The sequence below is a fragment of the Pleurodeles waltl genome, chromosome 7, assembly GCF_031143425.1.
Source record: "Pleurodeles waltl isolate 20211129_DDA chromosome 7, aPleWal1.hap1.20221129, whole genome shotgun sequence".
NCBI lineage: Eukaryota > Metazoa > Chordata > Amphibia > Caudata > Salamandridae > Pleurodeles > Pleurodeles waltl.
The window spans coordinates 608,203,289-608,275,377 of NC_090446.1; positions in this window are offsets into that span (position 1 = coordinate 608,203,289).

Here is a 72,089-nt window from a genome sequence, read left to right on the forward strand (position 1 = left end):
CAGTCGAATTAAATCGTGCATGGCCTGGAGACAGCAGCGGAATCCCGGTGTTTGATGCTTTTGGGCGCCTTCCTGTTTCCATGCCCATTTGCGAGTTATTTTCAGGAATAGTTAAAATATATCTGTTTTATTTTCGGCAAGTATAAAAGTCCAAACAGAGGCTTGAATCTCAGTTTCATATTTCTTTAAAAAAAAAAAAAAAAAACATAATGTCAATAGCTCAAAGGAGGCCTGTGCATGAGCCTCGCACAGGCATTAAAAGCATTTGTCTGAAAAATAGCTCCAGCCTGGGTGTGTTTTAAAAGACCTGCTACAAACTGTATCCTGGACCCCTCTGGATTTCACGCACTTTTGTTCGAGGTGTGTCTTACATGTCAGTAAAACACCAGAATGACCTGTCCTTGTAAAATAGTCCCCCATCGCGCCAGTTAAATGGCTGAACCGTTACGTGCAGCCCGGAGAACTGTTCCAAAAGTGCTGAGAAAGTGTATTTAACGTGGAAGTACCTTGGCAGGCAAGGGTGACTAGCCGGAAGCAGGCTGCTGGTCACAACAGCTTCTCTGCTGATGGGCGTAACTGCTTGCATCTCTAAAAGTCGCCTGTCTGTCTCTCCCTGTATTCTTTTTCTCATAACCTCACTGCCCCCTCCTTTTATTTTCTTTCTTGTATCACATATGGCCTGGGATCGCAAAGGCCTCCGCCATTGCTAACACCCCCCCGTCCCACCAACACCTTCCCTACAGCCCACAGGTTAAACAAAACTTTACTCAGTTTTTGGAATAAGGGAGTCGTGAAACCCCGGCCGTATTTCTTAAACAAAGCCAACACTTTACCATTTAGAAAAACACACATTTGCAATGTGCATAGCAGTAACCCTCCAGATTTACAGCTTTATTACAAATGTCGATAACTAGCCTTAACACAGACACTATACGTCAGACTTTCTAGTACTATCTAAAAAATGTGTTCACAGTTGAGACCTTCCCGTGAGATCATGACTGCTCCCATTGGTGTCTCGTGCTCCAGAACCTACCCCTTTCCTGTGGTGGGTCCCTCCTTAAGGGAGGAACCCATCTACCCACATCCCCTCCCTGGGGTACACCCTGTGCAGGGGGCCCGCCTCCCCGCCAGGATAACTACCTCGGGCACCTCCTACACGCATCATTGCCCTCGCCCATGGGCGTAGGAAGTGTGGGGGATGCGGGGGACATACCCCCCCCCAGATTTTGGAGGGTTGGGGACGAAGGTGGGGGGGACAAGGGGACAAAATAATTTCCCCTTTTACATCTATTATTCAGAGGGCCATTAGCGCACAAAAACGCTACTTATAATATCCCTGTAGGGACCATCCTCCAATCTGATGGTAACAGAATGAAGTTGAGTCAGGAGGCCCTCTGCCGTTTTGTTTGGCCTGTTCACAGCTGTGGGCATTAAGGGTGCTCATAAGAACAAAGGGCACGAGGAGGAGAAGAGTTTTGGATGATTACTGTCTGCATCACCTGCTGCTGCCTTGAAGAGGAGCACTGCAGGATGCCTTTAAGAGGAGCTGCAGAACAATGAGGAAGATCTAAAGAGGAAAACAGAGTCCCACTGCAGGCTAGAAAGGAGACTGTGAAACACAGTATTTGTATTTGCCTAAGATCACACCAGTTGGTGAAACAGTGAAGTCGAAATTGGGCCCAGATTTTACCCTTTCCCACAACAATTTAGGTTTTAGAAGGGTATATTTTTCTAAGATTTATGCTTAATGCTTCTTTATCTAGGGAATGAAGGGCTTGATTGCAGCCTGGCTAACAGGGAGAAGCCATATTTCATTTTGGGCCGTTATGCCTAGCGTTATTATTTATGTTGTTGTTATCGTTACATACTTAAGCATATTGAAGTATATTATCTTTTCTTTACCTTTTCTTCACTCTACTCTGAAACAATCTACACTATGCCACTGCACCCTACACCACTTTTCTCCACTCTGTGCTACTCTACGCCACTGCAATCTATGCTGTACCACTCCACTCTACATCACTCTACTCTGCAGCACTCTACACTACGCCACTGCAATCTATGCTATTCTACTCTAACCATTGTACACTACACCCCTGCACTCTGCCAGTGCACTCTTCACTACTTAACTCAAAACCAATGCACTCTATGCCACTGCACTCTAAGCCAATCTACTCTGCACCACAGCACTCTATTCCACTGCTTTCAATGCCACTGCACTCTGCGCTACAGCACTCTAGGCGACTGCACTCTATGCCACTCTACAATACACCACTGTACTCTGCGACCCTCTAATCTGCAACATTACACTCTGCCACTAAACTCCACGCCACTCTACTCTGCACCACTGCATTCAATGCCACTGTACTCTGTCCCAATGCACTCTTTTCTGCACCACGGCACTCTAATCTACTCTACTCTACACCACTCCACTGTAGGCACTTCACTCTACTTTGAAATCATCTCCTCTATGCCACTGCAATTTACGCAATTCCACTCTTTGCTATGCCAGTCTAATCTACCCTGCACCACTCCAATGTACCCTGCGCTACTCCAATCTGCTCTGCACTGCTCTATGCTACTGCACTCTACATCACTATGCTCCACTCTGCAACAATCTACTCTTCACCACTATACTGTAATCTGCAGCAATCTACTCTATGCCACGGCACTCTATGCAACTCTATTCTACTCTACACCACTGTACTCTAAGCCACTCTTCTCTACTCTGCATTACTCTACACCACTGCACTCTACACCAATGCATTCTATGCCACTCTACTCTACACCACTGCCCTTTATGACACTCTGCTCTGCAACACTGCACTCTGCCACTGAACTATACTCCTCTCTACTCTGCACCACAGCACTCTACTCTGCACCGCTCAACTATATGCCACTCTACTGCACTCTTCACCAATGTACTATATGCCACTACACTCTATGCTACTCTACTCTACATCACTGCCCTCTGCACCAGTCTACTCTACCTTGCACCACTCCACTCTACCATGCACTGCATCACTCTATGACACATCACTCTGAACCACTGTAATCTATGCTGTGCCACTCCACTCTGCTCCCCTCTACTCTTCACCACTCTACGCTACTGCACTGTACGCTAAACCAGTGCAGTCTTCGTCAATGCAGTCTACACCACTTTACTCGAAACCAACGCACTCTATACCACCACACTCTACACCAATCTACTTTGCACCACTGTACTCTATGCCACTTCACTCTAGACCACCGAACTACACTCTATGACACTTCACTCTGACATTACACTCCATGATACTAGACTCTGTCACTCTATTCCATTAAAATCTAACACTTTCTCCACTCTGTAACTCCCTACACAACTCCCTATACGCCACTCCATTCCACTTTACTCCACACCACTCTATCCCACTTCAATCTACAATACTCTACTCAACGCCACTGCACAACCCTCTATGCCACTCCACTATACAACAATGTACTATGCTCAACAGCACTCTACCCAACTTTCTCTATGCAAGTTCACGTTACTTTACTTCACTCTACTCCAGTTCACTCATACTTATGCCTTTCCACTCTACGACACTCTGCCACTCCACTCTATGACACTCTATTACACTGTGACACTACTCCACTCTACTACTACTTTATGGCATTGGCGCTTGATTAGAGATTCAGATCTCCATTGATTGCCTTGTCACTCATATGAGACATGAGTCAGATTTATCTTGGCCGTTTTGGTTACAAGCACTCTATAACCCTTTTAACTCAAGCTTAACAAAGGCTTAGGATGATCCTGATACTTGTCTAGGGGATCTAAATATCGTCGGCCAAAGTACCTTGACTTGAATTTGTGATATTGTACATAAGTTGGCATAAGCATAGGTACTATGAGCTAATGACTTCTTGATTCACTATTTGAGTCATTCATGTAAAAGTGGGTGTATAAAAGCTTGTAAATCATTATTGTGGATGCTTACCTTGTAGGAAAGTAGCCTCTTTCTAGCTTGGTTACCCCCACATTTGGCCTGTTTGCCAGTGTGTTTGAGTGTGTCTACTGGGATCCTGCTAATCAGGACCCCAACAGTTACGCTCTCTCCCTTAAATTATGGTTGTTGCATACTGGTAACTCAGTATTTCACCCAAGATTGACATACTGGTGCCCCCTTATAAGTCCCTATTATATGGTACTTGGGTACCCAGAGCATTGGGGTTCCAGGAGATCCCTATGAGCTGCAGCATTTCTTTTGCCATAGGATGCCCATGCAAAGGCTTCTGCAGGACTGCCATTGCAGCCTGCGTGAAAAGGTACATGCACCCTTTCACTGCCAGTTACACTGCACCATGTCACTTATAAGTCACCCCTATAGCATGCCTTCCAGCCCTGAGGGCAGGGTGCAGAGTACCTGTGTGTGAGGGCACCCCTGCACTAGCAGAGGTGCCCCGATGACCTCCAGGACCATTTTCCCAGACTTCAGGAGTGCGGGATGCCATTTTACACGTGTACTGGAAATAGGTCACTCCCTATTCCCAGCTACATAATGGTAACTCTGAACATAGGTATGTTTGGCATCAAACATGTTGGAATCATACCCCAAGGCTTTTGCAAGCATTGGTTGTATGATTTCATGCACTCTGGGGGCTCCTTAGAGGACCCCCAGTATTGCCATTCCAGCCTTCTGAGGTTTTCCAGGCAGCCCCAGCTGCTGCCACCTCTCAGACAGGTTTCTGCCCTCCTGTTGCTTGAGAAGCTCAGGCCCAGGAAGGTAGAACAAAGGATTTCCTTTGGGGGAGGGGTGCTACACCCTCTCCCTATGGAAATAGGTTTGGAAGGGGTAGCTTCCTTCCCCAGGCCACTGGAAATGCTTTGAAGGGCACATTTAGTGCCCTCCTTACATAATCCAGTCTACACCAGTTCAGGTACCCCCAGTCCCTGCTCTCGCATGAAACTGGACAAAGGAAAGGGGAGTGACCACTCCCCTGTCCATCACCACCCCAGGTGTGGTGCTCAGAGCTCCTCCAGAAGGTCCCTGGGTTTTGCCATCTTGTATTCCAAGTTGGCAGCGAACTCTGGGAGCATCTGAGAGGCCAGTGCCAGCAGGTGGTGTCAGAGCCGTCCCCTGATAGGTGCTTACCTGGTTAGGTGACCAATCCCCCTTTCAGGGCTATTTAGGGTCTCTCCTTTGGGAGGATCTTCAAATTCAGATTGCAAGACTCCAGCAGGAATACTCTGCATCCTTTACTTCACCTTCTCACCGAAGAAACTGCATCTGGACCCTCCAGGAACTAAACTGCAACAACGAAGCAAAGACGACTTCTGCAACATTGTAACTTCAGCTCCTGCCAGCAACTGCAGCTGTTTCACGGTCGTGCATCCTCAGAGGACAGCCTGTCTTCAGTCTGCACCAGAAGAATGAACGAATCTCCCTTGGAGTGAAGGAGTCACTCCCCTGCTGAAGCAGGCACCTCTCTGCAATGATGGCCATCTGCATGGGTCCCCTCTCCTGACGAGTTGCATGGATCCTGCATCACGGGTGGTAGACTGAAGTGGTCCCGATGGTCCTGACATCCTACTGTCCAACTTTGGTGGAGGTAAGAGCTTGCCTTCTCACGCAAGACAGTACCCCGTGCACCATGTGTTTTTCAGTTGCCAAGGCGCGTGGCATCCTTCTATGAAATTCTTTGTGCACAATGTAGCTCCGGCCCCCAGCACTCCTTCCTGAGATGCACAGCTTCCTGAGTGGTTCTCTGGCGGCGTGGGATCCTTTGTTTTTGTGCTGCGTGGGCCTCCTTTTGCAACTCCTTTGTCCCCGTGCTGGGGGACTCCTGTGTGTGCTGGCTGGTATTCTGTGGGCTCTCTGAGTTGCTGAGAGCCCCCTGTGACTCCTCCTCCTGGGTAGAGTCCACCAGGTCCCTCCTGGTCCCGGGCAGTGCCATTTTCCACTAACCATGAGCTTTGCCTGTGCCAAGGCTTGTTGGTGGAATCCAGCAATGCAAACCAGACTGCAATCATTCATCCAGTGTGGGATATCATCTGCACCAACCCGCATCCATCTTCTTGGGTGCAGTACTGACTGTTGTTCTTCACCAGTGGTTCTTCTTTTGCACCTTGATTCGGGTTAGCGGGGGCTCCTGACCTCCCTGGACTCTTCTGTGCTTCTTGGACTTAGTCCCATTCTTCCACAGGTCTTTAGGTTCAGGAATCCACCCTTTGTGTCTTGAAGTATCTTCTGGTTCTTGCATTATCTTCTTTCTCGTGTTCTTGTGTGTTCTGGGAAAGTTACTGTGATTTACTCCTGCTTTCCTGGGCTCTGAGGTGGGTTCTATTACTTACCTTTGGTATTTTCTAATACTCCCGGCGCAACTCTACACACCACACTTGCCTAGGTGGGAAACCGACATTCGCATTCCAGTTTCTTAGTACATAGTTTGTGTTTCCCCTAGGCCCATTTCTAACCATTGTGATTTTCACTAATTGCACTGTTTTCTGTTTTTATTGCTATTGCTGCATACTAGTGTATATAATTGGTGGATTACTTACCTCCTAAGGGAGTATAGTCTCTATGGTATTTTTGCCATTTGTGTCACTAAAATAAAGTACCTTTATTTTTGTAACACTGAGTATTTTCTTGCATGTGTGTGAGTACTGTGTGACTACAGTGGTATTGCATGAGCTTTGCATGTCTCCTAGATGAGCCTTGGCTACAGCCACCCCTAGAGAGCCTGGCATCTAGGCACTGCCTACATTTCACTAATAAGGGATAACTGGATGTGGTATAAGGTGTAAGTACCATAGGTACCCACTACAAACCAGGCCAGCCTCCTCCAAACCACTGTACTATATTGGTTACTTTTTAAAATGTTCTTGTAATTGGCGACATTGGGTCATCCAGATATCTTGTGTAATGCCCGAATACCAGTCTTTCTTGATTTCCCCTATTGATGTTTTCCCACTACATTTGATCTTTTATATTTTGATTGAATAAATGCATAAAACATTCCATTTGCCTACTACTTTAATATCATTGTTTATGGGAGGGGTGTTGCATTTGTTTCCAGGGACCCCTGTTCCTTCAAAGTTAAGTTTACTGCTCCATTCTATGACACTCTACTTACTCCATGATACTATGCCACACCAGTCGATGACACATCATTCTCCTTTATGCCATTAACTTTGAGCCATGCTGAATAGTAGTCTCACTAGTGTACAGCATGGCTAAAACACATTGGCAAAGGCAATAGAACTTACATAGGTGAGACCTATTGACTTTGCCACTGCTTGTTTATAAGGTATGAACTTTAAGGTGAATTGCAATATCCTTATGTACACATGGGGTATTTTACCCCATATAATACATGGTCACACCACCAACTTTCCAACAAACCACTTAAACCTTTAGTGCATAGGTTCTGTCATTTCAAGCTATTAAAGTAGAGCAGAAGAAAGAAAAGCAACATTCAATTTTTTGCTTTAAACAGCTTTATTAATTATGCTCCTTGACCTGATCTGCCTTTTACCTTGGCTGCTAGCTCTGGCAGAAGGCATTGTAATGTCAGAACTCGACTGTAATAACCCTATTATAGTCATTTTCTGATGTCTTTTCTTTATAATCAGTGAATGTCTTTTCTTTACACGCTGTGACTTGGTGCATCACAAACAGCCGTTTCTAAAGAAATTGGTGACTGCAGTTTATACAGAGATTAGAGAATCCATGTTTATATAGACTGTAACTCCAAGAGTTTCTTCAGTTGAAATGCTTCTAGTTATGACTAATGTGTAGCTGTGCTTCCCAAGATCACACACAGGAGTAGAAGTGTTATTAGAACTATGGTTTCCAAGCACAGTTTACAACTATTGTACATAATCGCTTTTGATCTCTCCAGTGCGGTTCCAATTGGCATGAGGCGAAGGGCATGATGGGTGTGGGGCGCAAAGGGTATGTTCTTCCTTTTTACCCTCCTACCTTGATTTGCTTGGTGCATGAAGATGCAAGGTTAATCAACATGTTATTTTCACATTTGAGCTAATTACTTTGTGAATATAAATAACAATAAAAGATATTTTCAGACTGTGTAAACATGCCTTCCTTTCTCCCTATTTCACTTCCAATATATATGATTGTGTATATTTATCGGAGCCTGCAGTTCGGAAACAACAAGCGATTTGTATAGGGTTGATTGAAAGTCTCCAAGGCTGTCCCTTCCCCCCCAGAAATGTATTGTCTCCTACACCCCTGCCCTCGCCCCAAGGGCCATTGGTAGCTTTGCAAGGACCAGATGCCAGAGTTCACTTGCAACCCCGCGCCCCTGATTCCTCCCTACAAGTATCTTCCAGCACCCCTTGGAGACCCCCGTGACATCATTGTCATGTTTATTTAAAGAAAAAGTATGCCTTATATGGACCTGAACTGTTCCACCAATCATGACCTCACCCGCCGGCCCAGCCGGCCGAAATATACTAACTTGCGTTCTTCCCACACAAAGAAATTCCTCCAGTTTCACAGGAGATTGCGGGCGGCGTTTGGGCGAGGCAGCGAGCAGGTGTTTAAAGACCCGTTTGTGGCCTCGCTGCCCCCTTTATGTGCGAGGCCACCATGAGCACGGAGGGCACACCACCCGGAAGCACTTAGGGCCATATTTATACTTTTTGACGCACAACTGCGCCAACTCAATTGTGCGTCAAAAAATGTAACGCCGGCTAACGCCATTCCAAAGCGCCATGCGGGCGCCTTATTTATGGAATGACGTTAGCCGGCGCTGCGGACTGGTGTGCGTCAAAAAAAATGACCCACACCAGGCAGCGCCGGCGTAGGGGAAAATGGAGCTTGGGCGTCAAAAAATGGGGCAAGTTGGTCTGAGGCAAAAAATCTGCCTCAACCCGATTTGCGCCATTTATTTTGACTCCCACCCTCCATTGACATGACTCCTGTCTTAGCAAAGACAGGAGTCATGCCCCCTTGCCCAATGGCCATGCCCAGGGGACTTATGTCCCCTGGGCATGGTCATTGGGCATAGTGGCATGTAGGGGGGCACAAATCTGGCCCCCATATGCCACAAAAAAAAAAAAAATCACTTACCTCAACTTACCTCAACGTCCCTGGGATGGGTCCCTCCATCATTGGGTGTCCTCCTGGGGTGGGCAAGGATGGCAGGGGGTGTCCCTGGGGGCATGGGAGGGCACCTGTGGGCTCCTTCTGAGCCCACAGGTCCCTTAACACCTGCCCGACCCAGGCGTTAAAAAACAGCGCCCATCAGGCTGGGCGCCGTTTTTTAAGGCCTGCCCCCTCCAGTGCGTCAAAATGACGTCACAGTATAAATATGGGGCACAGGCCTTAAAGTCATTTTTTAGAAGGGAACGCCTACCTTGCATATAATTAACGCAAGGCTGGTTCACCCTTCTAAAAAATGGCGCACATGGTGGAACTTTGACGCCCGCTGCGTCGGACGTCAAAGTATAAATATGGGGCAGTGTTTACGCCGAATGTGCGTCAAAAATTTTGACGCACATTGCAAACAGAGTATAAATATGCCCCTTAAAGTGCAGCCGAGGCCGCAACCCAGGAATTACCCATTGCCACACACCTTCCTCCGATGTGGCAGCGCACAGTGCCGCCAACCCCCAGCTCCGGTCCGGCGAGGCCCGCCACATGTGCGGCACTCCTGATTTGGGGGAGCCTTTGTCAGTCCCTTTCCTTAAGCTGTCTCTTCTCTCTAGCACAAACCTGCTCGCAATCAGCCTGTTTCTGTTTCTATAAAAGAAAGTGATAGAGATCGAGATGTAAAAAGACAGAGAGCGAGAGAAAATATTCGAGGAGTAAGTGTGTGTCATGATACTATCGCAATACTCTGATGACACATCATAAGCAATGAAGCAAAGGCTGGTCATTTGTAACTGCCATTAGAACACTGAGATTACACTATGACGTCACAATAGGTACATTACCCATTGATCATTTTTAATGTATTACCTACATGTTATCTGTTCCAAAATTGTTTCTGAATATGCTCCCTACTGTCCTGGAGTTTGGGAGTTTAGAATTTAGTGGTTTAGACAGCAGCTACGTAACTTCCATAGCTCACCACGGATAGCAGCGCTTGAGCAATAAATGCCAAAGATCTTTCGCCATTATATAGGTAGTTGACACTAAGGGGGTGATTCTAACTTCGGCGGGCGGCGGAGGCCGCCCGCCGAAGTTCCCCCACCAAAATACAGCTCCGCGGTCGAAAGACCGCTGAGGGTATTTTGGGATTTGCCCTGGGCTGGCGGGCGGCCGCCAAAAGGCCGCCCGCCAGCCCAGGGCAAATCAACCTTCCCACGAGGACGCCGGCTCAGAATTGAGCCGGCGTAGTGGGAAGGTGCGACGGGTGCAGTGGCATCCGTCGCGTATTTCAGTGTCTGCATAGCAGACACTGAAATACTTTGTGGGGCCCTCTTACGGGGGCCCCTGCAGTGCCCATGCCATTGGCATGGGCACTGCAGGGGCCCCCAGGGGCCCCGCGGCACCCCCTACCGCCATCGTGTTGCTGGCGGGCAGGATGGCAGTAGGGGGTGTCAGAATCCCCATGGCGGCGGAGCGTGCTCCGCCGCCATGGAGGATTCTGCAGGGCAGCGGGAAACCGGCGGGAGACCGCCGGTTTCCCGCATCTGTCCGCGGCCGAACCGCCGCGGTCAGAATGCCCTGCGGGGCACCGCCGGTCTGTCGGCGGTGCTCCCGCCGACCCTGGCCCCGGCGGTCTCGGACCGCCGGGGTCAGAATGACCCCCTAAATGTACTTTAAAATAAAAACTACAATATTCTGGCCCACATTTAAGAGGGTCTAGCGCCTTCTTGCGCCACATTAGTGTCATTAGTTTTAGGCTAATGTGGCCCAACAAGGATAAAATCGCCACACCAGATATACAAAGTGGCACAATGCTTGCATTGCACCACTTTGTAACCCCATGCGCCACATTATGCTTGCGCCAGGCATAATGTATACATGGGGGCCTTTCATCTGTTGGGGGGGCTAAAAACATTTCCCAAAGAAATATAAAAGATTTATTTGTGCCATGTTTTGCGGCATTTTTAACACCTGCTCCGAGCAGGCGTTAAAAGGGGACACACAGTTATTTATAATGGGTCCCTATGTACTGTTCAGGGTTAGCTCCAAAATTTTGGCACTAATCCTTAACAGTACATCAATTGTGTCAACATTTTTTACGCTATTGCCCCTACCCTGTGCCATGGTGCTCAGTATTTGAAATACGGCATACTCATGGTAGCAGTAGGGAGGCTAGTGTTATTTTAGGAGGAAAATTGGTGGGAAAATTATTGTTTGATCGTTTACTGGGATCAAGACTATCACAGTTTTAAAGGTTCGAGGTTTCTTGTTTTTTTCAAATAGAGGTAAAGCTTATTGTTTGACTAACAAAGCACCAGGCGGTCTTTGGTTTCACTGTACACAGCACAGAGAGCCCTCCTGGTTAGCAGCATGGATGGTTCCGATTCTTTAAAGTAAGGGCAATGAACAATAAGAATAAATTGCCCAAAATATATCACAACAGGCCAATTTAGACTCCGGCCTCTCTACCGGACATTGTACATTTTCTGCATACCTCCTCTTGGTTTGATAGATTTAGTCTAAGAAATTCAGAGATCCTGGAGTGAGACTGTCTGTTATTTGGAATCATCATAATGCAGAGAGAATTACAGTGCATCTATTCAAAATGTATTTTTTTTAAATCGCAATTTTATACATAGTTTCATATTTCAAGCTTACTGAACCTTAATTTGTAATTTTCTAAGGATCTTTTAAAATTTGCTGAGGAAGATTCACACTGACCAATCCAGATCTGTTAGCATCTTCAATGGAAGCTTGGTTTGAAATGTTTCTAAAAAATACAGTACTATAAAGGGATTTTTTTAAAACCAACATCCTACTAATGTTATCAATAGCGGATTGTGTGACAACCATCCATGCCCGTTTCCACACTTACAGAAGCTCATAAAACCTATGAATCTGCAGTGCTCTGCCATATTTGTTTAGCTTTGAGTTGTTCAATTTGTCTGCTGGTACCCGATCCCTTGGCTAGGATTCCATTCGCTTCCTCGCCTTACGATGCTCATCTTCAGCTCCCTGTCTTGGGCGCTCTATTAAAATGAGCGTCATTTGTCAAACTTGCTGTAATTCTGTTTTAACTGGATCATCAAGCATGAGAATTTTTTATATCTACATAGTATGGAGGTATTTTTAATATGTATTGAATATCTCAACTGTGTTTGCAGTTATGATGACAGAAATAATCAACATGATGTCTGGGTGCTGTGTTTTTATTGATTTAGAGCTCTTGTATTACACGGCATCAATGAAGTATTGTAGCGCAGTCATGTGACTGTGTGCTGGGGAGGGGAAGGAGTGCTTAGTCTTTGTAGACTTAGAGATTTTAGAATCTGTGACCAAAAAAAAGAAATTAGAAAGCCACTGAATTGTTTCTTGAGCTTCATGGGAGTTGGGGCATGTACCCCATGTGCTCTGATTAAACACTCTAGAGCAGGGGTCTTTAAACTAGGGGGTGGGCCTCCCAGGGGAGCCTCAAATGATCCCTGGGGGCGCCGGGCTAAGGCCAAAATAAGCACTATGCTGATAACAGGGCTTTGTTTAAACTGAAAAAATGAGCAGCCTAAGCGGCTCTGTAATAGGCCGTCCCTAACATGTTTTGTCATTTATAGGCAGGTTGGGAGATTGTGTCAAAAGGGAAGGGACTCAAAATACTCTTCCAAAACCTCCCACCCCCAACCCTAACAATCATGCTGTGGATACTTTTACAGGTTAGTAAGGTGGGCCTAAACAAAAGTAGCAAGTTTGCCATAATGTATTAGATTGCACTTTTAAAACAGTAACAAAACTTAACTGCAATGGTTCAAAAAGTCTAGACATATTCAAACATTGCCAATTTAATAGAATAATTAGGAAAAATTCAGAGGGGGGCCCAATGATTTTTGTTTTTCGCTGGGCAAGGGCAGCATTGAAATGTTTGAAGACCCCTGCTCCAGAATGTGGGGTTTTCCACGATCAAATTTCTCTTTTTAGTTTAGATTTCTTTGTAACAATGTATCCTGGATTGCAGGTCTGGCAGTCGTGGCGGCTGGTGTCATGAAATATGTTTGCTAATGTACTTTGAAGATTCTACAGCAGAGGTTTCTTGTAATAGCGCTGTTGGTTTACTTTGGATATCGTCAGCCTATTTCCAAGGGACACTGTACATTTTTAAGGCGCTGTGGTATTTTTTTTATAACTTTCCTCATCCAAACATAAACCCAGATTCTGTGTGCTGTTCTTTCCAATGAGCTATATATTTTTTTGTTTTTAACACTTGTCTTCTGATATGCGTAGAATTATCAAGGTAACATATCATTAATAAACAACACACATATATTTTTTCACAAAATGAATCATGCCGGTTTTTTTTTTTTAGAATAATTTAGGCCGGTTCTGTTGACAGGATTATAAATCACAAGGTCGAAGGGTGAATGCTTTGAAATGCTGGCAAGACTCCAGCGCTGGACAAAATACATATTACTTCATTTAAGCTTCACGAGATTGAAAACTGTGTCATTTCCGTGAATTACGGGTTTTGAACCCATAGTTATTTGCACAGTAACAATAGACAAGCGTGTAATATATGGATAGGACAACACGCTTCGCACGAAACTATGCTGTTGACTCGAATTAATCAAGAAAAACCTATGCCGCATCATGAGCCTTACAGAAACGTGGCTCGATGAGAATTCAGGGACCATTATTGATGAGTTGTTCCCGCAGGAGGAAAATACGAATTCAGAAAAAACAGAGAAAAACCAAAGTAGATGGGGATGGTAGTCTTCAACATGGAGCTGCCGTTTGCCGTGAAGCAGTCATGCCAACCCTTCCAGGGGATGGACACATAATGGACAATGGATGCAAACACATTGTTGAAATTACAGTCACTGACCGTACTCCAAGTGGCGGACTAGTCCTTTCTAGATCAACTCCTCAAATTAACAGCAATTCACTTAGGGATACTGATAGGGGATTTCAACCTGAGCGTAAACAACCCTAAAAACAAATGGAGAGCTATCCTGATGAATAGTAGTGAAGCCTTAGGGAGAAAATCCAGCAAATTGACTTATTTTGACTTGTAATAACAAAGTAAACGTTTTCATAGTTAATTCATAGCCAGACCACTCTTTGATTGCTTTCCATCGCTCAAAAATGACCCTACCCACATGATCTCATAACAAGCCACAGCCTACAGCAGTCATGGTCAGGCAACACAGTAGAGTCAATACTCTCTTCCACAACACATACAACAATGTATAAATAAGACATAGAAAAACAAAGCACCCACAGCAGTGCCTCGATACCCTCCATTGCAGTACATCCGGGTAACTACACATTATATGAATGACCAGAGCTACTACTATTACGGTTGCAGCTGAGATATAGAAGGGTACGTTAGAGAGCAATAAAGAGGACGGAGAGGGTCTACTTTGTCAAAAGTGTCAACCAAACAATCAAAGGAATTATTTATCCTCTGCAAACCTGTGAACCCTAAAAGTTAGAAGAATGTTCCTTACATGTCCCGTAGTTGGACCTGGGCAGAATTTCAACTACGCTGGTGTAATTTGCGAAATTTTGGGAATTTCAAGTCACTCTTGTTATTCAAAATTCTCAAAATTATGTTATGACTTCTCATCATGTAATTGTCCACAGAAAAATGATAGCGCAGGAGTCCAGGAACATCATGAATGACAAGAACAAGTGGCTGTCTTTCACAATACTTGTATGTAGGTGCCTTTTTAGTGTTTGGTTGGGATGATGAATTTCACGCTAAAAAACAATGCTTAAAGCAATATTGTTATTTTATGTAATCACACATACATGTTGTATAACTGTCCAGAAATTATGTGCAATGATGGGAAAGCAAATTAAGCAAATGTCGCACTCCATACCCATATCACTATGAAATTCCTATCATTTTTCAAGTACAAAAATATAAGGATTTATAAAATCACACCAAACAATTGTGAAGAATTTCCCTCTCCAAATGAATCCTCTCTCACTGGGTTTCCTCTTTTCCTGCCTGTATAAACCCTTCAAAATAAAAGAGGTGACGAAGCTAGCAGGCACAATGGAAGTATAAAATCTACTGATAGAATAGTAGCCATATTCAAGCAGCTGCCCCAAACTCTGTCTCCTGATACCACATCCGTAATCTGTGCATCTTTTGCCAAAGCTATAGTGGCCCAAGCAGGTTGTAGTCACTTCCCTTTAGAATTAAGAAAGAGTAGACCCTAGAATCCCAGCCAATTACTATGACATTTCAAATCCCTCCAACCCCAGAAAAACCATAGACAAGGACATAACGTGGTACTTGCAGAAATATGTGAAAGAGTGCAATCCACTGCTCAACCATCATCTAGTATTCAGACCTATTTGAGGACTGAAACTGTGGCACCTTATATCAGGTGGAACTCTCATGTGCTTTTGGGAGGACTATCTGCCGTCACTAATTCTCCTCAACCTATCCTCATGGAGAATAGCTAGTGGCACAGCTTGAATCTGATGTCATAATCCTCGCCAATCAGAGCAAGTTGATGAGAATAGGATCTGTTGAGCGCTAAAGAAAGAACGTCTTATGTATTGTTCCTCAAGATTCATTGCTATCATCGCTGCTCTTCACTCACTGGTCAATCTAATTTGAACACACACCAGCTGCAATTCCACAAAGCAACAGGCTATACCCAATTCACCTTCACCTGGAAAACGAGGCAGGGGACAATGCCCACATTATAGTATTTACTACCACATCTGCCACTTGGTGAGGGAAATCGGTCTACATCTCAATTGCATAAAAATTGAAATCCCGCAACTGGGTAGACCATAAAACAGAATCGTCCTGTTTAAATGGCGTGCCACCCTAAGGAAAGCCAGACCTCAGCTGGAAATGAGGCTAGTCTAGTTGTAATTTTTGATTCTGCCCTACCACCTATTTTCAAATATAAATGTTGGAAAAGAAGCCAATTTTGAATTATCGGTGATCCCGAAAATGTACTCGCTTCTTCAGACAGAACACTGAGTAGAGCTAAGCATCTCTCTGGTCTTGGCCAGGTTGGATTAATGCTGTGTGGTCCTCACTGGCCTGCCAAGAAGATCAGTGGCAAGATCCAAAGAGGCAACAGCACTGACTCTGGATTGGAAGTCTGATCAGAGCTGAAAGTTCTCCATTGCACCTCACTGGAAGTAAGGATCACAATAAAATGAAATGTGCAATCCAAAAGTTATTTTTGAATAAATTCCCGAAATTACATTATTAAGCCACATTGCATAATTAAATTCTGTTCGTGGCAACAAATGACTAAGCTATCAACCATAGTATCTGCTGTCTGAGGCACTTGTATGTTTTGTGCTATTTGTATGTGTCTTCTTTTGCAAATGGACGCAAGGACACATTTTGCTTTAAAAAATATTGCCAAATGCCTTTTTTTATGTTGCATAATTATGCGTAATTTTGCATAATGTTTCTGGAATTATGCAAAAACAAATTACATGAATTTCACACATTCATAATCACCACCTGCTGACGAAAATTAAAAAAGACTGAACACAAAGCCAGAGCCATAGTTCATCTGAACTATCAGGTTTTCAGGATACGGCCAAAAACCGTGGCCTTAAAGCAATCATGTGAGATTTGCCGCACTGCCAGACACAATAATGAGTATTGTCAAAGAGTCATACCACAGTTGTGTGAAAATGAAGTGAACTGCATCCATCTCCATTATCCAAAGCTCTTCATCCTGCCTAATCGCAGACAACCCCACCATGAAAATTGTGTCTGCCTTCGCACTTCTTAGTGGCTGCTGGTCTTAGCCTTCTAGCTACACTAACTGTTAGCTCCTACCAGTATTTTACATTGTGCATGGGACTCAGAGTAACTGAGAATGGTATTTACTTTTCCATCCTCATTATGCAGCACTGCATGATGAGGGTAATTTGCAATGGAAACCTAGTGACAATCTCGCTGTGATAAAGGGGGTGTGAAATTAAAGGCTGGAATGAGTCAACTGTTTTATAAACACACCATTTTAATATTTGTAGTTGAACTATACAAATACGTCAAAATATGTCAGCACCAAGGAGAATAGAGGAATGTTTTTTTTTATAATTCTGAAGTGTGATGGAAACAAAGATTTTGATATAATAAAAAAGCAAGACACTTTATGCAAATGATAAATATGCACTGAAATTCAGTTTCCCCACATTGGTGTGTGTGACCCATATATGTTTAGCTATAAGTTGCACGTCTGGTGCAAATTTACAGCCAGATCTACAAGAAACTGGCACAGCACAATGCTGCACCAAAAATAGCAGTGCTGCGCCAGTTTTGAAACACAGGGATGTGCCATATTTACAAGAATATGGCACACCTCTGCGTTTCTCCCTACGCCGGTGCTAAATTAAGCAGCCTGCCCTGATGCAGACATCCTTGCATTGTTGACGGAAGTGATTGTTTATGTGCAGGAAGGTCTTCCTTCCTGCACATAAACAATCTAAAATGGCAATTTGCCACTTCTATAGAAGCACCAAATCATCATTTTTGAATTATTGTGTATGTGCAGGAAGTTACATCTTCCTGCACATAAACAACCATTCATGGCCTTTTGCTCTTTAAGTATGGAAAAAACTAAAAACGATGAGGAATAAAAGTATTCCTGCTCGTTGTGCCATGCTAATGCCACCCATGGGGTGGTGTTAGTTTTTGGCGCTGCCACAGATTTACGCCTTCTGGTAAATCTGTGGCAGCGTCAAAAGCAATGGGTGTTGCAGAGGAACGCCCACAGCAACACCCATTGCACGGCCTTCTGATGCAGGAGAAAACTGGGCCAGAGGGGCCCACATTTACAAGGTGGCGTTAAATGTGGTGCACTGCACAGATCCACCAGAGCATCACTAAAAGTGACGCTCCGGTGGCGCTAGGGCCTTGTCAATCTGGGCCTTAGTGTCAAATTCAAGAAGACATTTTAATTTAAACTGTGCTCCTTATTGGGAGTGGGTGGTAAATTCCGCTTCATTGGTGGAGTTGGTAGATTTTTGGCAACCCTACCTTATGCTTGTAACTCAGAGTTCCATCCAAATTACGCCAACCACTCTGTGGCAGAGTTTTTCTCATACAGGGCTCACCGGAGGTAGGTTGGTGCGTGTGATTGAGAATTGGCATCCCCTAGCACAATTTTTAGGCGCTACGGGGCACTCTTTGAGATTTTCCCAATGCAGACAGTTGTGGTTGGTTGAGATCGTTCACGGGGAGAACGCTGCCCCTCGAGCAGAAAATCTACTTGAGCGGCAACCAAACCAACTCGAGAATCAGCACCCTCTGGTGTGCCATGTGGTACCGTTTGCGTTGATTTTTCAGCACAAAATGAGATCCTGATGCTAAAATTCCGCTCAAACAGGAAAACATTCCAATTTCCACCCATTTATGGAACTCTGAGGAATCTCGCAGAGTTTTCATATAACTCCCTGGAATTCCACAGAGTGAAACCCAGTGAGTTCTGCCCACCCCTACTCTTTATAAACAGCAGCATCCTAATACAACAGGTTTTAGCCATATACTCTGGATAGTGTGCTCCAAAATGCACAACTGGAGAAACACCCCTCCGCTACCACTCTACTGTCAAACAAACCTTATTCATTTGTACTTTGTGTAGCCCTTGGATTTTTCCCTACCACTATGACTTCAGTGACATAACATTGATGGCAGTGCCACCACTCTGAAAATTGTTCCGGCACCGTTGACAGTTCATTAAGGGTTGTGCGACTCACCGTAAATGTTGTATTAGAGTACTTTATAGTTTTTCGATCCTAACCATCAAGTCTCATGAACTACAGTTATTTTAAGAAAATTCCAATGTTTTCTTTTCCCACAACTACATTTTTTCATCGGAGTAAGCAACTATAACTTCATATTAGCAACATTTTCATTTTTTTTGTATTTTTATGATATAAAGTTTGACAACTAGACAAAAGAAAACTAGCTGCTCTGTGCCTTAACCCATGTGCAACAGGCACAGGGTAAATATCATGGTCTTTGGCCTTTCCCTGGTCTCACATTATTCAATGTCCTTGTGCAGTGCCTTTTTATAGGCCCAGTGGCCAATGGATAAGAGTTATGTCTTAGGCCTGCTACTACACCCAGCTCCCTCTCCTCAGTGACACTGTGCACACGCGTTAGCCAGGCAGAGTGGGCACTTGATGTGTGTCAGTGCGTTGGGCAACACACCTTATTCTTTTTCCACTCATCAATGAAAATTTCACATATCTTAAACCATGTGCAGATGGGAGCCATTTGCTTTATTTCTGTATTAATAACAACCAGGAAACACGTTGGCACTGGACGCTTCCTTGCTCCTTGGTAAGGGAAGTGGCCTTACAGTTAGTTGCCTTCTGCCCAGCAACCCTGATCACACTTCCGCCTGCATTTAACCTCCAGCCATGTGCAGCAGCACATTAGGGCAGTGCAATTCATTTGGTTGCACCTAGCGTCCGTTGCCCCAGTCCTCTGGGCACATTTGAGCATAGAGGCCCTTTGCATTTTTTCTTTTCGAACCTCATATCAAATCAGAAGATCTTCGAAGTCACACCATCATCTTTATATAATGCAAATATCTCAAAAACGACTTACTAGATTTACACAAGCCAAACAAAAAAGATCCTTTCTGAGTAATGATTAATATTGATGCCAAATTTAGGTCAACATTCTCTTTTAATAAATCTTTCCAAAATTTGAAATGAAAAATCTGACTAGAATTACCATTAGATTACAGCACATGAATTTATGTCATGATTAGAGCTATGTGGCAATATCACATTACACAAGGCCATCAGGATAGCTCCTTGCGTTGAACACCTGTTCTTGAAATATCAGTCACTGCTCACTAGTTTGTATTCCAGCAAGACTGACCCAGCCTTCCATCCTTCTGAGATTGGTAAATTGATCACCACTAAATTGTATAACAGTAACACCTGTTTTTTTTTACAGAACTTAGGGGCTTGCTTAGGGTTTGAAGGAGCAGGCGGAATACCAAAAACTGTGTTCTGCCTACTCTCCAAATCTAAGGTTTCCCTGCTCTATTTAGAGTTAGGGAAACTGCTGGGAAACATCTGGGAGAGTCATCCAAGGCTCTCTCTGCGGGTACCGGTGACCCGGATGTCTGTTCAGCACAGGACTGCTGAGTCATAGTGACAACCATCCGTCTATTTAGAGTGTCACTCATTTGTCCAGCCCATATCCGCCATACAATGTAAAGCAGAAAGCGGATGCAGGCAGGGACAAATTATTGTCTCCCACAGGCGCAAAGTAATACACTTAAGAGTCATTAGTTTTTGTTTTCAAGAGCCAAACTCATGTGTTGAGAATTTGTTTCTTAAAAAAAAAAAAAATTATCTAGTAGATGTTTAAACAAGGCACCTGCTCAGCAAACTTTACTCTTGTGAAAGGAGCAGTTATGGCAGTGACTCACAGCAGTGAGATCTTCACCTGGATCCTCTAAATAGGGCAGATGTCCCTTTGGTTGGGTGGTGGAGGTCATGGCCTCTGCTCTAAAATGGGATGGTAGGACCCCACCAAAGGGTTTAATAAATCCTTTGGGAATGGCAGTTATGTACGATATTAGAATCAGGGCGCTATTATTGTAGGATAATATTGGCCTAGAAGACGGAGAAGGTATGTTACCAATACCACCAACTTTTTGCTGGTGGTAACTTTTGACAAATAAATGTGTAACTTTTAGAGTTTCTTCTGCAAAATATTCCTCATGTGCGCAGCAAAGCGGTAACTTCAGGATAATCCACATGTTATGGATGCAATGACCTAAAGTATAGGCTGCATCACCCACAAATTCCCCTTCCCCCCAATATGCGGGCAACCTGTACCTCATGTCCGCTCCTGTGCTCTGCTGCTGCAAAATTAACACCAAGGGGCATATTTAAGAGCCCATTGCGCTGCCATAGTGTCATTTTTTTTAGGCTAAAGTAGCCTTTTCCCCACGCCATATTTACACAGTGGCGCAATGCATGCATTGTGCTACTTTGTAACCCCTTGTGTCACATTATGCCTGGAATAATGTATGCAGGGGGGGGGGTGTTTCAGTACTAGGAGGCCTGCAAAAATGGTACAGTGAAAGTTAACAGATTTCACTGTGCCATTTTTTGCGTCATTTTTAACGTTTGCTCAGAGCAGTCGTTAAACTGATGCACCCATCGAAATCAATTGGCCTCCTTCCACTTTGCTACACTAGCGTCAAAAATGTTGACGCTAGTTTAGCAAAGCGCCACAATAGCATCAACATTTTTGATTTTATTGTGCCTAGGATAGGTGCAACCATGGTGTCGTTAAGTGTCAGTAGGGGTGCGCACAAAAAGTGGTGCATCAGCTCTGGCGTGCCAATTTTTGTAAAATATTGGCCATAGCGTTAATTTTATGTGATTGCTTTGGAATTCTCACACATATTCACTCCATCCAGGGAAGAGTTTCACCCCATTACTACCACTGCCATACCTCAACACAGAAATAAGGAAGAGAAAGTTGAGAAGCAGTCCGCTGTGCGAAAACACGTTGCCACACTTATAGAAAGTTTTACTTGTGTGAGTGTGAAACATTTTTTTTTATTCTACCGATTATGAAACAGATGATGGATTATGTGACAAATGCAGCAAATGCAGCAAATGTAAATTATGCAGAAAATGCCGCTGCAGCAAAATGGCATAATTCAAGTGGCCTTGCATTTAGGACAAACACGGCCGTTCCGCATTAATGGGCCTCAGCTCCATCTCTAGCAGAAGTCGGGTAAAATTCGGCGCCAGATCTCGGGAAGGATAACTTCGGGTTCTTTAACGGTGTCTTCAGCGCTAGAAAACAACAAAAACAACAGCGAGATTGATAACTTTCACTCGTCAAGCGGCGTAAATAGAACAAACAGCCTCAATTAATCAACCCTTCTTACGGGCGAAAATCGATCACTCTTCAATGTGCGAAAAACAAAAGCAATCAAAACATCGAGCGCGGAGAAGAACAAGCAGCGCGCACAGAGCGTCTAGCTCAAGCCTGCTTGTTTATAGGAACATTTTACCTTTAACAGAAATGATTACAGACGGGGACATGGCAGACTTCAAAAGGAGTGGGGAGGCTCAGTGGAGAGAGAGCACCCACTCATGCATTGCCACAGCACCCTCTCACTCAAGTCATAAAAAGAAATGTATAATTCCACAACCCAGCCCCAGGAATCCCAGGCGTGGCCTTGCCCTCTCCCAGTGGCAGCCGGCAGTTTTAGGAGGGAGGGGGGCGGGCGGGAAGCACACACACACTCATTCTTTCACACACACATGCACGCACGCTCATCCATTAACAACACTCATTAACATTCAAACATACACGCAGGCACCAAACATTAATTTAAAAAGATCACACACACACTTACCTTCAGCTCGGAGGTCCCAGGAGGGTTGGGACTGCTGCCTTCCCTCATTGGCTGACCGCAGTCCCAACTTCCTCACAGAGTGGGATGGGGTCAGTGAGACTGCTGACCCCACCCCACTCTGTGATGAGGTGCAACTAATTGACACTCACTCTGGGCGCTTCAGGGCTTAAACCTGAAGCGCCCAGGTCGAGGTCAAGGGGTGACACTTCCCTCGTCACCCGGGGGAGGGCCTCAAGGCACCTTTGCTGAGCCGAGGAGGTCACGCCCACAGGATCTGTGACCTCTTCAACCCAGCAAAGTTCAGCTCGGGCAGCCAGGAGTCTGCCAAATTGCGCATGTCTCACTCCTGGCTGCCTGAGCCTGACAGACACTCTTCATGTGGGGCAAACGGTGGGGGGGGGGTTAAAACAATGCACTATCAAATATAAATGTAATCACCCATTGACATTCTTCTCCAGCTTTCCACTAAATCTTCCTTCCTCACCGAACTTCTATGCACTAATTCCCAGTCCCACTGGGGCAATAGTTCATTGATCATGAGATGCCTGAAGTAAAATTTTGTGAATTCCCTTTGACCATGAGCGTCTCAAAGTGGCTTCAGGCAGCTTCAACTTTACTGCACAGCAGATCTTTGTGAATGCTGTGGAAGATGCGGGTGCAAACCTGGCCTGCTGCCGAACCTCTCCTAATTTGCTTGGATGATTGCTTTTAGAATCAGCCCCAGTGTTCTCATTCTTGACGCCTATTTTATCTGCACCCTTTAGAAGTTCCCATCCAATTCTAAAATATATCTCAGCTCTACCCTGTCACCTCCCTAGCATTTATTTTTTAATCAAAAGTTATTCCTTCCTGAAGAGAAATGCCCAAACTTCTTGTAAACTAGGCCTGGGAGAAATTTAAATTACTGTGGTGAAATAAGCTTGGTAGGTGAAATTGTCCAAATTAATTCACAGCCTGTAGTGACGCCGCCGTTATCAACAAAATTATAGTGCAAGGGTGTGAGAACAATATTAACAACCAGAACACCAGCAGCTGTTATTTGCAACAATTGTGTTTTTCACACTATTTTACTGCGAAATGTGTCCTTGCATCAAAAATTGAGATACAGCACCTGAACCAGAAAAGCATATAACACATATATAGATATAACACTAAATGATGATTGGGCATTTCTCATAGTTGCATTTAATTTCAAGAGATTTTCCCGAAATTTCACGTAATTATGGCGAACAAATTATGCAAATTTCACAAACCCCTTTTGTAAACCAGAGAGTGATATCAAAAATGCAAGTCTGTAGTGAAGTTCTGATTGCCATCAGATAGGAACATGCTGTTTCTTTGTTGTAGGACTCTGGATCCAGGGGAGTGGGGTACATCACAAGTTTCAGTCTAAGGAATCCAATGATTTGGTCAATCGTTCACATTACAGTATCAATGGCTAACAGCAGCCCGTCACATCTTCTTCAAGACGCATCATATGGAACAAGGTACCCTCACAAGGCAGGATCAATGATCCTACAACAAAAGCTTTACTGCTACTGTACTAAACAGAGTCTTCATTCCGAGCGTCAACTGGGGATACCCTGTTTTAAGTGAACCTGTGGAATTGGTTACTGCATGCATTTGAAAAATTGAGGACCTGCTCTTTTTCTGACTGGCTAAGCAAACGTGGCTATTTCATCCCAGTTCCTGGGATGGGATTCTGAATATTTTCCTGTCTTTGGCTTTATCTACAGCCCTATGCCCAAGGATCGTCAGTCCTGCATAATCTTTGCCTGGATATGTATGGATTGGCACTACTTTTCTTAACTCACAATTGTTAGCTGAGTCTTTCAGAAGTTTAGCTGCATCAATGTGATTGGAGAGCATCATAGACCTTCATACTAGATGCCCAACTCTCCCAGTACAGGTAGCCATATACATTTCATCTGTGTTTCCCTGTATCAGGTCACGACCTTTACTCTACCATCATACTTCCACACTAAAACCGCAGCACCTCATTGTGTGGAGCGCATCCCTGACACTTACGCATGGCAAACTGAACATGTGATGCATGCTCCCCTTCTCCTCACGAGAGCTCAAGCTTGAAAATCCTTAGATAAGCTAACAGCACTATGCGGCTACATCAATGGCGGCAAAACACTAGAGATGTGCCATTGCCAGCGACCACCGCTATTGGAATACATACACCTATGGTCTGCTCCGTTTAATACATGGCACACTAGAACAGTGACATTCCTAGACGTGAACACAATGCCACACAAAACTGGTAAATAACAAAACACAGGATGCCAAACTCCACCCTCTTAAGGAACAGAATCATAGCTTTTACTTAGACACAGTGCCAACTCTCAAACGGGTCATCGTACCACATGGATCTGCACCTGTGTTTTTCATGGCTCACCGTAGCTAGTAGTACTAATAGCAATCTGTCTGTACAATATTCCAGTGTAATGATTATTGGAGCATGGCTTAATCAGTGTATTTGGAAAAATACTGTTTGGAGATAAGAAAATATAGTTGAAATACTTACACTAAGTAGGTCGGCGAAAAATTTAAAAGGCTTGAAAAATCGCCCGAAATTCGTGAATTTTGAACCATTGTGAAAGGCACAATATTTCATGAAATTTCACATAATTTAATCTTACATAATTTGTGTACGCAAGGAACTAGTTTGAGCAGAAAATGTCTTGAATGAATACCAAAACAACGTTAGAGAGAACTTTTCTCCTTGAACCACTCCTGCCAGTAGCTCATGTGACTTTTGTATTGAGGTATGCCCTCGTCTACAAAAATCACACAACATACCAGCAAACCGCACCACGAGTAATTTTACATAGCTTTTCCAAAATTCAATAAAGATATGCAGTTTTCTCCATCCCGAACGAGAAAGGAGTAGCTCAGTCTGGCACCAGCAATTTTGCAACTAATTGGTATGCACCAAATTATGTGTTTCATTAGTAATTCGAAAGAACTATGTCCAAGATGGCCATATATCAGAATATCGTCTACAGAAATATCATCTGGCATTAATATTGTGTCCTAAATATCGTTTACAAAAATATTATCCCATTAGTTGTAGAATTTCTGTCATTAACTCTAATGAGGCGATACTTTTGTAAACAACATTTAGGACATAAACTTATGTGATATAAAATTATGACAATGATATTCTGGGACCCTAGCACCAAGACGCAGTTACCCAGCTTTGACCAAATGCTTTTTCATTTCAATGCTGATTTCAAATTAAAAAATAACTTCAGTTCATAAATTAGCATTTTACAAATTGAAACCAAATTGTTGCTTACTGATAGTATATTTCCAGCTCTAATGTTTTAATTGCAAGCCGTCTGCAGCTGAAACAGACAGCAGGAACAAGTGGACACATATTCGAGACAATGTGTTTCTTCCACGAGGTGTGTTTATCAGATGTGGCACAGTATTCATAACAACAAGATCTCTTCAGCACTGTAAGAAACTTGGTTGCCCCCATTTTTTACCCCCATTTAGACTACTGTTGATGTTGTGTTTGATCTGAAAGTGTACTGAGGCCAGCTAATCAGACCTCAGTGCCTGTGCTCTCTCCCTTAAATTGTACTGTGATTTTGTAAACCCAGTCGCCAAGGACTTTACCACCCCTGTAAGGACTAAGCTAATGGTACCAGTGGTACCCTGGGCAGGGATGTTAAGGGGGTCACCAGGGCTGCAGCACTGATTGTGTCACCCTGCTTGACCTGAGTAAAAGCACAGCCTGCAAAGCAAGTGTTGGCAGAGTCCCCATACTTTCCCATGCACAGGTCAGGCACCCCTAAGACAGGCCTCAAAAAGCCCAGGAGGCAGGTGCACTGTGTTGTGAGCATGAGCATATATGACCCTGTGATAGCATTTTAAACTTTATGCTACTGCAAGTTACCAGGGTTTTACAGGATAACATGGGCTGGCACAGAGGCAAGCCCCAGATGTCCAGCTCCATGATGGCCTGACCAACTTCCCCTGTGTTTGGTGTCAAACACTGTGCTTTTTAACCCTGAGCACAAGTCTCCTGCTCAGGATAACCAAGCATGTACCCTGGTGGCGACTTAGAGGATGCCCATCAAGTTGCCAGCTTCCTCTTGCCTTGGCTCACTTGAGCCATTTTCCACCAAGACAAGAGTCTGGCCTCCTTTAAGTTGTGCTAGCACTTCCCCCAGGATGGAGACAAAGGACCTGGGCAGGGAAGAGGTCACACCTCAGCCCTCCCAGGATGGCTAGTGTTTACATAAATCAAAGCGGTGAGCCTCAAAGGTTTTCACCACGTTTGACATGTAATCTTTTGTCTGTTGTTCCCCACTTTAAGACAAAGCCCTTCCCGCCCTGTTCAGGCTGACAGGCAGGAAAATTAGCTATGCAGGAAGCTAATCGCCTTTAGGGTGGACTAGGAGGTCTGTACAGCCAAGTAAAGGTTCTGCCATCTTGGCAAACACTGAATTAGTGGGTTCTGGGTGGAAAAGTGACATACACCCACAGGAAGTCTTCACCTCAGGGGCGGATTAGCTGCAGGGACCAGTAGCCCATTCGCTACTGCCTCCCACATCCTTAACACCACCTAAAATAGGATTTAAGGGGCTCCCCTGAATCTCGATTCTGACTATGAATCTGAGAAGAGGCAATGAGAAGACGCTGTCACCAACAAGAGGACTTTGGACTCCGCTGCAGCGGAAAGAGAGGACACTTAAGTGCTCTGACAAGACCATATACTTGAAATGTGTGTTTGTCGTGTACCCATGCAAAAGCTCATTGCCTCCAGCAAGAGGGACTCCAGTGGATGCCAGAAGCTGAAGCAGATGCCTCTGACTGGTGGACCTAGTCACCTGCAACCTGCAGAAGAATCATCATGCTGTTTCACAATAAGTGCAACCCATTGGGCCACTCTTGAGTGAGAGCAATAAAAATCAGTGACCAGCACCCCAGGAGTTGCAGTGAGGCTCACACCAATTTTGGAGGCTGTCGACCTCCAGATCGTGGATTACTTTTCCTCTACCATGGCTTGTTGGTCACCAGCCCGGAAACCAACCTATCCACAGATGTCAACAACTCCAGAGCAGCTCCCCATAATAGTGATCAATGTCTGAATCAACCCCCCCGCTGAGATCCTGCATCCCGAAGAAGGCAACTTCAACCACAACTCCTATTGCATGTAAGATACAGAGTATATTTTTGGGTACACAAGAAATCACCAATTGTCTTTAGACCAAAAAAGCATTATTTTAATTTTTTTTTAAATGAAGTTCATTTGGAATTGCTAGGGCCCTGTGTTGCATACCCATTCCAATAGGTTGCAACACATTCTAAAGTAATCACAAGTATCTAGATAGTTAGGTAAGGTAAAAGCATTTTTAAAAGTTTTTAAAAAGTACCCCACTTCACAGATAAACAGTGCACAATGATGAATATCCTGATCTTCAATCAGCCCATTCTTTCCATACTACAGATCAATGATATTACCCCTTGCAAGTCTAGGGGCATTAGTTTCAGAGCTACTGCTAACAGATAGGACCTTGTAGAGGGCCTTACCTCATTTGAGGAAAACAGGAATAGGGAAGAGGTTTATTTCTCAGAAGGAGAACCTGTGAGTTGGAGGGAGAAGCCCTGGCCAAGAAAGTGAAGGCAAAGAAGGTGAGGAGCATGATTCTCCACCCTTACCCAGACCTCCCCTTCACCAGTGGGTAGTGACAGGAGTCACTCCAGTAACCCCCTACCCCTCCACTGGTAGGATGGGCAGGACTCTTGAGAACAGGCTTCAGCAGCTCTCCCTGGAGGAGATTAGGCTTAAACTCAAAGACAGGAGACTAGCCTTGGAGGAGACAAGGATTAGCTAGGGATTAGTTCCCAAGGAGGGGTAGCAGAATAAATAGGGAAAGTGAGTTTTTTTTACTCTAAGGTTGCAATGGTTTGCAGCCTTTGAGAGGTGCTGCAGAATAAGGAAGTTAGGTCGCCAGCACTTGGGCTCTCTTCTTTGGGAGTTATTCCCAGCTAAGGGTAGAGATAGACTACATCCTGAAGAATGCAACTTCGACTAAGTGACTAAGCATATTTGACGCAACCCTCCCATGATTGACAACTGCAAGGCCACCTCTGCACCTGGAGCCACCGGATGTACTGGATACCGGTGTTGGACTTCTTTCAAGTCGTGTCAATTACTTATCGTCCATGTTGGTGTTGTGGAATGCTTTACACATCTTCCTCTAAGTATCCTGACTGCTCTTTGTCACTCTACCAGGACTGAGCTAAGGTTTACTGGTGTGAACCCAAGGTCCCTGTCTAGGTAATGTGTTAGTATTACATGGTAAGATCCCCAGTCATGCCACATAACACTGCCACCTTATTACAAGAAGGATCACAAGCTCACCTGTTTACTTGGCCAACTAGTTAGCAATTGGCTAATATTTTGCCAAATAAGAATGACTCGCTAATACCCTAACTTCACATGCATTAAATTGATAAAAAAGAAGCTTCAAACTGTTTGATGTGTCATCTCTTGGATGACACTAAAAGCCCAGAATTATAGCTCACATTGGTGCAGCATTTGAAGTGCCACTTGGGCCAAGGTACCTGAGGGGCACACCGAACCCTGTTTATTGCTGTATTTCACAGTTCATACAGAAGCCTGAGGGTTCATTTCCTTTCTTGCACAAGGGCCCATGACACACTGACTAAGTGACTGACTAGCATTTAAATATGAAGAGCCCACCATACTTGCACTGAAATACTTAATTTGCCTCTCAGTAAGAGGAAATTGCCCCTTTAAAGTACTCTGCCTAAAAGGGCCCCAGATTTTGTCACCTTTAGTTGTTTCTCCTCCTCCTCCTCCTCTAAAGTTATCACTAGTGGGGCATTGGCGTAACAGGGGGTTTAGGCAGGTATAAATTACCAGGGATTATGAGGTGTACCCTGAGGTTCCCGCAGAAATGCGTTATTACTGGTGGGAATGTTATGTTATGTTGATTTGTATAGCACATTAATCAACCATGAGGATAACCAGGTGCTTGGGCAGGTGTGTATCAATGTGGTCCCCTGAGTGTTTAATCGAAAAGCTAGGTCTTCAGCTTGAGGTGAGGTGGAGGCTCTGATGTGCTGAGAGAGGGCATTCCACGTTTTGAGTGCAATGTAGAAGAAAGAAAAATCTACTGCTCTGTGTGTGTGAATGCTGGGAATGTGTTTGAGTGAGAGTGAGGCAAATCATAGGTGTCTGGCAGGCTGGTGAAAAGTTGTGGAACTTGATGTATCAGGTTCTTGGTCTCTGATATCAAGGGCAGCAGTCTGACTCTTTGGGTTCTTCTCAAGAGGAAGGAGCAGACCAATTTGAATGCCGATCCTTGTATTCCAATTCAGTGGAGTCTTCTGGTCAGGGGTTTGTGGGAGACAGTGTGAAAGGCTGCAGTGAAGTCAAGCAGGATGAGGACTGCTGTTCCAGGATGGTTGGAATGTTGTAGGTGGTCGTAATGAGTGCTGTTTCATTTCTGTGATTCTTTCTGAATCCTGATTGGGTGTTGTCTAGAAGCTAGCACATCTAAAAGTGGGTTGTGAGTTGCTTGTTGATGGCCTTCTCAATCACTTCGGCTGAATAGGGCAGCAGGGAGATAGGTCAGAAGTTGCTCAATTGATTCTGGCTGGCTGTAGGTTTCTTGAATAGGGTGTTGATTTCAGCAAGTTTCCATTCATGTGGGAAAGTGGCAGAATTGATGGAGGTGTTGATGATGTACGTCAGTGTGGTTCGGATTGGTGATGTTCCCAGGTTGTAGAGGTGGTGGGGGTAAGGGTCATTTGGGGCCCCTGAGTGGATGGTTTGCATGATTGCTGCTGTGACGTTTCTGGTGAGGGTTGTCCATTCAATCAGGTGGCCATCTTGGTTGGTGATGGGTAGTCTGTTGATGAGTTCTCTGGGGTCAGGTTGGTGTGCAAAGTTGTTGTAGACATTTGCAAGTTTGGTGTGGAACAAGTTGAATAGTTTGTTGCAGAGTTGTTAGGAGGTAGTGATGCTGTTGACGGCAACTGATGGTGAAAATAAGTCCTTGACAATAGGGAACATTTTTTTGCAGCTGTTGTAGCTTCCTTCCATGTGGTTCATTAGTGTTTCTTTCTTGCTGTCTCTTATTTGCAGGTGATATCTTCTGAGTGCTGCCTTGTAGGTGGTTCTCTCAGTGATGTCTTAGCCTGGTCTCTTGTTCCTTTTTAGTTGTTTGCAGTATCGTTTGGTGTCTTGGAGTTCTTCTGTGTAACAGCTAGTCTATTTGTTGGATCTATTTTGCTTGTTGGATTTGATGTGTGCAAGGGATTCCCCACACTTCTTGATCCAATTATTGAACTTTTTGATGTCCTCATTGAGGTTGTCTGTGGGTGTGGGTTGATCTGTGCATCGGTAGGTCTGGGTTGATCTGTGCTAAAGGCGCTGAGCTTGTCTACTTCTGTGGTTTTGCACCAGCTGTGTCTTGGTATGTTGATACTGGTTGTGGTATTGACTTGAGGTCTGTTGATTTGAAAGCAGATGATAGAGTGATTAGTTCATGTGAGCGTTGTGGTGGAGTTGTATTTGATGCTGTCACTGGTGGTGAAGATGGGGTCCAGTGTGTGTCCTGCAGTTTCTGTTGGTTCTGAGATGAGCTGAATGAGTTCAATGTTGCGAAGGCTTTCGATGAGTGCTGTGGAGCTGGGGTACTTTCTTTCTTCCAGGTGGAAGTTGAAGTTGCAGAGGAGTATGTAGGCTCTAGAGCAGATGGTGAGTGGAGCGATTAAGACAGTAATGAGATTGGGAAAGGTAGCTCATTGTCTGGGTCATGTAGTACATGTGATGGATTCCTTGAAGATGATAGCGAGTCCTCCTCCTGGCTTATGAGGGCAGTCCTGTTGAGTGATTTTGTAACCCAACTGGATATCCATGGTGATATTGGGAGCCAATGTGAGGTTCAGCTAGGTCTCAGTAATAAAGTGGAAGTCTTGTGCGTCACTGCTCAACAGGTCTCATATTTCCGTTGCATGTTTGCTGAGCGATCGTGTGTTAAGAAACAGGCATGCAAGTGAGTGTTGACATGCAGGTTTGCTGTAATATGTGGTGGTGGGTGGGGGTGGTGGAGGTGTTATTGGTATTTGTTAGTAGAATGTTTGTGGGGAGCTGCAGTAGAACTGGCAGTGGGTGCAGGTATAAGCTCCTACCATAGCATAAGTTGCAGTAGCAGTTGGGGGAATGGTGTCCGAGTGACCCAAGGACAGTTGCAGAGCTGCAGATCTGACCAGGGGTTTCTGATGCTGGGTGTGGCCCAAGCACAGACGGCTTGCTTCTGGTGCTCCTCTGGCGCCAGTGGTGTGATGGCACAGGGGCAGCCACTAAGTACGTACTGGGAGAGAGGGAGTAGGCGTGGCTGGTCTTTGTGGAAAGAAAAGGTGGGAATACAGAAGGAGGAAGTAAGGCGTGGGGAGAAAAGGGATGTGGGAAAAATGGGGAATGGCTGTAAGGAGTGCAAGAGAGACCTGAGCAGGGGAAAGGACAAATAAACTGAACAGGCACAAAAGTGGGAAAAGAGCAGAGGCTGGAAAAGAGTGGATATGAGGCAGTAGTAGAAAGAGGCTTGAGAAGAGTGAAAGCAAGAGTGAATGGTGTGAAAAGAGACTTGAGAAGTGTAAAGAGTTTAAAGAGGCTTGAAAAGCCATGTTTGAAAAGGCCCAGACTGGTCGCAGGAACAGTCAGATGTTAGTGGGTGGGTGGCCCTGACAGAAGCTCTTGCTCAGCGGGGTGGCGCAGAGTCCACCATTAAGTCGGTCCTGGGAGGTGGGAAGGAGCTTGGGAGGGCTGTGAGTGGGCTGTCCTTGCAGGAAAAAGAGGCAGGAAAGTGGCAGGAGCAGCTAAAGAGCTGGGGGGGGTGGAGGTTGGAATTGAAGAAGGGGTGGTGGCTACAGGGACTGAGACAGAGGCCCGAGTGGGGGAAAGGGTGCACAATTAAATAGGCATAAAAGTAGTGGAATGAGCAGAGGCTCAGAGGTGAAAAGTTTTGGATGCAAGGCAGTCATAGAAAAGAGGCACAAAAGCAAGAGTGAAAAAAAAGAGTGAATGGTGAGTAAAGAGGCTTGAAAAGAGTAAACAGCGTAAAGAGGCATCAAAAGTGTAGAAGAGACCTGAAGAAGAAAGCAGACATTCAAGAGATGGAGGGAGCAGAAGAGCAAGAAGAGGACCTGAATCGAGGGGCAGGAGATTCAGGTGGAGGAAGCGGGTCTGAAAGGGTCTAGACTAGTCGGAGGACCGGTCACAGATAAGTGGGTTGGGGTCTGGTCCGAGGTACCTTCTCATTGGGTTCGTACACTGTCTGCCACTAAGTAGGTCCTGGGAGGGGGTGGAGCTTGGAGGGCAGTGGGCAAGGCTGGTCTTCATGTGAATAAGAGATGGGAAAGTGTCAGGAGTAGGTAAAGTAGTGGGGTAGCAAAGAGGAAAATGCAGTGGGTGGGGGCAATGGGGAGTGCAAAAGAAGCCTGAGTGGGGGAAAGGGCACACAAGCTGAACAGGCACAACTGTGGTGAAAAGAGAAGGCTCAGACGCAGAACTCCATTCTGACGGCAGAGTTTGCGGAATTTGTGTGTAGCACAGAGTTCCTGAATTCCACAATCTGGCGCAGAGCAGAGTTCATTTACGTGCACAAGAATTGGTTTCGGCACTCTCTTGCAAGTGCCAAGATAGTCTATGGCCGCTATCAAGCCTGCGCAAGACTTTGCGTTTACTAGCACTGTTTCCAGACAGACATGCAAGACTTTGCATTTACCTGCATTGCTTCTGGCCACGACGGTACCCAAAACAGCCCTACTCGCGAGCAAGAATGCACCTGAAGTAGATTTTCTTCTTTGAGATACATCTAAATCTAGTCAAAAAGAGGTTTTTGAATGGTTTTCTTCTCCAATGCACCCTTCAAGTTGTTTTTTAGTGTGAGAAGCATTTTTTCTTCATTTCAAACAGGAAGGAAGTTCCCCAGAGACTTCAGCTTCTAGTTCCTTCCAGTGTTTTGTCCATCTCCTGGTCACCTTTACTTGGATTTTGAGGTGGAAGGATCACTCTTTTTGTCTCCTGGATATACCTTTGGATTTAAGGGCTTTGTTTTTGTGAAATCACACTTTTGTAAAGGAAAATTGTTTCACACTGATTACCTTTTCTATGTTTGTATCATTTGCAATATTATTTTACTATGTTGCCTAGATTTCCAAAGGGCCATCTAGCCAGTAGGCCCTGTACTAAGACATCACTACATGAAATAACAGTTTCCGTGGTATATGTTTTAAAATTTCCATTTAGAGCAGGGATGGCATTAGATTAAATTTAAAATGTTGGCTATTGTTTGAACTTCATTTGTTTTGCAAAAAGTGTATATGTTGTGGGGCAATATTTGATAGCATAGGAGGATTTGTACTGTTGTGTAATTTTTATAGCTCGGGTAATTTTCGTGTTTTTCATTGCTGAATTAATGTTAGAATTTTCTTCAGTGTTACCACCATGCCTCCTTATGGCCAGTATATGTGTGTGTGTGTGTGTGTGTGTGTCATCATCCACCATTTGTCTTTGTTCTCCATGCTGTGTCATAGGTGCCATTTTGTGTAGTCTATCTCCGTAGGCTTGCATGTGTTTTTTGTTCTCCATGCCTCCTTGTTCGCAAAGGTTGTTTGACCATGTGGCAGGCAACCATTTTCTGAATCCAGCCAGTGTCCCTTTGCCATATGCTTGCATGTGTTCTTTGTTTGCCATGCCTCCTTGTTCCTTATTGCTGTTTTACTATGTTGTTAGCGGCCATTTTGTCCATCCAGTCGGTTTTCCTTTGCCTTAAGCTTGCATGTGTCCTTGTTTGCCATGCCTCTATGCTCCTTGTTGTTGGAGTTCCCATGTGAATGGCAGCCATTTTATGCATGCAGCAGTGTGCCTTTGCCATAGACTTGCATACAAACACCTACAATTATTGATAATTTGTTTATTTTAAGTTTATATTGTAATTTTTTATTTTAATGTTCTATTTTAATTTTGTTGTTTAATTTTTATTCTAATTTGTATTTAGTTTTTATTTTAATCTCTTATTTAATTTTTTATTCATTTTTTTATTTTTGATTGTATTTTCCTAATTACAATTTTTAGTTAATTTGTTTTTAAAATTCTGTAACATTTTTTTTATTTTTTTTTATTGTTTTATTTTTTAACACTTATTATTTTATTTTATTTAATTCTACATTTTGTCTTGATCATCCATCCATCCATCCATTCATCCATCCATCCATCCATTCATCCATCCATCCATCCACCAAAGGCGCACTGCCATGCTACAACATTCGGTATCCTTAGGTTTATAATAATTTCATTCCCTCCTGGACACCCTGGCTGCGCTGCACTTCAGACAAATCAGCAGCATAATTCATTTTCTTAATGATTATTCCATTTCCCCTGGACCACCCTACCGCCATACGATTTTTAAGGATTATTCCATTTACCCATGCACATCTCTCTGAATATCACAGGTGTCTCCTTTAAAACAGATGGAGCTGAAGCAAAGAGCTATATATTCATGTTGTACTGCCTGATTTGAAATGGAATTTCATGGTGTGGTGGTATTGTTTGACTTTACAATGTTTGATTAAATTGATAATTATGACATAAGTAACTAACCACACTAATACTGCATTTGTCTGTGCTATTTCAACCTGCAACAATGCCATGTTTCACTAACTAAATGTTTTTCTTGATTGGTTGCTTTTTGGTACACAAGAGAAGGGACATCTCAAAAGAGAAGACCTGTACAGTTAGTCCTCCATTCTAATTTTCTTGTGCTGCTTAGAACCACTGCCAACTGAAAGCTTTAAGATGGTCCAATTGAAAGTTGCTCCCAAGAAAGTGGTCAATGAGAAGAAGCAGCTTTCCACCAGTGGTATGCTGACCGCAACCTTTTTTGGGAGACCTGTGCCTGCCACACCAGCCTCTGGAGAGGAACCTGGGAGCAGCACTCCTGCATCTACAGCACCATCTCAAGCTAAGCCCAAGCCAATGTCTCTTAGTGAGGAAGCCACTGCAATCTTGATGTCACCGATGAGCAGTGACATTGAATTGGATTTGTCCCTTTGCAAAGTAGTACCCAATGATTTCAGCAAACAGAGCAAAGGGGACAGCAGCCGCAGTCAGCAACAGTTGATCTTTCTGAAGTTGGAGCAAAACTGCAGGTAGAGCTTCCTGCCGAGCAAGAACCTCCTCTTTTAGAATCAATGGCTCCCAGATCTCCAGCAACAAAAAGAAATGGTACTACTCCACCATCGTCTCCAAGCACCACTTCTGATGACGATGATGGGCGCATGGAGTGGACCCTGACAGATTACAGGAGATGTCAGGAGAGGCAAGGGAAAAGAGAAGTTCCAGAAAGCCTCAGAATCATGGAGGTGGATGATGGTGAGGAGGATAATGATGACGAGCCAGTCATTGTAGAAGCTGATACAGAGGAGTCTGACATTATTATTCAATCAACTCCAAGGGATGTGGTGCAGGCAGCACTGCCAGCTCCCATATTTGTAAGGCCCCAGCAGAGACCTGCGCCAATATGTACCTCATTAGAAGTATGCACTGCAGACATGGAATCGACAGACCACCTACCTCCAGTTCTTCAGGCATTGGCAGTGGCCCAGTAAGAAAGTACTTCTTCCTAGATGGGGGCTTTTTTATGATTAGCAAACAGGAGGAGAACATTGCGAAATGCTCATTTTGCCACAAACGTGTTTGTTGAGGTAAGCCTGGTTCACATTACGGTACTGGAGGCAAGACGATCCATTTGAAAAAACATGCAATCCGGTGGTAGGATCACCTTAAAAATGTCTAAATGTGGTTGTGGTGGTGAAGGTGAGCAGAGCTGGCAAATATCAGTTACAACAGGTCAAATCACGGTGGAAAGTGAGGAAGGAGAAGTTGACATCCTCACACAAAGCAGCCCTGTCCCCAGCAGTGCACCAGAATCACCTGCCTCAGTGACCTCACAAGGAAGACTCAGAGTCAGATGGAGACATAGGGTAACTACACCACAACACACATGGAGTCTACCACCACCTACATCTCAAAAGTCTCATGCATCAGCGGCTCCAGAAAAGAAGAAAATCCAGGCTACTATTACTCGCATGTTTAGGCAGGAGGGGCCCTACGACTGCAACCACCCACTGACACATTTGTACAATGGGAAGATGGCAAAAATGTTAGCGTTGGACCTCCTTCATTTTCCTTTGTGGAAAGAGTGGGATTCTTAGAGTTTGTGGCAGCATCCGCCTGAAATGGAAGGTTCCAAGTTGGGCCTATTTTGCCAGAGGAGCTGTTCCAGTGCTGCATCATGATGTGCTGCAATTGATTGGACAAGCTTTGCAGCAAAGTGTTGTCCACACTATTAATCTGATGACAGACATGTGGACCAGTTATCAGGCTACTGATTACATGTGCAGCACTGCACACTCAATCTCTTTTGCGGGGGTAAAGCAACAGTTATCTACAGGTATTGGCCCTGAAGAAATTTTTAAGAGTGTTCAGCGGCATGCAACAGTAGCCATGTTCACCATGGAGAAATCACATACAGTTTCAAACATCTTAAATTAACTTAACAGCAAGGTGTCTGAATGTCTGTGACCGAGAGGTCTCTGAATTGGATTTGTTGCCATGGACAATGGCAGTAACATAGTCAAGGCCGTGGCAGACGGTGGATATTTCAGGATCCTGTGTTTGGCGCACTGCATCAACCTGGTTGTGCAGGACGAGCCGACCGCCAAACTCACGAGGATGAGGCAGCTGTCAAACTGGCTGCCTCACCCCCATCTTATTACTATGTTCCCACCAGGCTGACCGGCAGGAACATTGCATTATGACATTATCACTGGTCAGCCTGACAGGAACAGTGCTCCAGTATTGGTCTCGGTTCACTTAAGGGAGCCGAGGCCAATACCGTAGTACTACAGCACCCTCAGAATGTGCACTGTCTACAAAGCAGACAGTGCACATTCCAAGGGTACTGGGCAGCAGGGCCCCTGCACTGCCCATGTCACAGGCATGCACAGCGTAAGGGCTCCCTGCGTCCCCCAGCACTGTGTTTCCACCAGCTTTTCCATGGCGGGGTCCTCGCCAAAAGGCTGGCAGAAACAGGAGTTGTGATCAGCAAGGCGGCACTGAGTTCAGAGCTGCTGTGGCTAATCATGAATCTAACTGCCGTTAGCACATCAGAAACCATGTTCGTGGCAGTGATGTCAGTCCCCTGGCAGTCTGACCACCAGGGTTGCAATATGGTCAGACCCCCTGGAGTGTGGCGGTCCGATCGCGAGTCTGGTGGTCCTTGGAAGCTACCACATTCCCTTCAGAACAATCAAGACAATGCCTGCCTCCCTCCTTCACATTAGCAACACAAAAGGATGATGGACGGAGTGTTGAAACTTTTCAAACACTCACCCCCAGTCAGGGTATCACCCTTCATCAGCTAGGCGAGCTTGAATCCAGTGGCACAGTGAGCACAGGACCCATGTCTGGGCATACCCTTCCCACTTAGGGCAACTTTAGCAACACAAAAGGATGATGGACAGAGTGTTGAAACTTTTCAAACACTCACCCCCAGTCACAGATCTGGGTTTAATCCATCGTTATTTTTCTCACCATGCCACCCCAGTTTGGACCCAGCCATATGCAAATCAGTCTTGACCCTGTTCCCCATGGGAACAGTGCAGCCCGAACTGCCAAGCCAGGTCTTCCCTGGACCGGAAACAAGCATCCTTGGACCAGTTTCAGGGTATCACCCTTCATCAGCTAGGCTAGCTTGAATCCAGTGGCCCAGTGAGCAAGGGACCCACGTCTGGGAATACCCTTCCCACTTAGGGCAACTTTAGCAACACAAAAGGATGATGGACGGAGTGTTGAAACTTTTCAAACACTCACCCCTAGTCACAGATCTGGGTTTAATCCATCGTTCTTTTGCTCACCATGCCACCCCAGTTTGGACCCAGCCATATGCAAATCAGTCTTGACCCTGTTCCCCATGGGAACAGTCCAGCCTGAACTGCCAAGCCAGGTCCTCCCTGGACCAGAAACAAGCATCCTAGGACCTGTTTCAGGGTATCACCCTTCATCAGCTAGGCTAGCTTGAATCCAGTGGCATAGTGAGCAAGGGACCAACGTCTGGGCATACCCTTCCCACTTAGGGCAACTTTAGCAACACAAAAGGATGATGGACGGAGTGTTGAAACTTTTCAAACACTCACCCCCAGTCACAGATCTGGGTTTAATCCATCGTTCTTTTGCTCACCATGCCACCCCAGTTTGGACCCAGCCATATGCAAATCAGTCTTGACCCTGTTCCCCATTTTGCATCCCTCCTTCACATGCCATTTCCTATCCTTTTTTCATTTTTACATCATCTAGCCGGTTTGCACCAGATAACTGATTAAAAGACTGCCAGTGCCAATGCCAATTCCAATGTGTTGCTACCATGAAAGAGTAGATAATATATATTGTATCATCCACCGTGCTTGGATTGGAAGAGGTAACTATTAACTGTTGCACCAATTAGTGGTGATGTAGTGAGTGATTGTGCATGATGATTTATGAGGTATGTGGTGGGTAACTGTGAGAGAGGGTGATCAACAAATTTGTAAACTTGATTTTGATGATTTGCAATGTTTGGGGGCTGATGGGTGATCATTTTTTCATGAAAGTGATTGACCTTTCAAACTTTGGCCTGGCCTCTGAGGAACCAGAAAAAAGGAATGGCCCCTGCAAGTAAATTTGCCTGTCACTCTACGTACCAAACGCAAATCTACACAAAATACTCCAGTTCTGTTTCTCTATTTGTTCTTCAACAGCAGTGCACAACACGGGTCTACCTCACTCGGTTTGGGACTGGGACAGAGTTAATTAGAAGGAGGAAGAGGATGAAAGGACCCAGGGCAGGACAACCTCAACAGCTAGAAGGAGAAAGTTATCGACTTTAAAGAGAAACTGTGATGATGGCGAAGACTCTGAGGCCTAGTACTCACTCAGCTCTGTGGACTGGAAGGAGGTGTGTTGATTGGGAAATGCTGCTGAGAGTGCATTATGTTATTGCTCTGCCTCTGAGACTTCTTGGTACAGTCCTGACTCCTCATTAAGCTTACCTTGCTTCCTTCTCCTTTACTCTATAACACAGTTACTACTTTTTTCAAAACACAGGCCTTCCCCTAGTCCACTGCTCACCTGCATGAACAAAACTTGGTAAAAGCTCAACACACTCCAGCTTACCTACCAGACAGGTTCAGCCAGGCACCCAAGAGTGACGAACATTCCAAGAAGAATAGAGATGCACCACCTAATTTGGCAACAAGGTATCATTTTTCTTTTAACAATATTCGTTTTTAGAAGTGGGTGGGTTAACCTCAATCCTCAATTTTTTGTTTTTTTCAAACCTTGAAGACATAACATTTAGAGATATACTATTTTGGGTCTCTCTGGGGCAGAAGTACTGTTTGCAATGCATTTAACTGAACTGTGTCATACTTATCTCTTCATCGAATCCTTCCACTATAGAATGATGATGAATATTGATGTGGTTTCTTTTGTGTAGGGTTTCTCTTTTTCTCACCTTTCCCCAAATCCCCTTTACCGTCCATTCATCGAGCCCCTAACCCTCTTGCCTGAGCGGTGTGATTTATTGAGGTGTGACTTAATTTGATACCACAAATAGATCACACACTTGCTGGGGCAGATGTGGTGGAAGTGACACCAATGCACTTCATGACCTTCTATTACCTGACAATATTCCATACCGGCCCCATCAACATCATTAAGGCCTTATGTTGTGTGTTGTGTAAACGCTTAACCTTGTTCAACCACTCCTGACTCAGAGCCCACTTCTCCTGACTCTAGGATTTAATTTCCTAAGTTTACTTTTTAACTACTAGCTCCCCATTGCTCAGAAGAAGTTGCAATGGCTAGTTTTAATTGTACCAGATCTTCTTCGTTGTGTATCAAATACAGACATTGTGGTAGTCTGTTCTCAGTCTTCTGAAAGTTATAATATATGAGCCACTAACCCTCTGTTTTCTTCCAATCTAGTTGACAGTGATAAATAACCCTTTGATTAATCCTTCAGTTGGAGTTTGCATAGGTTGGAGTGTCACCTTGTGTCTTCCCTGTTAGGGCGCAAGCCTGCTGTTACTACTACCACCTCTTAAGATGCCACCTTGGGAAAAACCCTGCAGTATGAAGACTGAGGTATTAGCCCTTGCTTCATCTGTTCAGGTAAGAGAAGAACTATGGATTGAAGTGAACCTGTTTAGTTAGTAATTAACTTCTACTGAAGAAGATGTTGTTTGTGTGTATCTAAGTTTTTCGTAGGCAAAATAGGCAATGGCAACCATCCCCTAGTGGTCAATTTAGTTACAGAGGGCAGTAGAGCAAGGCTATAAGTACATGACATACAGTTTGTTTAGCAGATTTAAAAAGCAGGCTCTAAAAGAGAGTAGTGCAAACTAAAACACCAAAATAATCATTTGAGGCATAAATCGAGTACAATTAATTATCCCATTTTATTTTTACAAATAGAACACCTACTATTTCCACTCACAACAGACCCACCCCTCTCCCCAAACAAATGACCCAGTACCAAAAGTCAATTGTCTGCAACAAAAGTCCACAACAAAAGTCTAAGTCCTAAACCCTGTCCTAACTCCACCCTCTCCACCCACAACAAGTCCCTCACATCAAAGCAAAAAATGTCTCAGAGAAGGGCGTTGTTAATTTGGGTCCGGAGCTGGTTCAGGCATCCACTTGATCCTCTCCAGCTGACTCTCCACCCACCTTTCCAGGCGGTCAAGCTGCTGCAGGATTGGCTGGAGCAATGTCATCTGTGTGTCAGCTCGGGAGAGGGTGGCAGCAGTTCCTGGCAGCTGGCGGTGGGGCTGGAGATTGGATGGCTGGGAGGGTGGAGGCTGGGGCCACCTTGCTGAAGTGAGGCCTGGGTCACAGCCAGTTTGTATTTCTGCCTCTTCATCCTCCAGGACCACCAGCTGCCGGTATTCAGCCTGGATGGCCTCCAGCCTCTGTCGCCAGAGACGGATCGCTATCTCCTGCCTAGTAGGTGGTGCTGGTGGACCAGCAGGAGTAGTTATATCAAGAAAAAGAAAAGAAAAAAAGACAAATGGTAAACAATGCTCTGTGCGAACACTTTTTTAAAATTAAAATTAAGTAGTGGGTGGCACAGAAGAAGTACATTGTTGGTACCCTAGGGCAATAGGAATTTGTGATTATAATTAGGAGAGTCACAGGGCCAATTTTGTTTTTTACCCACATATGCCTCACACTGTCTGTCAGAAAAGATTTAAGTTAGAATAACACCAGATTAAAAAAAATAGTGATTTAATTTTTTTAAGGCTTTTCTATCGACTAAACAGACACTTTGAGTGGAAAAAAAATTGCATCTCATTTACGAGTAAGGCATTATGCACTATAGAGTACAAGTTGTTGTGCTGCTAAATTAATGGAGGCATGCTAGTTGGTGCTTTGGGTACTTTGCTAATGTCTGCAGCTGGGGCAGCTGTAGCTGACAATTACCTATCTTTAATTCCAATGGCCCTGATCTTCTCCAAAATGCCTTTCACTTTCTACCGTGGCTCCCAAGAGGCAGGTGAATAATAAATAAGATACTGCGCCATACCCATCATGTATAAAATGTGGATGTTATTATCCTCTCTGCCATAAGTAGATGGTGGGGAAAACTTTGCACTGCACTACAGGGAAAGGAACGGGCTACATAGCTTGTATTTGGCATGTTCGTCACAGAGTATCCCTTACACCAAACTTGAAATCAAATCAGGCACTTAGCCCCACTTTACTCACTGGCCTCGCCCACCACCACAAATTATTTCCAACAAATTAGTTCACCTGGCAATAAGGAAAGGAAATTTGACTTACTCCACTGCACAGTGAGGTAGAGGGATTAGGCGGGTAAGTAGAACTTTGGCTATAAAATAGAGGGCTGTCATGCCAAGAATGGATTTTTCACTTTTTTGGTAGGCTGGGATGGAACAACTTGAGAAAGAATAAAGGAGTGAAGTACTAAGAGGTGACTGCGTGGGTGAAGGCATACACACCTAGTGTGTTCGGTTTGTAATGCATTGAAACTTTTGTAGATACTGCATTAACTGAAGCAGACACATTGCACAGCCAACATTACAGTCAGGAATTGAACTATAATGCATTTCAGTCATGGGTAGCGAAATGCCATGGGCAGGGTGGGGGTTGATGGATGATGATGGGTGGGATACATATCTGCCTTGCTTAACAAATACAGTGAGTCAAGGTATTAGAACAAACATTTAAATACCCCCATTTTGAACCATAGCTTTGATAACTATAAAACAAAGTATGCTAATTAGATGAGCAGCATTCCCCTCTCAATCAATCAATCAATAGTTTATTCGTCCTAAGTTTAGGCCATTTAAAAATTGGAAATAGTCATACATGCAAAAAAAATAGAAATCGTAAACCATCGCATAGAGAGGAAGCATTAACAGTTAGCACACTGTTTATCGAAACTGGCCAGAGGTTAAATGAGAGTTCCATAGTTTGTATTACCCAGAAAAGTCCTTTCAAAGTATGCTTAAAAAAAACTGTTCTAGTGCAAATTATACTTAAAAAATGGTTCATAGTGCTTCATAAAAAATTTCATAAATAATTAAAACAAGACATTTAAAATGGTATCTAAATCTTACCATATGCAAAGTGCTATGTGCTAATACAAATCAATTTAAAATAAAAGGTAGCGTATCAAATTTTTCCTGATAATACATATAAAACTATTCTAAAACAAATTTATACAAAAAATAGATTGTAAAACTTCATGGAATAGCTCCTATTTACAAAAGTTAAAAGCCAAACAGTGGAAAAGGGTACCCTGTTCTCTTAAGTAAATTGGTCATATGAATTGTGTCTTGCCGTTTACAAAATAATATATGTTAGGGAACTATAAATCACTTTAGTTAGGGTAGCCCACTGGAGAACATGCATGGAGATACAATCTGATATCCTCAATAGATCAGCACTAATAGTTATATTTACAATCCCAATCTATTGTGACAGGCCACGTCCGCTAACTTCTAGACTGTTCTTCAACCAGTGGATTGAGATCTGAAATAATCCTACTACGGATTGTCCATGCTGCTGACAAATATTTAGAAACGGAGCTCTCTATTAGCATGGAAGTGTCGTATTTACATAATCTGTAGACACTGGTTCGGTTTTGTGCTAGCAGTGTTTTGCACAGAGGAATAATCCACTTTCCTCGAGGGCATTTGTACAAGGGACAGAAAAATAAGACATGTTCAGGAGTTTCCTTGCATAGATGACAATTTATACATTTGTCAGACATGGAACTATTGGACAACCAACGAGCCGTGAAGCTGTTGACTGCCAATGCTCCGTATCTGAACTGAAGTAGTAAAGAACGGGCACGGGCTGGTATAGGGAGATCCAGGAAGCTTTCAGGCAAAGGTTCGTGCTTGACCAGCAGAAATTCTGCTGTCAGCCGACCTGACCCATTTGAGCCGAGAAATTCCTCATAGATTTTCCCCCAATATCGGTCTTTAATCAGCAGTCTAGCGTTAGCAGGAATCATCTCAGGGTTCTCCCAATAATGGGATAAACCCAATTTGACCCAAGCTGCTTTCATCTCCCTTAACCAGCGAACTTTTTCCCATCCATAGCAAGGTGATAATAGATCTTTAACTGCTGTCCTAAAGGGTTCGAGTTCTTCCGTTTTCCATAGTCGAACCCAGTATAAAAGTGGCCTTAAATATGCTGTATCTTTGATGCTGTTTAAACCCAAGTCTAGTCTTAGGGGGAGCATCGGCGTGCCCTTCATGTGTCTAAGGAAATTATTTTCTTTGGTTTGGAGGGTATCCAAATGTCTATGTGAACCCCAGAGTTCTGCTCCATATAGGGCAGCAGCACGGATTTGGACTTTATACATTTCAGAAATAAGAGTCAAAGGGGGGCTTGCTGCAGTTCTAGCCTTCCGTTCTATCACCCCACATCTTTGGCTGATGGTAAGTGCCCCTTTCCTTATAGCTGGATCCCAGCTGCCCTTATCAGATAATCTAATACCCAGATAATCGTATTCCATTACCCTCTCCAAGTGAACTGAATCCATCTTTATATTTGCTCTAAGCTTCTTGTTCGGGGCGCTATATATCATGAGTTTGGTTTTCTTAACATTAATATCTAACCCGTAATCTCTGCAAAATGCACAGAACTGGTTGACCAAATTTTGGATTCCCATGGATGTTTTGGCCAACAGGATGGTGTCATCGGCATAGAGTAAACATGGCACTTTGATCCCGGCCAACTTTGGGGAGTCATTAGTGCAATTCGTTAAATACTTAATACAATTATTTATGTATAGAAGGAAAAGGGTAGGGGCCAGGACACAGCCCTGTCTGACTCCTCTCTCAATATCTACTGGATCTGTTAAGTCACCATCCTTACCGCTCCTAATTTGTGCGTAGGTGTTCTCGTGTAATCGGGCGATACGTTTTAAGAGACCATATGGGATGCCCATGTTGGCTAATGTCAGCCATAACTGGTTTCTGGGGACCAGATCAAATGCGGCTCTAAGATCAATAAAAACTACAAAGAGGTTGCCCCTTCCTACTTCCACTGTCTTCCATTTGATTGTTAGAAATCTTAGCACTTGATCTATGGTACTGACTGCTGGCCTAAACCCTGCTTGCAGGTCAGAAATGGCATTAGTTTCCAGAATCCATTCTTCTAGACGAGACAAAATTTGCTTTGCAAAAAGTTTTTGGAAGTTATCAAGTAAGGAGATTGGACGGTAGTTGGCAGGGTCGGAGGGGCTGCCTTTCTTAAAGATGGGGACAATCTCCGCTCCCATCCAGGAGCTCGGGACCGGAGCTCCTGCAGCTACTGTATTGGAAATCAGGTTCAGGTATGGGGCCCATATATCTGGGCTTGTCTTGTACAAATCGCCTGGAATTTTATCAAGGCCAGGGGCCTTTCCCCATTTCAGTGAAGCAATCGCAGCCTTGGTTTCTGCCAGGGTAAATTCAATAAGGGGGGTCTCAAAGGTCATAATATGGTTCAGTTCCCTGGTAGTAGCACCTGCGATCCCAGAGTATAATCGGGAAAAGTGATCTGTCCACTCTACGGGGAGTATTGAAGCACCGGGCGAGCGGTTAGGTTCTTCACTGGCATCAGCCACCAGTTTCCAAAATTTCGAGGTGTCATTTAATTTAGCAGACTCCAGGAGGGAAATCCATCTAAATTCATCCCATCTCCTACGGGCTCTACTTAGTTCCTGTTTATAGTCTTTCCTAGCTTTCCTTATATGGTCTGACTGTCCCCCTCTTAAAGCGCTCAATAGTTTGTGTTGTGCTTCCCTGCATACAGCATCGAACCACCTTGCGTTGTACTTCTTTTTTACTTTTTTGGGAGACTCTTTAGTAAAAAGATGTTTTAGGGAATTAAACAGTTGTGTGTGGGCTACTATAAGCCCTTCACTATATTCTAAAAGCTGAGGTATGCGTTCCATAAAATCAGCCAACTGTCTGTACACAGATGCCATTATGACTGTATCATTACTCATAGATTCCCATTTAACGTTTCGTCTGTTGTTGGTCAGTGCGAGCTGTTGCTCATGAATCTAGGGGCAAGAGGCTTCAAGTAGGGGTAATAAACTCCTAAGAGATAAAATCAATGGCTCGTGATCACTTTCCTCATGTTCTACAATATTCATGTCAACCACATGACCCCACAGCCGGATATCAAGCAAAATATAGTCTATTTGGCACTTCTGTGTTCCACGCCTAAATGTAGGGTGAAGATCAGGGTCCGAGCGGGAACGACCGTTGCAGGTCCGAAGGCCATGTGCCAGTGTAATATCCACAACCTGATGTGTTAGTCTATTCATTTTTGATCTTTTGCTTGGCACCAGTTGAGGAATACCCCAATAGGCGTCCTCATCTTTATATAGTTCCTGAGCCAGCAAGTAGGGTTCAAAGGTGACATTAAAATCTCCTGCGATAAGGATAAAATGGGAGGGAGATTTACAAGAGAGGAGGCTATCCAAAATAGTCAATGTGTCCAACTCATATTTGCTACCCAAGCTCCTGTTATAAATGTTAATTATTAGAAGCGGTTTCTTACTAAGGGATGGTATTGATAGACCCATCAGATCGGGACAGCCCAAATCAATTGTTTCAATCCGACATTTAAGGGAGCAACTAAGCCATATGAGCAGCCCGCCTGAGGGTCTCCCTGAGTTTACCTTAGTTGCTGGGACCCAGTAACTTTTGTAACCGATTCTATATTTGGGCTCCAGTGCCCACGTTTCTTGGAAAAGACATATTTTATGTTCATCTATGAATTTGCCCCATTCAGGAATACTCATTTTATTCTCCAGCCTTGCAATATTCCAGCTAAGAATGGTGGCTAGACCATCTATTTTGTCTTGGAGAACTTCAACCGCAAAGTTCCCTCTTGCAAATGGAGTGCCGTGAGGAGGTTTTATACCCTTTTCAATCCTAACTATACCTGCCTCGTTTGGGTTTCCCACTACAGTGTCACCCAGAATATTACTTGCCCCGTCTGAGTCGGGGCATGGCGTGGTCAATTCGAGTACCTGAAATGGTGGTGAATACCCATGATTACTGGGGCCTATTAAATCCGGGGCTAAATTGATCTTGTTCGCCTTGCCTTCCTTACTTGCTCCCCCAATACAAATTTCCAAACTCTGGTCACAGAAGGGAAGCCAGATACTGGTTTCCATCTTAGGAGGATCTGACTGGGCAGGTGCGGGGGTTGGCGTGGAATCTCTGGTGTCTGCAATAGGGGTCTGGTCGGCCTCAGGGTTACCTAACCCTATTTCATATGTTTCAATAGTTCTGACTATAGGGTACTTCTTATCCCAGTTTTTGGAACCTTGAGGCTGGAGTGAGCTGTGTACAGTACTAGCATTCCCCTCTCCAGAAGAGCTCACTTGTGTACTCATTCAAGCAATCACTCCATCATCCGTTCATTCTTCCTACTATATAGACCTATCCAACATGATTTTAGCTTTACTTTCTCTCATCCGGTCTTTCACCAAAATTTTCAGTCCATTATCCATCCATTCAGTATCCACCCTTACTTTTAATCATCCTTCCACCCATCCATCCATTTACCCAATACTCACCCATGCATCCATTCACCCACCCATACATCCTTTCCTTCCATTTATTTCACCCATCCTTTTTTTTAGCCTTCCGTTCTTTCCCGTTTCCAACAAGTCATTATTTTTAGCATACATTAGGTGAGTTTTTGTTGAGTTGCAAATAAAAGAGGCCATAACTCAACCAGGGCTGTAGCTGGTAAAGCAGGGGGTTCAAGGTAATGAGTCACAAACACGCCCTTGTAGCTAGTGAGTATAATGTTATTGTCAATAAGCAAGCAATGTGACTTACCACCATCCGTCGCTGCTGCCACGTCACCTCCTCCAACTGACACTCTTCCCGCAGTCGGAAGGTATAGCTAGAAAAAAACATTATACATTTTTTATATATCAGGTGTGCCTCCCTTTAATTGTTTTAATTAAAAAAATACAATTGCAATACATCACTACAGTTTGGTTAGTAGCACTGCAGTATCTTCTATCAAAAATATCACTCTGAGCATTTTGTTGATTCACAATGTTGGAAATGTCGGGTGGTCAAGCCAACTAAAAACTACACGGAATGGAGGGGCAGAGCTATAGCCTATGATGATGATGACTCTGGATCATTGAAGTGCAATAAAGGGGTGAAATAATGATGGCCAATGAAAGAAATATGGTGTTGGTAGGCAAATGCAATGGGGCCTCATACTTTCCAGCCATGCTGCACTGGCATGGTAACTGATGGAATACTGTATAAGTGAATTTCACAACACTGGGGTGAGGGTAGGTGGTCCATGACCAAGGCCATTCTCTCGTTAACTGCATGAACAAGAAAAAGAAAGCATTCTCAACAAACATACATGGAGAATATTATTTATAATACTAGCTTACTTGGGCCTGCAATTTTCACAGCAGACACCAAAATCTGTTCTTAGACTTACAGTACCACAAGATATATAGGGGAGAGGGAAAGATTAACAAAAAAGGAGAAGAAATCTACAGACTAGTATAGACCAGAAAAAGTCAGCTACCAAAAAAAAATGAAATAACGAAAAAAAGATAATGCAGGGGTAGCAGGAATTATACAAAATTAGGAAAGGGGAGTTGGAAAAAGAGGAGGCAGTATGAAAAAATAAACAAGGCAAAATGAAAAGTAGTATAATAATGGGCAGAAGAAAAAGTTAGAAAATAATAATAAGAAATAATAGGACTAACTGGGATGAGCGGAGCCCTCAGCAATGGCACTGGTGGTTAATGCCTCCTTCCCAGCTCTTGCCGGAATTGCGTCTGTGCTGCCCTTCTTCTTGAACTGAGGTGCTGATGTAAGAAATAAAGAAAATGAAAAAAAATAGATTAGTGGTACAGTTAATCTCCACAAATTGATTATAACAGGCAAACACAGTAACATTGTACTTATATAAATCAGATCCCCTATGTTAGTAGTATCATTGCTGAGTTGGCTACACTCTTAAAATACCTATTTCAAATTCCCTTGACAAAACCTATATTTGGAACTAATGCATTGCAAGGAATGATCTTTGATTCTATGCTCATTGCTCAACCCCCTTAATAGACCAACTCAGTCTCCCTCTTTTACAATGCATAATTGTATACTAATACTACACAGTGTGAAATTGCTTGGGACTGTATGAGCTACATAAGCTACATAAACAAAGTTACAGAGAATGCTAAGTTACTGATAGCAGTATTTCACTAAGGTGACAGGAGGGCAGAGGACTCTGCACTGCAATGGCTTCTTAAATAATCAGCCAAAGCAAGCACTGATGAGTACGATAAGGTAGTCCCCAGCACCTGCCTAACTCAAACTGGATCACATAATAATATTCTTAACATGAACTAAATGTAACTTACCTCTGAGTGTGAGCAGCATGCTACTCAGATAAAAGTTAACATTGTAGAACATCAACACAACAAAAAATATAGTTAATGCTCACAGAGCCCCGGAAACTCGACGCCTAGCAGGTCAAGCAGGTCCTGCTCCCGGTTGAGAATATCTGCACAGCGGTGCATCAGCTGCTGGGTGGTGTGCTGGACCAGGCTGGTGCACCGCCCACGCCTGCACACCCTCCCTCAAAGCAGCCTAAGCTCCCACAGGGGGTGCACACTACCAGGTCTGCTGCCAGCACGGAGAGGAGGTGCTGCTGCATGTAAAAAGCCAGTGCTGCCACCTCCAACTCACAAAAAATAGCCCGGAGCTGCACACCTTAACGGCACTGCCGTCCACGGAGTGTTGCGGCTGCTGCTGGCTGTCCGGAGGGGGGGCATGGCCCCGCCGCTCCCCTGTTCATCGCTCTCCTCTGCCATGGTGCTAGGTGGGTTGAAAAAAAGAAACAGGAAAATGAAGGAAGGAAGGAGAAAATAAAGAAGTAAAGGGAAAAATTATTAAAAACATAAAAAATGTAAAAATACACAGGCACAAAAACACACACTAATACAATAAGTAAAAATGAGGGGAGGATTAATTAGGAGGGCGGGGAATTGAAAAGACAAGAAAGGGATTCAAAAACCAGACCCAGCACCAGGAACAGAGTAAGAAAACAAGAAGGTCGAGTCCATGCAAACTGTTCACGTGGAAGTTTGAATGCGAGGAAGTACTCCATGTTGGGATTGACATATAACTCAATGCGAACAGGTGTAATGGAGAAACTCTGCCCACCCGCGGAACTTTGTGTGGCTCAGCAGAGTTTTTTAACTACTTTGTGGAGTTCCGCGTAACGCGACTCTGTGAACTCTACCCAAACCTAGAAAAGAGCAAAGGCTCAGAGGGTAAAAAAGAGTGGATGTAGGGCAGTAGTACAAAAAATGGCTCAACAGCAAGAGTAGCATGTGTGAAAAGAGGCTTGAGAAGTGAGAAGGAAAAGCAGACATGAGAGATGGAAGGAGCAGAGGAGAGAGAAGCTGAAGCCAGTAGATGAACAAGGATGCCATGAGCTCTGGTGCAAGCAAGGAAAATGGTCCCTTTAACTGTTGTTGGGGTAGTAAAATATAGCAATTGTGAGGCTTAAATGGCCCCTCAGGGCCCCGGTGCACTGCACCTGCTGCATCAATGGTAGCTACACCCCTGGCTGAAGCCAGGGCCTAGTGGGAACCTCAGGTGAAGAAAGCCATGTCCGAAAGGGCCTAGATTGGTCGGAGGTCCAGTCACAGGTAAGTGGGGTGGCTTGGCATAGGCACCTCGGTAAATGTGCATCTGAATCATCAGGTAAGTCCCCATTTGTTCTGGTTTTCCCTGGCCCTCTTCGCTATGTTGCTGCAGGTTAAGGCATAAGTAGAAAGCTGATGGTTTTATGTTATGTTATATTGATTTGTGTAGTGCACTAATCACCAGAGACGGTATCCAGGTGCTTGAGCAGGTGCGCAGGTTTGTGGCCCCCAAGGTGCTTAAACAAAGAGCCAGGTCTTCAGCTTCTTGCAGAACTCAAGAAGCGAGGAGGAGGCTGTGATGTGTTGAGGGAGGTCATACCATGCCTTGGGTGTGATGTAAAAGAAAGAGTGACCACATGATGCACCGATTTACTGCAGATCTAAAAATCTTAATTGGATTGGTACTCCTATTTCCAGTGCAACATTCAAAGAAGACCTAAAATGCCTCCTTTTCAAAATACATCAATTATCTGTGTCCTCACAAAACCCATCACCTTGTGTTACAATGGGCTGTCAGTCTCCTCACTTCCGTTTCACTGCTGCTGTTCCACTTTTTGCCATATGTTATTCTATATATATATGTTTTCATATTTACCTCAAGATGTCCCCTCGTCTGCTTTATGTAAATATGGGAAACTACATATTTGCCCTTCTTTTCTTTTGTTTTTATTGCCAACTCTCATGCTCTCCTTGGAGATCAGATCCCGTCAAATGATATTACAAATAAATAAAATATAAATTGCATACGTTACCTACTTATGAGCAATTTATTTAAATGCTCTGGTGCCTTAAGCCCATTATCCCAAACCTAGGATTGTGTAAAGTATGCAATGCATGTTGAAAACGTGTGTAGGATTAGAAAAACTGGCCTGTTGAAACCTGTAAATATTTTCATTTAGCTATCAATTATCCACATATTAAAATTTCTATTGGCATTTAGAAGATACTGCTTGACTTGAGCCTCTTTACTGCACTTTATGTACACGGTACGCCCGTTCCATGTGAGTGTGAGTCATAGTCTCAGATATGTTTTCAAGTGTGCTGCAAACTTTTATTTTTAACCAAAGAGATACTGCTTTGATGCATGACCACCAGCTTTGCAATCTTTGTCTTTGGCTGCTGCTCTGATAATCAAGTAGATGTGCCCACATTAGGATCCTATTGGAAAATATGCCAGAGTGTGCAAAATGTGCATAATTTGCTTTGGAGTAATTACGCAAAATTCTGAAAAAAATTATGCAAAATCCCAAATCAACTTTCAGCGGTATGTTTGCATCCTCACATCCATTACATCCATTTTAGACACATGGACACATTTCCCACTAAACAAGTAATGTAAAAACACTAGTGCTGCGGAAAACAGTTGCTCATGTTATGGTGGTTCGAGTTCTTCCAATGCTTTAGTGCTAACATTTTGCACCAAGTATACCATAAATAAACAATGTGGTGTAATGGTGTAATTTCTGAAATGTTACTTAACAAGAGTATCTCCTAATTTGCAAAATGTACGAGTGATTGTAATCATGTGGCTGCGCCAAAAACTAACACCATTCCACAGGTGGCGTTAACATAGCAAAACAAGGAGGAATGCTTTTATTCTTCCTTGTTTTTTGCTTTATCCATGTGTGCGGCATTCTGCATCTGTATCTTCTGTGGAAGGGTACCTCACTGGTGTCAACAGTGAGGGAAGGTTAGGATAGCCAGAGTTACCTGTGTACACAGAGGCGGGGCCTGTTACAATACAGGTACAGACACAGGGCAGATTGTGATGACAGGTGACAAAATAGAAACATCGATCCAAATGCATACATACCAAAGAGCCAAGCCCTCTCTCTCAGTAGATGTGCCATCATGTGTGGGATATTGCTGTTCCTCAAAACGAAGGAGTCATGCACAGATCCTGGAAACTTGACCGTCACTTTGGAGATGTACTGGTCTGCCACACACACACCTGAACATTGATGGCGTGTTAGTTTTTCCTGTTTCTATATATCTGTTCATTGGCACTGGGAGGGACCAAAGCTATATGAGTGCAATCTATGGCCCCCATCACATGAGGGATGTGTCCCATCTTTTAGAAGTCTGCCTTCACATAGGCCAAATCCGCACATTGGGGGAACCTGATGTAGCTGTCCAGGTGTTTCAAGACAGCACACAGTAGATCCTTCAAAACAAGACTGAACGTGGGCTGTGACATCCCTGCTGCCAAGCCCACTGTATTCTGAAAGAAGCCTGTGGCAAGAAAGTGTAGCAGTGATAGTACTCGGACTGTGGGAGGGAGGTCATAAGGATTACATATGGCAGGCAAGAGGTCTGGCTCCAACTGGGTACAAAGATCCATGATGGTGTGACGATTCAGACAATAGGTCTGGATGATATGCCTTTCCTCCAGGATTGCAAGGTCGACTAACAGACGGTACACTGGGGCATGTTTCAATCTCCTCCTGAAAGGCCATCTAGGATAGAGAGGAGAGAATGTACAATGTATGAAGCACTCCACACATTAGTTGAACATGCCCTCCTATCACACATCTAACACTATAGACATGCCTTGTACTGCTGAGACACACTCTATTGGGCATGCTGTGCAGCATGGGCACCATCCTTGCTGCACATTGCTGGCCCTGATCAATAGTTTGTGACACACATCACTTGTGTAATGTTCCATATCTGGTACACGGAGCTGTCCTGCACTGAACATGTATGTAGTCATGCTATAGATCCATATGGTTACACTGCCTATGAGGCTCCGAGCATCTGGACATGCACATCATGTGACAACCGGCCATATGACATCACTGTGTCATGCATGGTAAATCTATCAGCCTAACCATGATGGCACAACATAGGCCTGCTCCGCATTCTGGTAAAAAAAAATGTGTATGGCGCACTTATATTGGTGCAGCAAGGCATGATATGTGCATAAAATGGCAGCCACCGGTCCTGCTACCCAGGACAGTTGGAAGTGAACTAAGTTAGCCAGCATGTGTCATCATGGCAGGAGGCAGTCCCAACCCCCGTGCAACTTCTCATTGGTTAACATTGCTGCCTCTTGGGGACTGGGACCAATGGCGATCACCGCCAGTGGAGACCGTTCTTTACGCGGCAGCCGTGACCGCCATTTTCTGCACCCTTGCTCACTTGACTCCAGACACTCTTGCAAGCAAGACCTCCATGACTTGAGCTGCTGTGTACTGTCTCTGGGAGCCATCATGCCATGACCTGCAGGTGATCGTGCCCCAGCCTTCACCCAAGAAGAGCTAGAGAAGCTGGTGGAAGGGGTCCTACCCCTGTATGGACAGCTGTATGGGGCACCAAAGGAGCAGGTGAGCACTATGCCATAGTCACATGTGACTGGGGTGTGTGAGAGGGTGAATGGTGTAAATGTGGTGGTCTGGGAGGACATGCATGCAGGGTGCATGGAGTTAAGGCGTGCAAACCGTGACAATGGGTATGTGTGGGCATTTTAGTCCACTGCTGTTGGTATGGTGCCAGTCTTTATGACTTTCTCCTTCTGTCTGTGTCACTTATGCAGGTAAACGCCCATCAGAAAAAGGGATCACCAAGCAAGTGCATACCCTGGAGGTCCATGCCTGGCAGAGCACCGATTGTCACAAGCGGTGGGAGGACCTGAGATGCTGGGCCCGAAGACTGAGGCGGGCCAGCTGGGGATGTCCTCCCAATGAGGGAGGGGTGCCCGTCTGACCTTGAATCCCTAATGGCCCGCATTTTGGCGGTGCCCTACTCTGAGGTGGATTGGTGTTTGAGGGCAGCACAGCAACCACAAGAGGGTGAGTACTGACTGTATCCTGGAACTTGGCTGGCCTTAAACAGGATTGAGTGCCTCAGTGCAGTCAATTTGCCATTGTAGTTTATGCTGCATGTTCATCATCAACTGGCAATGGGTATTTGGCAACCTGGCAGAGTATCTTTAGTAGATGTGTCGTCATGCTGTACGGTCAGTGGATGTACATCTCACATTTCCATTCCTCTCCATGTCTGTAATGTGGATATGCACTGAGGACATAAGCACATGTCTGACCCCATCCTGGGCATGCAATCGATGTGAGCGTTTGGATCACCCTAAGCACTGTGTATGACCAGCTCCATCCATCTGCATTACTGGCTCTGAGCTGTCAGGCCACTCCCATCTGTGTTGCCAACCTATAAATGCTATTGTGTGACTCTGCTTTTATCACTGGGACAATGTACATCATGTACTGTATCTGGTATTGACAGGTTGTGGGGCTGTCAATACAGTTCCACCATAGAAATGACCCTCATGGTACAGGGGTATGGGCCTTACAGCTAATTAAGGCATATATGAATCACCTGCTGACTGTAGGGTATGTGTAGGTAGCCAAACTGGGATACTGCAATATGTAGAATATATGTGGCCTGATTGCACAGATCATGCATTCCTAGGAGCTAGACTTGGGGGCCTGTGGCCCTCAAACGTAAGGGATTGTACTAGAGGTGGTAAGTGCCCTGGGTGATACCTAATTTGTCACCATGGTGTGTACATGGCATATCTGACAAACCCCTAGCAATTCTGTGCTGCAATGCTGAGTAACTGCCTATATCATGTCGAGAATGGAACTTTGGGGGCACATCTATTAGCCTGTGACTATTACGTATTGACTTGGGCAATAGGTAGTGGCAGATAATGAGTGTTTGGGGTTTGCATGACACATGGCATGTGGATGTGATTCACAATTTGGATTCAGTCTTCTCAGGCTGCCTTATGTGGGAGTGGAATGTGTAAATGGCATACAGCCAGTGGTGTGTGTCCAGGTGTGCCTAATGAATGCTAACCTTAGCCCTCTGAGGTGTGTGTTGTCTGGCCTCTGTGACAGATTTTGCCATATGTGGAATGGTGTCTGTGAGGCTGGAGTTGTCATGGTGCGTAGTTCAACTGGTGAACCTGCACGTGAGCTAGCACTGCAAGTGGTCCATGATGTTGCATGTGTGTTCCTATTGCACTTTGGTAGTGATACTGCACTCAGTGGATGTGTATGGATGTGTTATATTTGTGGTACATGGCCCATTGTTGGTGCACTTAGCAGTGTGCTGAGTAGTCTTATATGTGTTGGGTGTCAGCTGCACTGGGTCGATGATAGGGTCTAGCTGATCACATGGTTATACCACAGATTCACACGGTACACATCAGATGTGAACTGTTTGGGTGTCTGACTTGACTTTGCTAACTAAGAGTTCTCAACTATGGCATCACTCTACTGAGTGACCAGCCATGTAATATGTCAGGTATGTATTGTATGGTCTGTGAGTTGAGTTGTCTTCACTATGATTGACATGTCACAGAGGACATGGACTTTTCAAGTGTTGTTACTATAGAGGTCTGATGTGTTGTGTTCAGTTAGCTGTACGTCCTATGTGTGAAAGGGGTAATGAGAGCTAAGATGTGTATCCAGGCATACTATTGATAGTGCATCCAGGCCATTCTGTACCAGCTAAAAGGGCTTTGGTGGCATCATAGGGTTGACTCTAGTAGCGCTGTCCTACTTAGGTATTGATGTAGGTGTGAGGGATGGCATACAGGTGTGGGTAGAGGTGACATGTAAAGACATGATATAGATGAATTGTAATGGCAATTGGCATTACCTAGCTATGATATGTGTTGTCACAAGTTTACATGTTTTGCCGTGTCTAAGGGAGGTATATGTTGACCATTTTCCCCCATATCTGTGTCGCTCCACCTTTCTCCCCCTCTTTTTCTTTGTGTACATTAGTATTAATGGGTGAAGGAGAAGGGACACAAGCGAGTGGGGAAACAGCAGCCCACAGGAAGCTAGCACCAGAGAGAATGAGGGACCCAGTGGGGCTGAGGGAGAGGAGAGTGCCACGAGGGAGACCAGATCTACCACCTCCTCTTCGGAATCCTCCTCCAGTGGACACTCCAGGAAGGTGGCGGACCCATCTGGGACCCACCCCAGCACCATCTTTGTCCACCACCCCACTTACTCCCACCACCCTCCCAGTTGCTCCTCACCCAGTTGCCCGTGCTCACTCAGGGGAGGCAGGCATCTCCTTTACCGCAGGCACCTCTGCACCTCCCCCAGTCAGCCCTGCTGCCCTCAGTGAGGAGGCTATTGACCTTCTGAGGTCCCTCTCTGGGTGTCAGTCGATCATTGTGAATGCCATACAGGGACTGGCAGCTCAAGTATAACAGAGCAATGTGTATCTGGAGGACATTCACGGTGCTATGGCTGGCCTACAGACATACTTTCAGGCTCTGGCCTCCACTCTGATGGCAGCCAGTGTTCCTTTGTCTTCCGTCCCTGCTCCAACTACCTCTACCCAATCCCAAACTCCTCTCCCAATACCCATCCAAAGCCCACATACACACAAACATGCATCCTCCTCAACAAACAAGGGTAGCTCAGACAACCACAAGCACCACAAGACCCACCACTGGCATTCACACAAGCAACACCCACTTGCAGACACAACAATGTCCACTCTCTCCACTGACTCCACCGCCACCCCCTCCTTCACAGACACTACACCAGACACATCTGCAGCCACGCAGCATCATTCTCAGATCCAGCCACCAGCCCTATCTTACCTACAGTCAGTACAATATCAGACCCTCAGACGTAAACCCCAGTCACCACATCTGCACCCCCTCCCAAGCCCAAACCCAAGTCCAAGGCCCCACTCCCAAACCCATACCCAAGCCCAAGGACACCTTTCCCAAGCTCAACCGCTCCTATACCCCCCCATCCCTGAGGTGCCAGATCCCTTGATGCCCCTACTCTGTCGAGGTCATTTTGCACTCAGGAGTCAAGTAGGAGCACAGTGAAGTGCCATTAGTGTGTTTGGCACTTGGAACTTTGGACTGGCGGATAGCCACAATGTTGTACATCGTTCAAAATTTATTTTAGTAGTTATCATTATGAACACATCTGGAACAACCTGGTGTTGGGTTCGATGGTAACATACTTGCCGTGCCTTTCTTTCTACATGGGTGTTTGGTGTTTGTGGGCTTTGGTTTGTGTGTGTGAGGGTTGCGCTAGCTGTTGTGTCTAGCTTGCATGTTGTGTGTGTGGCTCTTCCATTTGTCCCGCAGTCACTGCTGTGTATTGTGTGTAGGATATGTTTGTTACATGCATGTATACATGTGAATTATGTATTGTTGGTGTAGAGATGTTTAATGGTGGTGTGTGCCCTGGTATGGTGGTTATGTGTGTGGACGTGTGTGTGGTGGTGGCTATTTCACATGCGTTGTTTGTGGTGTGTGTGTAGTGTGACATATGCTTCGTTGTATGGCAGTGTGATTGTGTTGATTGGTTGTGTGGTGTTACATGATGGTGTAAGTATGTGTTGTCATGTAGAGGTGCGCAGTGAGATTGCTTGGCCTAGCATTTGGTGTTGTATCGCTCGGTGGTGTTGTGAATGTTTGTGTTGGACGGTCCCGGTGCCGTGGTGCGAGTCGGTGTGTGTATGGCACATGTGTGTTGGGCGTGGTGTGTGCAGTATGGGTGTGTGTATGTATGTAGGTGTGTGTTCATATGGGTGTGTGGTTACGTGTGTGTGGCCTTCGCAAGCCGTCCAGCTGTGTATGTTGTGTGCGCACGGGTAGTGATGCCTTTCCCTCCAGTGTCCAGTAGGTGTGTCTACTTATGGTTGTTGTCTTCATCGCTGTAGCTGGTTCCGGAGTCTTTGTGCAAGCAGAAGCAGTGGGAAGACTTCCAGTTCTGGTTCCATGGCGGCTCAGGGCAGATATTTGTTCCTGAAGGTGAGTGTTTCCTTTTATATCGTTGGTTTCCGCCAGGGTTTTCGCTGTGGTGCAACCGTGGCGGAAGTCTTGGTGGTGTGCAGCCGCATAATGTATCTGGCCGAAACATGGTCCCCGCCAGTCTGAAGGTGCCTACCGATGTCTGCGGCGGTCTGACCACACTGGCGGAAGTTTGGCTGTGTTCTGTTAGGAACACTGCCATGGTCATAATTTGTGGGCTGCACAGCGCAAGCGCAGACAGTCTGCACCATGCAGCCCAAAACTGGGTTGCAGCATGCACCAGAGGTAGAGGGCAGCCACACAGAGGAGGACTCATAAGAGAGGCGGTCCTCCCTGGGAAGACCCAGGTAAGTCTTCTTCTCTTTTCTGTCATTTTTTGTGTGTACTGGTGCACAAACCAGGACTGAAACAACAGCTTTTGCTGCCCACGGCCCTGGCCTGAATTCAGGCCAAAGCTGTAGGCAGCAAAAGTCTCAGTTTCAGGCCTCTTGTGCACTGGTCTGTCCCGTGTGCAGTGCACATGGGGCAGGCCGGTGCACAAGAGGCCTGGCAGCTTTGAGTCTATTAGCCCTTGCATGTATGAGTGGATTCTGTCAGAAAGCATGCTCATGAAGAGTTTAGCATCAATATGAAGGAAACAAATGGAACGATAGGAGGCACAAGAGGTCGGGTCCTTCCATGGCTTGAGGATTACCATAATAACCACATCATACATGGTATCTGTAAGTGTAACTGTGTCCTCAAATGTGTTGAATAATTGGGTGAAGAAGGGGGCTAATGTAGAGCCAAAGATTTGATCAAATGTCCTGGTAAATCCTTCTAGCCCTGGGGTCCTGCCAGACTGGAGTTTCCTAACGGCTGTGAGGATTTTCTCTACTCATATATCTGCTTCTAGGCAGTGTGCTTGTGCAATGGGCAGGCTTGTGATGTTGGCTTTGGCTACCTATACCTGCCTCTCCAGACTCCTCAGCCATGTAGAGGATTGTGTGGAAGTGTTTGAATGCTTCTGCTACACCTGCATTTGTAGTAATACTTTGGCTATCCCTCCTTTTAATTTCTAAAATCTTGCTTCTATGCATTTTGATCTCAGCTTACAAGCAAGAAGATGTTTAGCTTTATTACCAGCAGTGTAATATTTTTGTCTCGTGAGTAGGAGTGCATATTTGGCTTATTTACAAGTTAGGACCTGAGTTAGATGTTGGTGGTAATGGTCCTGTTGTCGACTTTTTGACTGAAAAGTCATGAAGGACAGCCCACCGTATTTAGATGATGGCGGTCCCATATCCAAAAGTCTGCATTCAAACTTCCATTTATGCCAAGAAACACCACCTGCGTCAATCGCAGGAGAGGGAAAGGTGGATGTCGGCAAGACCCCAGCCACCATTTCTGCCATGTAAATTTGGATGTGCCTTACTGCCAAGCAAAAAGTAGTAGTCCACCACTGAGTTGGTAGGTTGGGAGAAAAAAGGGATAAAAATTCACTTTTTCCCCAATTCCACTTCGGTTTTTGACTGGTCCGGACTGGACAACACCTTTTGTCGCTTCTGCGACTGACCCACAGAGAAAACACGACTCCCCCATCGCCGGACTCGAAGGTAGGGATGCTGCATTGCCAGGGTATGTTGGGTGGTACTGCACAGGTGGTCAGGATCACTTCAGGCATATACATGTCACAGTATTTTTTTTTTTATTACTGGCACATGCATATGTCGAGGAGACAGTCGTGTTACACATGGGGACACACTGGTACAACATGCATATCATACACATATACACGTCACTGTGGTGTCAGTACTCATTGCCAAATGACTTCTGGCACCAGAATAACAGTACATTCATATTTGTGAATGGTGTCCATGTGTGCACATTACAAGGGGACCTGTACTGGTAGGTTTGGACCATATGCTAAGTATGTGATTCAGTTGTGTTTGTGTGTGTGTGTGGATAGGTTGGTTAAGGTGGAGGGAGCTGGAGTGGGTGGTGTTGTGTTTGCATGTGTGTCACCTGCATGTGAGATTGATGTTGTTGGGTATGTTGTGTTGCCATGTGACACAAGAGGTAAGTGTTGTTGTTGTGTGGCGAACATTATCCTTATGTGTGTAGTTGTGCTTGTGTGTGAGTTTCTTTGTGTAGCTGAGTGTGTAATCTTGTTGGTTGGTGTGGTTGTGTTGTGTGTAGGTGCAATGTCAATGGTGTGTGTGTGTTGTGTCATGGATGTATGTCAATATGTGTTTTCGGCATTTGTATGGGTTGTGTTGTGTTGGAACTGTAATGGATGATGGTGTGTATGTGGTGTGTCATGTGGTGTGTAGTGCAGCGGGACACATATGGCTAAGGACCAGCGTGTGTGTCACTTACCTCCATTCCATAGCCCCTACCATTGTACAAAGTCCATTGGGTCCCACGGCTGGCTCCCTCCATCAGCAATTCATTGCATGTCTACAGCTTGCTGAGCTGTAACATCTAGATATGGTGGGCGGAACACCATTGACATTACAATCTTTTCTGGTCCACTTCTGATGCTGCTTGGCAGTAACACCGTCAAGATCTAAATGAGGCCCTTAATGCTTTAGACTGCTTCCTGGCCGGCATCAGCTGTCTGCAGATTGTATGTGCTCCGGTGCACTTATCTATTTCCCTTCAGGTGTGCACCTATTTCTCCAGCTCTACACGTTTGTCTCTCCTACTTTTACTGAGGTATGGAGAAATCACTAGGAAAATTTCCCATATTACCGCTTTCAGTGTGTTCCATAGGAGTGAGATGTGTATCCCAAGAGTGTCGTTATTGTATAAGTATTGTACGGCGCTTTGAATTTCTGTTAGTGTGGAGTCATAGGTTAGGAAGTGATCGTTAAGTCTCCATGTGTGGGCAGAGTGTAATCACTTAGGGATTCTAAAGTAAATTGTATTGGGCAGTGGTCCGATAACACTGCCACCCCATTGTTACCTGGGTGGTTGCAACTACAATGTGCAATGAGATCAGGAAATAATGAAGCCTGGTGTAGGACTGATGGGAGGCTGAGAAGTAGGCTTATGATTTAGCAATGAGGTGGTGACAAGATATCATTCAGCCTGCCTCCCTGTAGCCATTTGAGCCCATTAGGTGAACAGTTGGTCCCTGTTGTTGTGTAGAGTTATCTAGCTGCTGCTGCGGGACCATGATAAAGTCTCCACCCCAGGTGTATGTCACAGTCTGCATGGGCAAGGAGCTGGCTGATAACATCTGTGATAAGTTGCTCTTGGTGTTCATTAGGAGAGTGCAGGGTCGCCAATGTGAAAGTTAATGTACCCAGGGAGATTTGGAGTGCCAATAGCTAGCATTAGTGAGCTATGAGAATGATTATCCCAGCTTTTTGCTGGGTCCCGAAGAGTAGTATTGGGTCAGGAATCACTTAGATCATATCCTCTTCCAATTTGTTTCAAGGAGATGTGTTTCCTGCAGGAGGCAGCTGTCTCAGTCAGAGTCTCGTAGTAAGGACAGTGTGGCCAGGCATTTCACAGGGGCATTAAGGCCATGCACATTGAGGTTCAGTATCTTAGCCATCGGACATGGGATGACATAGAGAGCCCCGTATGGGCATATCAAAAGCTATGCAGCAGGCTAGGGCTCCCAGGAATGGTGTCAAATGAGGCATCTCAAGGTGTGCATGGTGGTGTGTCCATGGGAGGGAGAGGATGAGAAATGTGGTGTAACACTCAATACAACAACTTTCAGCTTGACAGCTGAGTTCAAAAGTATCATAGGGTCACTGGCAACAGTCACAAGAGAACTTCACATCTAAGCAGGGTGGACATTCTGCTGATGGTTTATGCGATTCTTCTAGGGGTGGGCGGAACTTGCGGAGTTTCACTCCAATGAATTCCGCAGAGTTACATAAAAACGGCGAGATTCCATGGAGTTACACAAGCGGGTGGAAATTGGTATGCCGCTCTGATTTTCTAGCGCCAGGAGTTTGCTCCATGCTGAGAAATCAGCACAAATGGCACCACGCGGTGTGCTAGAGGGTGCTACTGCTTGAGTTGGTTGTCAGCCACTCGAGTAGATTTTCTACTCGAGTAGCAGCTTTCCCAAAAGGACTGTTCTTGACTGCCCACAACCACCTCCATTAGGAAAATCTTGCCGGGTGCCCTCCAAGAACCTGGAAATCATGCTCAGGGAAGTCAATTCTTGCTTGCCCTCACCAACATACTGTTGGTGAGCCAGAGGCGAGAAAAAACTCCATGCGGTGGTCAGCAGAGTTTGTCCGGAACTCCGTGCTACATGTGTAACATGGAGTGGCCTAACCTCTGCGAGCTATGCTGGCAGAGTATAGATTATCGCTCACTGTTCGACCTGTCAGCTCTTGGAGTGGTTTTCCCTGTCTTTTTGGCTTTTCACCTCCTGTTTTTGATCTTGCGCTGAATTTCATTTTTGCTGGCTTTAGGACTCTGGGCACTTTGCCACTGCTGACCCGGGCTAAATTGCAAGTGCTCTCTATGTAAATTGGATTGGTGTTTGGTTTTATCATGATTGGCATACTTGATTTATTAGTGAGCTCCTAGTAAAGTGCACTGTGTGTACCCAGGACCTATAAATCAAATGCTACTGGTGGGCCTGCAGCACTGATTGTGCCACCCACATGAGTAGCCCCATAAACGTCTCAGAACTGCACTGCAAGGTCTGTGTGTGCAGTTTTGAACGGCCAGTTTGACCTGGCCCAAACCTTCCCTTTTTCTACATGTAAGCCACCACTAAGACAGGTCCAAGGCAGCCCCATGGACAGGGTGCATTTGTATGTTAAAGGTAGGACATGTACTGCTTTGTTTTAATGTCCTAATAGTGCTAAATTTGTTTTTCACTATTGCAAGGCCTATCTCTCCCATAGGTTAACATGGGGATTGCCTTGAAATATCTTTTGAGTGCAGTTTCCCCTTGGGAACAGATAGAGATTCAGAGTTTAGGGTCTCCGAACTCACAATTTAAAAACACACCTTTTGGCACAGTTGGATTTAAATTGTAAATTTGAAAATCCCACTTTTAGAAAGTGGGCATTTGCTTGCTTAACCTTTCTGTGCCTCTGCCTGGCTGCTGAACACACATCCAGGTCAGACCGACAGTTGGGCTGTTTGTGAATTCAAGCTAGACAATCACACAAAGGGAGCTGAGGAGTGTCCTGCATATCCTATCGGGTCTTCCTGGGCTAGAGTGGAGGGAGGAGCTGACACTTCAACCTGACACTAAGCAGTCGCCAAACACCTAGAGTGTGTTTGAGGCCAGGACAGGGAGGGGCAAGTCTGTAGTGTACTACAAAGACTTTCTTTTGAGGTTTGTCTACTTCAAAGGCAGAAATGAGTATACGTATTCGACTGCTGACTGCACAAGTTCAGAACACTCTTGGACTGAGGACATTCTGCCAGGAAGAAGAGCTGGAAGCTGCAGGAGGAACTGACACTCTGCCTGTTGCTTTGCTGTGCTGTGCTGGCCTGCTGCTTGCTGCTTCTGTCCTAGGAGTGAAAGGACTGGACTTGGCTTTTTACATCTTGCATTCCAAGGTTCTCCAAGGGCTTGAACTGAGCTTGCCTCCTGTTGTGAAGACTCAGGGACATCAAAGACTTCATCTCCCAATGCACAGGGCTCTTCTGCTGGGAGTCATGACTTGTCAAGTGGTGCCAAATCCAGTCCCCGGGCCCTCAGAAGTGGAAACTAGTGACCTGAAGTGAAATCCATGCACTGAGGCTGTTATGGCAGAAGAATTGATGCAGTGCCTGTCTCATGGCTGAAAAATCGATGCATTGCCTGATCCAGGGGGATCCATAGTTGCTGTGCATCTGGATTTTCCATGCATCATCCCTGGGCATCATTTTCTTCATTGAAGCTGCACAACAGTAAGGAATTGAGGCATTGCCAGCCTGGCAGGAAAATAATCCACTCATCCCCCATCTGGAGGGAAAACAGTTGACACATCGCCAACTCGGCAGGAACAGAATGCACGTATGGCCTGTCCAGTGGGGAAATAATACATGCATTGCGTGCATTTGAGACACATCACTTCCTTTGTGGCACGCATCTTATTTGTTTTTGATGCATGCAAGTTACTGTGGCCCTCATTATGACATTGGCGGTACATGCCATTTACCACCATACTGACTGCCGCCAACATACCGCCACCGCAGTGGATATCCGTTCACCATATTATGACACACACACACCAATCCGTCACTACACAGCCACAGACATAAGTCCGTCATACCAAAGGTCAGTGATAAACTGGTGGTATCCAAACCCACACCGTTACAACAACAGAACAACGCCTATCACATTATCACCCACAGATCACCATGGCGGACATTCAACCGCAGTAAACCATTGGCGGTACATAATGCCGCGCTAAAAAAACACACACACAAACAAAACAACACCACATTGGACAATTCAAACAACACACACCTGACACCCATACACACACCACACCACTATAAAACACACACCCACATTACCCACAACCCTTTACCATTACAAATAATTGCCACCAGAGAGACACAGCAAGACCACTCACACAACCAGAGCCACAAACCACTCACACCTATACACCATTCACGCACCCCACATCACACACCCCAATACATTACCCTACACATCCTCACCTACACACCTACGACAACAACTACAACAACCACGGCACCACAAAGACACCCCCCGATTCTCAGAGGAGGAGCTAATGGTCAAGGTGGAGGAAATCATCAGGGTAGACCCTCAGCCATTTGGAGCACAGGTGCAGCAGATATCGATAGCTATGAAGCTATAGCAGAGAATCGTGGACAGAGTCAATGTGGTGGGACAGCATCCCAGAACAAGGGATGACATCAGGAAGAGGTGGAACGACCTACAGGGGAAGGTACGTTCCATTGCAGCAAGACACCAGCTTGCTGTACAGGGGACTGGTGGTGGACCCCCATCTCCTCCCCCACAACTAACAGCATGGGAGGAGCAAGTCTTGGCAATCCTGCATCCTGAGGGCCTGGCCAGAGTAGGAGGAGGACTTGACTCTGGTAAATCAACTCTCTACTACTACTACCCCCCTACCTGCATGCTATCACATACCCCCACCCTCACTCCCATCACTCCACTACATCTCACACACCCCACCATCACATCTCACTCATCCCAATGCCAAGCCCTGCATTCTCTAACAATGGATGGAAACCACTCACAGCCCTGCATGGACACCTATCACCAAAGCATGCACACTAGAGAGAATCAGCTAGCCCACCACATACCAACTTACACATGTGAAAGCTGCCAGGGCAAATACAACCAAATAGGACAACCCACCGATGCACACTATGTCACACACTGAAACAATAACGCATCATTAGAATCCCCACAGGTATCCCAGCCAATGTCACTGGAGAGGAGGTGCCAGCAATATTCAGTCCCCCAACTGCAGAGGCCCACAGTAATGACAGCAACTCTGGTCGCCTGGATCTGGATGACCAACCTGGCCCATCAGGGACCTCTGGACAGTCAGTTACCCAGGCCCAGTCACGGACAACCACAGAGTCTCCCTCATCTGGAAACACCACCACAGTACCCACCCAGCGTACGCATACCTCTGTCCCCAGGGCACGCCAATCAGCAGTGTGTCCACTTCTACAGGGACCCCAGGGCACACCTTACACCCAAGACAATCTGGGACCTGGGGTCAGTGGCAGTGGGCCACGGTTCAGGGGACTGAGGCACAGGACAACAGGGAAACTGGGAGGGCTGCTGTTCACCGGGGGGAGGACAGGCCCAGGGTACCGACGCTTCAGAAGGCACTCACAAGATCCTGGGAGCATACCAACTTTCCCAGGACACGATGGGCCAGATCCTGGACAATGTGCAGGAGAACAGGCGGCTGCAGGAGGGACAGTACCAGTGGATCAGGGAGGACTTGCAGGCCATCAACACCACCCTGGTCTCCATAGCAGGAGTGCTGGCAGACATGGCTAACATTATGAGGGAGGCAGTGTTACAACAGCGGGCCTCTGCCACTAGCCAGACATCTGAACTGCCTTCCACCTCGCTGGCGCTAGTGGACAGAAGGCCCCGACACATGACTCAAGGCTACCAGCACCCCTCCCCCTGCAGAAAATGAACCACCCCGCAAACGTTCCCTGTAATCCTGGCGGAAGCCAGAGACTGTTGCCAAGACCCCGCCAGGAAATGAGACTCTCGTGATTGTCACCCTTGTGTCCGACTCTGTCACCCTGTCCACCTTGAACTGCCACTGCTCCCCTTCCTATGTCCCCATGGACAATGCACCTGTGCTACAAATAGACAGGAACAATATCCTGGACTTTCCTTCATCATCACCCCATCCCAATGCACTTGCCCCTCTTCTTCTTAGCACTTCAATAAACAACCTTTGAAAAAATACAAGTATGGAGTATGTAACATTTTTAAAGTACGTATTCGTTTAACCAGGTTCAAACATTGCAATTCAACTGTACAGTAATTGTTCACATAGGAAAGACCTATAGTTTCCTGCAATGATCACCCCAGGAGCAGTAGTGGGGCACCAACATCTGCAAAATGAATTGCCAAAGGGTACTGTAAGTGGGCATAGAAGTGGGAAATAACAGCATGCTAGTGCCAAAGATATACTAAATAATGACAATGAAATGTGAAGTAACACTATCTTACATGTCAATATAGCTGCACATGTGTTTAATCAGGGCGGACAACACTATTGAGAGCAATATTGAGAACATTGGCTGTGACATTCCTGCTGCCAAGCCCACTGTCACTTGGAAAGAACCAGTTGCCAGGAATTGGAGTACAGATAGAACTTGCACAAGAGGGGGGATCCCAGTGGGGTGACGGATAGCAGACATCAGGTCCGGCTCCAATTGGGCACACAGCTCTGTGATTGTGGCCCTGTCAAGTCTATAGGTGAGGATGATGTGCCTGTCCTCCATTGTTGCCAAGTCCACCAGGGGTCTGTACATGGGGGTAAGACTCCATCTCCTATTAATCCGCAGCGGTAGCAGTCTAAGGGACAAAAGAGTGATAAGCCGGTCACAAACTGAACATTGGAGCCACAACAGTACAATGCATGATGTCAATTTGTAATAGGTAAGTGGGATTTGTCCTGTATGTCCAAATGTTAGCTGTGACGCAGTTATTGTCCAGGGCCTGCCCCCCTTTGAAATGGCGTCTGCCTGTCCTGTGTGGAGGGAGAGATGGAAGTGCGTTAATTCCGCTGACGTTGTGCGCCATTGCGGGAGGCGGTTGGGAACCACCGTGCAAGTCCTCATTGGTTAACATGGGGCCTTATGGATTACAGTGGCCAATTGTGATGTACACTGGCAGTATGCACCACTGTGGACGTGACCGCCATTTTCTATCTGATCGCTCACTTGCTACCTGACCTTCGACAGGAGAGGACCTACACTGCATGTGCTGCTGTAACCTGTGTCTGGAACCTACCATGGCCCGTGTGACCGGGGAAAGGGCTTCTGCCTTCACCTCGGTGGAGTTGGAGCGACTGCTGGCTGGGGTCCTACACCAGTACGGACTGCTGTATGGGACTCCAGACCAACAGGTGAGTACACTGTGGGCACAATGCATGTGGCATGAATGCATGGGGTGGTGTGTGTGTGAAGGCCTCGTGTAAGGGGGTGGGTGGATGTCTCTGGGCAGCGTATTGGTCATGTGCTAGGCCATGTATATGCAAATGGTGATGTGAAGGGGTATGGTGGGCCATAAGTGTAACAGGCAGGACCATTTTTCTGTGTGTATTACCTCTGCAGGTCAGCGCCCATCAAAAGAAGGGTATAGGGGGTGCCATCGCCAAGGATGTGCGGACCATGGGTGTCTACAGCAGGCAGAGCACCCACTGTCAGAAATGGTGGGAGGACTTGAAACTCTGGGCACAGAAGACGGCGGAGGCCCACCTGGGGATGGCCTCCTAACGAGGAAGGGGTGCCCGTCGAACCCGGAACGCATACTGGCGGTGGCCTATCCTGAGATGGATGGGTGCATGAGGGCATCACAGCAACCACAAGGGGTGAGGAGTGTGCGATCATTACTACTAACGCCTGGTGGGGTGGTATCCGGGTGGGGAATGTGTGTCAGTGGGTGTCCCTAGGCCAGGCCTGACATTGCAGAGTAGGTCCCATGGTGGCCAGGGTTCTAAAGTGATAATCCGGCTACCTAGCTCGTAGGCATCCACTACTGGTCAGGGCTGCGTGGGTCCCAGGTGTGCTTAATTTGGCGGTGTGTGCCCCTCACCATGCCCTGGTGGCTAGCAACATAACTGGTAGTGCAATGCATAGTGCATAGGGCTGTTCCCTGTGTGATTGTGGTGTGTACGCCAACAGTGGTGCACCCAGTGTATCCTATGTCCCTTCCCCCCCCCCCTTTTTGTTTTGGCACCCTGTCCTTATGTGCATTAGCATCATCTGGTGGAGGTGCAGAGGCACCGGCGACAGGGGGAGCTGCATTCCATAGGACCCAGGAGGAAGAGTCCACTGACGCTGAGGGCACCAGTGGGACAAAGGGTGAGGGGAGCACCACGGCGGAGACTGGAGGGGACAGTTCAGACACAGATAACTCCTCCGATGGAAGCTACCTGGTGGTGGCGGACACCTCTGTGACCACCGCAGCTGCAGGTACAGCTGCCACCCCCCGTACCAGCACCTCCCTCCCAGCAGACCCTCATTGAGTTGTCCGTGCCCGCTAACCCAGGAGGGTGAGAATCTCCTTCGCCCCAGGTACCTCAGGCCCTGTCCCAATGAGCCCTGCTGCCCTGCTGCCCTGAGTGAGGTGGCTATTGACCTCCTGAGATCCGTCTCTGTAGGGCAGTCAACCATTGTGAATGCCATCCATGGGCTGGCAGCCCAGACAAATGCATTTCTGGAGGTCATTCACACTGGCTTGGCGGCCCAACAGAGATCAATCCAGGATGTGGCCTCCTCTCTGATTGTAGCCATTGTCCCTGTTTCCATCCTCCCCCCTCCAACTTCCTCTACCCAATCCCATTCCCCTCAACCCCAACCTATCCCATGCACACAGGCAGACGAGCATGCACACAAGACATCACACAAGAGTGGCACAGGCAAACACAAGCACCACACATCATCCCACAGGCACTCCCACAAACACCATCCAGATGCAGACATAACAACATCCACAATTTCCACTATGTCCCCCTCCTTCTCCTCCACCTCCCTCCAAGTTCCGTCTATACTCACACCTGCATGCACTACATCCCCATCCACTACCAGCATCACCACCACAACTAGCAGAACACACACCTCACTGGCAGACACCTCCCCAATAGCCATGCACCCGTCCCCTGTGTCCTCTCCCACTGTGTCTGTTCCCTGACCCCTCCCAGGGTACACAAACGCAAGCACTCAGACACCCAACAGCCATCCACCTCACAACAGCAGCCAGCCCATACACCTGCACCCCAAATCAGCAGACAGACACCCCCTACAACCACTCCCTCTTCCTCCAATCCCAAACCTTCTCCCTCTTCCCGCCCCAATGTCCCTAAGCAGCTTTTCCTCTCCACCATTGACCTCTTCCCTACCCCACCCATCCTTCACGTCTGGCAAGGGTGGCAAAAACCCAGGTAAGCACCTCAGCCAACAGTCCACTGGCCCAGTAGTCTCCACAACCACTCGTGGTGGGGAAGGATCCAGGGCATCAGGCAGCCTCAAGGAAAGGGTGCCTGCCCCAGCTTCTGCCAGGAAGTCAAAGGAGCTGGCACCAGCTGCTACCAGGAAGTCAAAGGAGCCGGCCCCAGCTGCTGCCAGAAAGGGCAAGGAGCCAGCCCCAGCTGCTGCCAGGAAGGACAAAGGGCCTGGTGCATGGCCTCAGACGGAGACTCCACCACCAACCATGGTTGTGTAGCCGTCTGAGGCTGCAGGGGAGGGGCTGGAGCCTCCCCCAACAAGCAGCCGAAGCACCACCACCACCAGTGGGCAGCCGTCCGAGGCTGCAGGGGATGGGCAGGAGCCTCCCCCCACAAGCAGCAGCAGCACCACCACCACTGAGCAGCCGTTGTGGTATGTAGTCCTGCATCCATGGGCTGCTGTGCGGCCTGCCCACTGCAAATCCAGTGGGTATGACACCCACCTGAGAGACTGTGACCTTGCACTCCCCAGGATCAAGAGCACAGGACACAATGTCCCCTCCAGAACCAGTGGGTAAGACACCCACCAACCCCAGCCTCCCCAGGATCAAGAGCAACGGGCACAATGCCCCTCCAGAACCAGTGGATAAGACAGCCACCAACCCCAGGCTCCCCAGCATTATAATGTGAGGGTGGATAGGGCTTGGTATAGTCATACTCTTACACCTTCAAAGCTGATTGGACTTTGATCCCCCACAGCAGTTGTTATGTCACCCATCTCTTTATAGTAGGGAAGGCATTTCAAGATGTCTTGTTGTCTCCATGGGAAGTTTGTCTGGTGCCCACTCTATGGGTGAGGTCTAGGAGAATCTCAGTGTCATGCAAGGCAGACAGCAGATGGCTAAATAATTATTTGATGTACCCATTTATGTCATGTTTCTCAGTGTTCAGGGGGACTAACTTAATTATAATGTTTGAGCAGCAGGACCTATTCTCCTGGGCTTCCAGATGTGTTTGAAGAGCATAATTCTGTTCTCGCAGTTCCACAAGTTAATGTCTGTGGTGGTCCTGCTCCTCGTCTTTGGCGCAATAGTGTAACATTAGCCCCCACAGCCCCTGCAGTGCGGGGTGTGACCTCCAGTGTGCCCCACCTTAGTCAAGTACCTTGGCCTGAGACCTCCTGACGGAGTGGGCCCCCCCATGTACTTTGTGGGGGGGCCCCCTCAAATTTCATTATGCCACTGCTTTGATGTTGCCACTTTCTTCCAGAGATACCACATATTGCCCATGTCTGCCATATCGTGCTTGATATCTTTGATGTCCGCAGCCACTTTATTCCTTAGCACAGCAAAATTGTCTCTTAGTGTGTCGAAGAGAGTATCAAGGAAAGATTTTTTCATTTGTGCATCTGTTCGGTACTGTTCTGCACTTTGAATGGAGCTCTCTTAATTCGATTGCCACATTGCACTGCATATCAGATCTGTTGGCAGGTGTTTTGGAAAGGAACTCGTTGAGGGTAGTTTTTTTCTGTGCTCTCTGTGTCGCCATGGGTCTTTGACAAAATGTAACCCAGAGGTCGGTAGTCTCTGTATGTGTCTTTATCTTTAAGCTATAGCTAATGGCTGCTGCCTGTGGAAGCCACATGTCTGCACCTAGGGCCGTAGTCTGCAGTATAAGGTGCTCTGGGAGGAGTCAAGTCAGTTGTTTTGGGCAGCAGGGATTGTAGCTCCTCATGTGTAGTTATTGCTGCCTTTGGGTGGGGTTGCTTGCACGCCTTGGTGGGGAACACAAAGGGGGTCTGGTGTGTCTAAGTTAAGGTCGAGGCAGGGGTAATCTCCACTGCCTCAGTTGATAGCTGGTCACTTTCCATCACCCAGGGTTCCAACATG